The following is a 62,936-nucleotide window of genomic DNA, read 5'->3' on the forward strand; positions in this document are numbered from 1 at the left end:
CTCGATGTGTGTTTTGGAACTTCACTGCAGGTTAGTATACAATGGTCATTTACAGTGATGTGCCCAGAATGTTTGAAGTGGTGGCTATTTTCAATCTTCAGCACACAGCATTTGCCTCTTTATAGCTTATATTAACTATGCATGTGTAGGCGGATATGTTTCGTTTTAGAGGTGGTTAGTACTGACCACCATGCAACCAGTTAGCTATTATGTTTTGATGGATTTTGACTAGTCTCACACCTCTGATCTAAGCACAGAATGAATAATTATTGTGGCATGTATATAAGGACCCCCCGAGAAGACATTTTTGGCCCTTATACATACTTGGTGCATGCATGCATGGCCTTTGTTGAGGGGTTGTTTTTGTACATGCACAAACTGGGACCTGGCCCTTATATCGTGGTTGATGCATGGCCTTTCTTCAAGCTATAAGGTGCCCATTAAGAATGCCGGCTGAAACTGTACATGCATACATCAAGTAATAGTGCCGGCTTCGGGTTAATCTATGCTTTAAATTTGATTGCTGCTCTGATCAGGTCCCCTTGGTAACTGGAGCGACTCTGGCTGTCGACTGAGAAGCTTTGACACCCCCAACCAAACTGTGACTTGTGAATGTGATCATCTTACTAACTTTGCCATTCTCCTGGTAAGTACAGTCATGTAAAGGAGTTCTCTCATTATTACACTGTTACTTAGAGTTTTATATAATTATAAGGGGGTACTGTGGGCCTTTGACATTCAATCAATGGTTGCATGGAAATTTGGCATTTATGTTAAACATGATTGTATACATGAAATCTAAAGTGAAACCTGCATGTCTAAGCAGGCCACTCTCTCTAATACAGCCACAGGTTATAATGGGCCCCAAACCCCCAATCATAATTATAGCATGTGTTAATTGGACTGTGTTAATTGGCCACCTCTGTAAGCCATGGTCTCCCCATGCAAGGGCTGCTACTGTATAGCTAGCTACACATACCTCTCTTAACGATAATTATGATGTATTCCACGGTGTATTTATCCTCTATAATTATAGCTACCCTCCTCTATAATTATTTATACTGCAGGACATAGAGGCACGACTTAGCTCCCCAGAGTTCAGTCTGCCATTGGAAGTTATCTCTTATATAGGATCTGTCCTCTCCATCACTGGGCTATTACTCACACTCCTCACACTACTGGGATCAGTGTAAGTTAGTTATCACATTCAAAGGTTTCAAAGATCGTTACAATTGCTTGTTTGGGCCTCGTGTTAATGAATATAGCAGTTCTATTATACAATAGAAGTAAATTCTCGTACTGTACATGTATGCATGACGTACATACCTTTGAGAGCCTGTAATTTTGTGTTCAGATTGTCCAATATTAATTTGCTTCGTTCACTCAGGATATAACCTTTCCAATGATGTTAATCGAAATCAATAATAATTATTCTACCTTATATTTATCATTCCATTTACATGCAGGAAACTACGATCACTGGATGCCACAAAGTTCCAAGTCCAGTTCTGCATCTCACTGCTCTGTATGCTAGTGGTGTATCTGATTGGAGTGACTAGGAACGAGAACGAGATTGTGTGCACACTCATGTCTGCCTTGCTGCAATACTTCGTGCTCTCTAGTATGTTGTGGATGGTGGCACAAGGTGTGCTCATGTTCAGGAAACTGGTTCTTGTGTTTGGGATCATCTCAAAGAAGTTCCTTGTCATTGTTTCTCTCCTGTGCTGGTGTAAGCGATGCATGTTTATAGTCCAATAGTTATATAGTCAGTCACTTCAAGTGAATGGGGGGGGGGGGCGGGGGGGGCTTCTAGTCAGCTTAAACATTCAACACCCCCCCCCCACCACACAGTCTGCAAATTTCGAACTATAGAGAGGGACTGGGTAATGTAGCATACACACATTTTCCCCTGGGACCCCCCCCCTTATGCATCCTCTCTCCCCCTCCCACCAACACAATCAATAAATCCTATAGTCATAGATAGATTATTAGCTAATAGTTGTTATAGCCCAAATGTTATACTTTAATGGTAAGAAATATCACTGTACCTGTACAAATTCATGCAGAATGGAAATTGAAGTTACAAGAGTTTGTAATTTGTCTTTTGTGTTTGCTTGTAAGTATACTGCAATGGTATGAATGTCTTATAATTATATATACTACTTGATAGTTGGACAGTTTTTATTACCCCTGGTCCAAAGCCTTGCTTTATAGTGGTAAGCAATTTACTCGGAGCTAGATAAGCGTAACTGTATATAATTATGCATGTTTTGATTCTTTATACAGTACTGCCACTGCTGTGTGTGGGAGCGGCTCTCAGTACCATAGCAACTGGCACCAACACAATCATCTTTAGGAATGAGAATGAGGACATAACAATGTGAGTTTAATTATAATTTATTGGTGCAATGTGACAATGAATGAATGACTGCATGTACTTATAATTATGTAGAATATTACTATAATGCAGCTTATAATCTGAGCTGTACATGTATATGCATGACGTTATTCTCCAGATAAGTATAGTTGTATTTAGACTACATTACATCATCTGTAATTGATCTGATTGGCTAAAAACAGTAGATTACGTGGAAGCATAATCTACAAGAAGTTACTTATTCTACAGGAAATGGGCGCATATTCTACAGGAAGTGGACACATATTCTACAGGAAATGGACGCATATTCTACAGGAAGTGACAAATAATTTGTAGGAAGTTCTCAAAAGTTGGAATGAAATTTTTAGTGAAAGTGACAAGAAGATGACAAAAACATTATAAAAAAGACAGAATGCAATAATTTGTTCAGTCAATATCCATTCTTTCCATGTCCACTGTTGCTTTGTATTGCTTTTTCCAGTTGGGCATGGGCAAGGGGGGCCAGGAAGCATCAAAAACACTTTAGCAGTCGCTTGACACTTTCTATTGAGTTTTCAAGGTTCCATGCCGGTCCAGTCTGCTCTATACCACCCTCCACTCCACCACAGAGCTTCATTCTTCTTCTTGTAGTGTTGCAGTCAGTTCTAGCATAGTTCTAGGTTATTTTTACTTGTCTGTTCTTTCCAGTATCTTCAAGAAGCGTTTCACAAGCTTTACTAAGTTTTACTGTAGTTTTTCATTGTTTTGAAGCCGTCTTCTTGTCTTTTTCTGTCAACTGGTGTCTCTCACAGCTCTCCAGCTCGTCCAGCTCGCACAAATTCAATTTCTGTTGCTACGCACCAAACCTGGCTTTTTATAACCACGCCTCGCGCATGCGCAATGAAGTCCAAGTTAGATAGACCACACCCACTCGTAGAATATGCGTCTTAGTAACCACCTTGGTTACGGTTAGATTCCCTCGGCTTTGCGCCTCGGGCTAACCGCAACCGCGGAGGTTACGTAGACGCATATTCTACTCTTAGGTGTAGTCTATCCTATACTTAATTATACGTACGCATTAAAATTTAATACAAATGTCAGTAACATTACATAATTTTTTCCTTTCATATAGATGTTCCATCAGTGACCTTTATGTTCTTCTGGGTACACTACTAGTTCCCGTGATTCTAATGCTACTCATCAATGCGTTCGTATTTGTTGCTGTACTGATTGTCCTCATCCGAAAGATAATAACAGACAAAGAAAGAAATGGAGCCAATTTTAAACTTGTTCTCGGGATTTTCAGTATTAGCATTGTTCTTGGCTTAGCTTGGATATTCAGTGCTTTTATAATTAACGACGCTGCCGTCTATTTCAGATATTTGTTTGTCATTTGCAACACTTTTCAAGGTTTCATTTTCTTTATTTTTATTGTGATCATTGGTACAGAAGGAAGAGGATTCTGGACAAGTTTGTGTAGACGAAACATCAAGAGAGTCAAAAATAGTTTCCGCACTAACAGTACAAGTTTGGAATCTTCACTGAAGATGTTTTCGAATCAATTCCAGAGTGAGCACAAGAAATCTGATTTAGTGAATGGAGTGACGACAGAAGAATGGAGTGGAGCCGTAGCGTCTGGTAATAGTCGGATAATGAATGTGGTGCCGTGTGGAATTGAAAATGAAGGATTTGAGATGAAGAATGAGGGGACATGACAGGACATTGACGAGACCATATAAAAATCTTATAGTGTGTTACTACTGTATCTGTTTTGTTATGAGCTGCCTCAATTCACAATAAAAAACTCAGCGTTTATTAAAACATGCAAGATCACTTCTAGCTCAGTATAGGTATTGACCAACCTCCTGTGGTGCATGGCGAACATATATTTTTTACCGTAATCACCTTGAATTGGGGGATGATTATGAATTAGAAAACGCCCTTTGAAGATTGCATAAAAGATTTAACTCCAAACTCCGTTGTGTGCATTTACTAATAATAATTTAGGTTTTGCGGATTTTATTGTTGCGAATTGATCAACCATTGCAAAGTTCACAAATTTTTGATGCTCGCAAAACATTCTAATAAATACGGTAGTTCGGTGTCCACACACCACCCGAATGTTTTCTATTTGCAATTGAACGCTTCGACGATAACATGGAAAGTAACATAACATGAACGTGTATGCATGTTAAGTTAGTCTCGCAAGCCCAGCCCCTTCACTCACTCAGGGTCTGGTAACAGTGTGCATGTGTGGAGTATTGTGCATTGAGTTGTCGCAGTGGAATTTAGCATTCACTCTTCAATGCCCACTCTATACTTGGGGCGTGGCAGCTTAACTGCTCAGCCTATCAGCATGCTAATCCATGACATCATGTGGGTGTGGTTTTATAATATGAGTAGGTTGATGATGACGTTTAACAAATCTACAATCTGATTGGCAGCGCCAAGATCCTGGCGTAGGGGACAACTCCACATGCACACTGTTTCCAGACCCTGAGTGAGTGTAGACTATGGAGCATCTTAGCCATTTTATGAGGGAAGCCAGTCTCTTGTAAACAACTGTTGCTTCCCTGCCTAGCCTTCCCTCTTGTAGCCTCGAGACCAGCCGTTCGTTATCTGAAAGAACGCCTGGTCAAGTTCTAATGTAGCACTCGTTCTATGGTCCAGGAATTTCTTGGACCGGTAATTGCCCACACAAGGTGTATTACCCATGAATATCATTATAATGCTATAAAACGCTGGCTCAGCTAGACAAGTTGCACATTAGAACTTGACCAGGCGTTCTTTCAGATAACGAACGGCTGGTCTCGAGGCTATCCCTCTTGCAGAGAGCACTAAAGGGGTGAATGACGCGTGTTCCACCTCCCTACACTATCCCACGAGTTGTCTCTAAAATAACGCTAGGAAAATCGGCCTAACACCCACCCACTCTATGTACCACGCTGCGCGCGCACGCACGTGCTGGGTATTCACTTACATCAGTTCCCAGAGCAGTTCATGTACGTGTGTTGTATTGAGAAGAGTGAGCTAGCAGCTAAGCTGTACATCTATGCCGCTATGGATATTCCACACATGGATACAATTGCAAGGTACGTACGAAGACTTTGAGCTTGAGTAAGGAATCCTGGAATCTACTACACAGAGCAGCTATTATAGATAAATATGTTGTGTCACCACCAGCATATCATGTATGACAGATCCAAACATCTTTACAGTGCTCAAGCCAAAGAATTGTGGGAGGCTGTAGACAAACGTACTGTTATCAAAGTGAGATCCCTGTTAGGACAAGGGGCAGACCCAAACCACCAGTTCTACTGCAGTGAAGAGTGGGGTGACAAGGGGCCTCCATTACACAGAGCTTGTTATAAGGGCTACTTTGAGATTGTGAAGATACTTATTACCCATGGAGCTCGTACTGATATAGGTGGTGGGAGGTATAATACAACTCCTCTTCACTATGCTTGTGAGGGAGGAAGCAAAGACGTGGTACAGTATCTGGTGGAGGAGCTGAAGATGGATCTTGGTGAGATTTAGTGTGCTCTTGTTTTATAGTCTTTTGTTTCTTCTACTAGCTTATTCCCAGTTGCAATTGATTATCCTGTTAAATCAGATTCTGTGTAACTATTGTGCTTGACTATCCTGTACAGATGCGAGGAACGATGAGGGACAGTCACCACTGGACAAGGCTCTTGAACGTCTGTATATAGACTGTATGGATGTTGCCCTCTACCTAATGAGCCGTGGCTGCGGTGGTGATGAGGTCAAAGCCAATTTACTGTGTAGAGCCTGTTCGAAGGGCAAGATGGTTGTGGTAAAGGAACTGGTTGAGCAACACAAAGTTGACCCTAAGGGTGAGTGCGATAACGTTTTAAATAGCTTAGCGGAGAAAAGTATACAACACAATCTCCAAGTATAGCACCGTTTTCTTTGCATACTTCAGCATGCCATGTATATATTATAGCTATCGTGTTGGACTGACTGTAGATGTGAGGGATGATAAGGGACATTCATCGCTGGACATAGCTCTGGGTAATCTAGATGATGATGATTGTATGGATGTTGCTCTCTACCTCATGAGCCGTGGCTGTGGTGTTGATGAAGAAAAAGCCAAGTTACTGTGTAGAGCATGTCAGAGGGGCAAGCTGGGTTTGGTGAAGGAACTGATTGAGCAACACATAGGTGACCCTAAGAGTGAGTGCATGTGAGAATCTATTGTTTACTTTATTCAGTATGGTGTACGTGTTATGTGCAGATGTGAGGGTTAGTAACAACTGGACCCCTCTCCACATTGCATGCTACAACGGACACAAAGATGTGGTGCAGTACTTGGTGGAGAAGGACAACTGTTTTATCAGTGAGTACAACACAACCCGTGTCCCATGCAGTGTTATACGTGTTTCTATACTTGTTCAGGTGCAATTTCCGATGATGGCGATACTCCTCTTGACATTGCTACACAGTTTCGTCACACTGAAATTGCTGACTACCTCAAGTCTCTACTCATTCCTCCTCCAGTGACCTCTGACCCTCTGTCAGGTCAACAGACACCCAGTGCTGGCAATGAACAACTAGAAACAACTGGTATAAAGAGATCATTCTATAGTAGATCTCACATATTAACCCATTAACACTTGCATCTTTATTATGTTATAATATTATTGTTACTTGTACACCCTTAGATACTCCAAACGATTCCAAGCAACTTCCTTTCACTTCAAAGGATGCCAAAACTTCAAGTGAGTATAGCCATTCCTGTTACTTGCCATAAAATTATGTCACAAATGTACTAATGAAACCTCGAAAAAGGTATACACAGTGGAACCTCCGAATAGCGGACAAGTTTTTGCAGGAGGTTTTGTCCGCTTCAGAGTCATTAATTTTAATCGATGGTATACTTATAAGGTTACTTTACTCCAAATGTGTTTGACAATAACAAGTAGAAGGGGGGTTAGTTAGAAAAAAGAAGATAGCGGTAGCGCAGCACTGCCGCCCAGGGGGAGTGTACAGAAGGTTTTACTGTATTAACACTGTATTGACTTACTCAGCAGCCTGAAGTTGCTTCAAGTATGCAAGCATTGTATTTATGTACTAGAGTACCTGATCTAAACCTTATTTTGCAATACAATTATTATCAGTGTTATCTATAGACACTTGCTACTATCAAGAGTATATGATAGAGAAGAGAGTATCGAACGTAGGCATACTGTACATCAGATGTATGCGGAGAATAACGTGACTTCCTGTATCTGTTACAAGCTTGGAATTTGCACACTGACCAATCCAAGTGTGGGTGATGTAATCTATCAAGAAAGTAGATTACATCATCACCCACACTTGGATGGGTTGATAGATTACATCACCCACGCTTGGATTGGTCAGTGTGCAAATTCCAAGCTTGTGACAGATACAGGAAGTCACGTTACTCTCCGCATACATCTGATGTACAGTATGCCTACGTTCGATACTCTCTCTCTATCATATACTCTTGCTACTATACAGACTATAGAGATTCAGCTTACTACAAGTTCAACAACTAATTCCAATACTGAACGAACTATATACACGTACATAAAATAGAATCAAATCAGACAGACAATTATCTCAGGCCGTTTCACAACTGATATAGGCCATAAAAAAAGGGTGCATTTTGCAGTCTATTCATTGTCATTGTGTAATTATGGTGACCTTTTTATTCGGGATTCATATTAGATACATAAAATGGATCAGGATGATAACACCGTTGCCATGGTTACTGCCTTGTTGTGTACATTAACTTGCTATTTACTTTAACCAAAGAACGCTGCCTCCAATAATCACTTTCATGGTTCAATCTTATAGTATCAAAAGAAAGCTCTTGTTCTTTATATCCGAATTCTTTCCTTTACAGTCAATATTCAAAACCGAAGTTACTTGAAAAAACTGGATGAGTTGATGGCCGACAAAACTACTACGATTGAGCTCCACTACCTCAATATGCACTTCATTGGTCCTTCGGGTGTTGGCAAAACGACCACTCGACAACGGCTTGTTCGATCAATTGCTAACCTGTCTTTACTGCCTGAAGATCAAAGGAAACGTTGCAGTACATTGCTTGCCGAGTGTGAACAAGTATATTGGCTTTTGTAGACAAATCTGGAACAAAGCTTGAATTCAAAGCAACTTCAAATCTGGAGGAAGAAACACAGTTCATCTTCTCTTACCTTATGTCCTGTGAACCTATTGAAGATAGCACTGTCAGTAATAAAGTTATTAATCCGCCTGAGGAACACCCCACCCTCCCTTCAAAAGAAACAACTGACCTAGAGAAGCAACCTCTTAAGAGTAATGAAGCAGCTACTGCACAAAGCACTGTCTCACCAACAACTGAGCCTTCACCAGACCATAACAAATTCGTGAATGTAGTACTGTAGATGTTGGAAAGGTTGTCTCGAGACTCCGGAGTATTGTGGGTTCAGGAGAGTACACTAAAGAGCTGCTGAACAAAGTCCTACTCAATATGGTCGATATAGGTGGGCAGCCTGGATTCGTGGAAATGTTTCCATTCCTAAGCAAAGGGGCAGGGATTTTCCTGGTATTCTTTCGACTGGACAAAGACCTCGATGACATGTGTCAAGTATCCTACGAACGAGGAAAAGACAAAATCACACCATACGATTCAACGTACACAAGCAGAGAAACGCTCTCTCAAATACTCTCAGCTATCAGCCACCATGCCAAAATTGAATCAGATATTGACAGAGAGCTGTGCAGTAAACTGGGAAATCTAGGCTCCGTTAAGCCTGTTGCTACTCTCCTAGGTACCTTCAAAGATGAAATTGCAATGCAAATCAAGGTCAATCTTTCTTCTGTACGAGAAATGTTGTGCCGCGAGAAAAGCTACCAACAGCGATGACAGTACGACCCCTGAAAAGATAAATCATAGCAGCAGGGAGCACGAACAAAAGAAAGCGATTCGACTGAATTTGACCCCCAAGAAGAGTGATGAGCAGGCGAACGTCAGTACAAATGACATGGCTGCCATTCAGCAAACAGTCAGCCAACACCTCAACTCAGATGCTTTCAAGAAAGATCGTTTAGAGCAAATGTTGGCAGAGAAAAACGAAACCGTGAGCACGATTACCAGCAAGTTTGAAAACTTACTTTCTAATCCAAAAGACAAGAAGTTCATAGCAGTCGATAACTATGAAGGCACTGATTCTGATATGGAACCTCTTCGTGAACATCTTCATGGTTTGTTCAGTAGCTATTTCAAAGATGCCAAACTTCGAATTCGCCCACAACAGCTTTTGTTCGGAGTTGTGCTGAGAAAAGAGTTTGACATTGCGTCTATGGAAGACTGCATTCGTATCGGTACCGAGGGGTTAAAGATGAGCAAGCCTAGGAGGTTCGATTCACCGTTTGGTACCTGGATCGGTATACGTTGGAGCTTTGATCTATCATCCAGAGATCAAGGATAAAGATGGTTGGTTTGGGAACTTTGTCATTTGCAACCCCCAAGTCGTATTCAACAGTCTCAGTATTCTCGTTGTCAAGCCGCTACTGGAGCTCCATTCTGAAGAGAGCAGTATTCAGTTTAAGGAAGCTGAGAGAAGGAATTGGATGCTCAAAGGACAATTCTCAATGGAAACAATGACTCGATGCCATTTGGAGGAAAACCTGGACGTGAAGAAACACCAGTTGATTCCTGTTGACAAGCTGCTGATACTACTCGAGCATTCCCACCTTTTGGCCACAATCACTACAGTGGAGGAAGACCATACTATAAAGGACGAAATAATGTATTTCATCCCCGCAATTCTCAAGTGTGCATCTCACGAGGAACTAACAAAACCACCCCCCACTGGCATTGATACACCTTCTCCAATCAAGATCACATTCAAACCTGAATACGTTCCCATTGGAATATTCTGTGCCATGATCAGTGAATTGGTCTCAAGGGGGAGTAAACGCATTCTGGGCATGACATGGAAACTTGCCGCTGATACCTCGGTAAAGAGAAACCTCGTTTCCTTTCATATTGACGAATCTTCCAGACATTTTGTTACCCTGATTTCTCACGTTGATTGCTACGAGATACGGATCATTCGACAGGACAGGGACCATACGATGCACGAGCTCTGTTCTTATGTCCTCTCAACCCTCCTCTTTGCATGAAAGATATTAGTCCACTACTCACTCCGATCATCGCTTTCGACTGCTACTGTGGGAAACATGAAGATGGTTCCAAGCTTTGCCTCGATCCTCACACCTGGAGTGGATCCCTGCTTTATCTGCACACGAAAAATATATCTGAGCCTCCACCAAGAATGCTGGTTTGCAAAAGTAAAGTATATATACCAAATTTTAAAGTAGTATGCTTTTTTCATGCATTGACCTATTGTTTCTGTGTACAGGAAGTCAGCCTGGGAGATGATGTTACTCTCCTTGCCCTGCCCTTTGCTGAGGACCTAGAGCCAAGCCTCTCCTTCAAGTGGAGGAAGAGAAGTCCGAGACTTAGCGGTAGGGAAAATGAATTGGAATTCAAGGCTTCGTCAAATTAATGGTCACTTCAAGGGAATTATTAGATGCGAGATTTCCAAGAACCAGACGCCTTACTTTACCGTGTACCACTGCCTGAAACAAAGTAGTGTTGGTAAGAGAACATTAATTGATGCGTGTAACTTTTAACCTGCATGTGTACTGTAAATTGTTGTTTTTAGCTTCTAATAAAATTTTTACAGAGGATACCTCCAGCTCTGAAACTGATCTGCTGTTTACGGATGTGAAGGAAGTGATCAAAGAGATACGCTCTGACTGGTACAGCCTGGCTATAGAACTGGATATTGACTATGCAACTAGGAAGGTGATAATTTAAGAATGTATATATAACTTTAATTTAAGACCAATATGCATCCTGGACCGTGTTCGACTGAGCATATCCAGTTCTATGGAAACTGTTGTACCAAATAGCAAAGTTCTTAATTCCCACACGCAGCAGTGGTCACCATTAATTTATTCACATACATTGATAGTAGCCTGGTCGTAGAAGGCTATAGCTTTCCATTGGCTAGACCTGCACACACGTAAATTAATGGTCTGTGAAGATGTCAATTTAGGAATGTGTTTGAATGTGTACCCATCTCTCTTGAGTATTCACTTTCTAGTCCCCTCTTTATAATTATGCTTGACTGTGCACTATCACTATTTCATTGACTGCTGTTATGTATACGGTGGCCAAGAAAGGTCACCCGCTACCACCACAATTAACTGCGCGCGGAGGTTTTTGTTAGCCGCACGGTACGAAAGGACACAACACACCCAAATTAAGTCAAGTCGTTCAGTCTGCACAACGTCAAAGGTTAATGAATCCCTGCTGGCATTCTAATTAACGCAACGTTAAACCTTTGCTGAATTGACCATCGAGGCACAGTGCAGGTGCATGAGTTGGATTTGGTCCTAGAGCTATTCTCTTGAAGAGAATCACTATATAGTGGGAACAGATTCAACTCACCTGCATCGATAGCTAATTCGGAAAACGTTATATACAGGGATTCATTGACCTTGTGCAGACTACTTAATTGGCTCGATTTGGACGATTATTTATTTAACCGCGCGTTGACCATAACTCAAGTGCTAACTCTTTAAGTGCGTACATGCAGCTTTGTTAGTTTTTGTACCCGGTTAATTGTGGCGGTAGGCGGTAGTACATGTAGGTGACTTTTCTCGGCCTGTATTATTGTAATGGCTGAACAGTCAGTGGTATAATTATATAATTATGCAGTTCCAGTGTACGTGACTATAACCACCCACACTGGTATATATAAATGCTGACTCTTCATATTAATTTTGGTGTGTATATGTATATTTTTATAACAAATTTGACTCCTTTAATTATATCCAGAGTCTTGAGAAGGACTATCGATGGGTTGAGCCGTGCTTTGAGGCCATGCTGACACACTGGGTGAAGCGCTCCTCTCCTCCCGCCTCCTGGTCTGCCCTTGTTAGAGCACTAGAGTCTCCGGCCATTGCTCGTGGAGACATTGCAACAAGCATTAAGGTTGGCAACAATTATTGCATATAAGTCTTTACAGTATACATGCTGATGCATCCTATATTATGTATAAACACAAGTATAATACTTGATTTCTATTTACAGACAAAAGATACCAGCAACACCTCCGAAATTTGCTTTCTCACCCACTACATGTGGTAAATCTATATACATGTACACAGTGGATCGAGGTACATTTTAGCTGAAAATTAGTCAATACACACAGTTTACTTCTTTGAAATTTTGATGCGGTGTCTCTCCCTTCCAGAGCGACTGAGTGTGAATCATCATTTGAGGGTAGTGAGGACAGCTGCCTGGGAGGTGAGGGGAACATGGCGTCCTTTGGGAGTGCAGTTGGGTGTCAATGAGGGGACACTAGATGTGAGTGCTCTGCTGTGTGTGTACAATACTAACTTAACACTGTATAGCAGTACATCCAATGTATACAAATTGCCCTGTGGTCATGCATCATTGGTTAACGAATGCATGTGCGAGCATTACTGCATGATATTTTCCAATTGTGTGGTGATTAACTGCCTATAATTAACTTGACTCCAGTGCGTGTCTAACGGGAGATATGGGGGGCTTGAGCACCCCCCTGGCATCCCAGAAAACCATGAAACTAATCCAGCTATCATTCAGCATGCATTGTTTTAACTCACTGAGCAGCTCTTAATGCACATTGGCTCGTATTACAAGTCATGATCAGGCCCAATTGAGTATATACACAATCCGCAGTATTGGCAATGTTATTATGCCTCGGTGCGCATGCGCAAGCGAGGTATACGGTAGTACAGTGTGTTTGTGTGTCTGTGTGTGTGTGTGTGTAGACCGCTACAGCTGCTCAAGGATGAATCAAGTGCAAGTAAGAGTTTCTATAGGCTAGGCTTCTAGTCATGTTTACTTGGATTTTAATTCGTGGATTTGCAAAATAATGCTTCGTTCTCGAGTTATGCCTAGTTTTGCTTACTTGGAATGCCATTGCAGCCTTTTCAGAAGAGCACGTAGCCAAACTTGTTTACCGAGTGTTACTACTCTACTTAGTAGTTAGCTCTGTACTAGAACGCTAGCTATTGGTAGCTGCAAGAGTGAGGATGAGAGCTGCAAGGCTCTGCTGATGTAGACTCGCCAGTCAGCCCTTGAGAAAGGGACTGGTCAAACTCCGTGTAGAGACTCGTGTAACGTTTGCCACGATATTTGTGGCAACTAACCGCATGCGGTTACCGCAAGATCAATGATAGTGACGTTTCACTAGAAAACTCTACGTATCACATGCAGTATACTGACGTCACGAAAACCGCAGCCACTTAAAATATTTTCTGATATGCTGATTGTGCAATACAAGTCTCAACACGGAGTTTGACCAGTCTACTGTTCGCCTGCAACAATGACGGCATGCGAGTCTACTGCTGATGGCAGCCATTAATTTTAGAATTGAACTTTTGGCATCGATCGTTTTTAACAACAATCATGGTCGATCATTACCCATTCTTTGAGTTTGCATGCAGCAAAATAATTATTGCAAAAATGTTCATCAGCTATTAGTAGCTTTATGTTATGTAGCTTTGGCATCTCCACCGAGGCATCAGCACCTGCAGTGCTTTCATTATGTACATGATTGTAATGCAGCGACTTAATTCCTGATTAATCAATCATGAGATATAGCTACATTATACCACACTTACGTCACCACAAATTGATCTCATTGGTCAACAGCTGTAGGATATATATAGAATATTAGCATACAGCCCCAGGCATGCACAGTTTTTCAAGTTGTTTTTTAGTTTTTTCATTTGTTCAAGAAAGTAAGCAAAGAGAAAAGAGCCATGCTTGACGGTACTAAGACTCAAAGCGACGGCAGAAACACGGAAGGTGCTCTCCAACAAGATGGCTAAGCTTCCATGGGTCCATGGGCGCGGTTTAGATACATTTTATCCAAGAAGAGCTTGCAACTCCAGTAAGGGACGTCGAATGGTCAACGCTTGGACCAAGGAAGCTCTTGAGCATCTGTAGGAGTCAACATGTTGCTCAACTAGCTCTTTGACAGCTGCAAAATTCGGCATAGTCTCGTTCTTTTTTGCAGTCTGCATCGTGATTGAATTGTTGCTAGGGGGAGGTCCTTTTATAGTGCTGCGGTCACGTGGTATAAGTCAGATATGCCACATCTACTTGGAGGATATGCACCCTATATATCCTCCTCTACCGTGGTTACATACCCCTCGGCTCTGCCTCGGAGTAACCACGGTAGCGGAGGATATATGGGTGCATATCCTCCTCTTAGGTGTGGTATATCCTATACTTGTACTTTTAAATAACAGTTAACCTTGAAATTCTCCTGCTTCAATTTCATGAAACTCCCCTGGCCAACTCACGCTATTCCGGCTCTGTTACTTATATATAGCTAGATGTTTACTGCACAAAAATCGCCCTCAAATGTGTGGCCATGCACTACTGGCTGCCCCAAACTACGGCCAGATATATACAACGTTTTGGGTGCGGTTTGGCAGAATTAGAGAGCATACATATTATGATTCACTATTACTTTGGGATAGATCCGTCATTATATAGATTTGAGTTAAGGTCTCTTTTTAGCCGCGGCTGTTTTCTGAAATTCGATCAGTCCGAGAGTCTATAATAATACTGCACCCATGCATGCACACACACCCATACACACATACTATGTGTTCAGGCCATCAAGAGGGACTATCAGAATGAGTCTGGTGTGTGTTTCACTAAACTACTGGAGCAATGGTTGACACGATCCACCCCCGCCCCCACACTAGGAGCACTCATCCATGCACTCAAGTCTCCTGTTATTAGTCGTGGAGACTTTGCCAAAGAAATAGAGCATAAACTAACCTGATCATAATAATTATAGACGTGTGTCATAACTGTTACAGTATATAGCTAGTTAGATGCAGGTACCTATATATATATACGTACTTTGCTACGTTAATTGTTACTGTAGACTATCTATTTTATTCACTAAAAGGCCCCGACCACTGTCTGCTATACCGGACTGAATCAAAATATCTATACCGCAACGGTGATTCCTTTGTTTCGCTGGCTCCTGTACTATACCTATTGATGTTTTATATAATTGAAATCAATAATGACTATACTGCATGTCATTGCCTTCGATTCTCCATGTTTTTGTGCACTGCCACCCATGCCGGCATACTTTATAGCTAGATATGGCAATAATAAAGGTGATGCCAGAGGTGTTCAATTTTCTTTTAGTTCCAGCTTTCTAGAGTTTAGAGACCTTAAAGTTCCTCCTACTCAAGATCACCCATGCACGTAGACTATGCACGTATAGACTATAATAATAATGATGCCTCATGCAGACTTGGTGTACGGATGTATCATGCATGACACATTATTCAATTTCGTGTAGAAAAAAAGTTATACTTTATTGGGGTCATCAATGCCGGTTCATTTTAAGCCCATTCTACATTGTAACAGAGGTTCTGCTAGGCTACAATGCAAACTTCGTCTTGGAGAAAAAAAGTGGACGACGACGACGACGACGACTCGACGACGTCGGACACAATAGGACTAGTGTTGCTGCAGACTGTAAGTGCGTAACGGTTCGACTTCAAAGTTGGAGGACGTGTTAGTGATTGTACTGAGGATACTTGAGCTCCATTCTACAGCTCAGAAGGCCCTTTTTCAAGCGTTCTGCTCATAAGCTAGACAATGGTTAGATTGACGATTCGTGACATTTGGATCATTACCTACAATCCAGAGGAGGTACGACATCCGCGTGTCAAAGGAAACGTTTTTGACACACATTCCTTACAATAGGTCAAAGTTCGGAATGTGTGTGTTAAAGACATGCGGATGACACGTGGATGTCGTACCTTCTCTGCCTATACAATCAGAGCTACAATTATGATTTTAGCTCCGCCCAGCTACCTCTGACACACCAAACAATCTGGATCAGAGTGATCCAGAGGAGGGAGGACACTAATTAGCTAATTATCGCGACCTTTTAATGATGAACGATTCTTTCTTTATAACCTCTACATATTGGGACACACAGAAAGTACTGTAGTATGAGTGACAGGCAATTCTTGCAGGCACAGAGCAACTATAAAAATAAAGGGGTGCTAGAAGCTGAGACTGTTAGTGTCATTGATGTTCTTTATGTTGGAGACACTCTGAACTAAACAATTCCACGTTGGAGCTTTATCACAGAGACTGGGGTGCTTCTTACAGGGATCTTGGAGACAGGAGTGCCTGGGGTGTTCCTCATAGGGATTCTGGAGACAGGATCAAGAGTGCTTCTCACAGAGACAAGATCAGAGTGCCTGGGATGCTTCTCACAGGGATCTTAGAGATAGGAGTACTTGAGGTGCTTCTTATAGGGGTCCTATTACCTTCAGGTCCTGACAACTTGGCCATAGGGGTACCAGTAGGAGAAAAGGCTTACGTACTTTGCTCTAGCTCAATATGTAGAGGTTATAAAGAAAGAAAAGATGAATCGTTCAAAGATTAATTAAAAGGTCGCGCGATAATTAGAAACATGCTAATTAATTAAAGGTTAATTGTGTCCTCCCTCCTCTGAGATCAGTGAATATGTGTATAGCGTAGTTAATTAAGTCAAGTGGTACATCTATATACAACTTGAAGAGAACAGTTGAACGAGACTCTACGTGCATGTGCTCATTTAGGCTACCGCTGTCTCACACATGCCATGGACACAAGGTACTAAAATTACTGAATAGCAATAGATAAGTCTATAGTCTTAGATCTATTATTTTTAGCCAGGGGAATCACATCAGCTAGATGCTAATTATAAATTGCTGGTCTGAAAAATGAACATAGCCATGACTCAGGAACTTGAACAAAACAATCCTATAAATTAATCAATTAGTAATTACCGTAATTGATGTAATTATATACAGCGCCAGAAAAAATTAATTCCACTTCTGAGTGGCGCATCTTTAGAACGCAAAAAATTGCGTTCAGCTCAAGCTGGCGCCTAAATTATGGTGGCGCTTATGTTCTACAGCTATAGTGTAGAATTTTTAGAGAAATGGGCGTGGTCTAGCTTAGTTTCATTTGCTAGCTGCACTGTTGGGAGCTGAGTGACTCGTGAACAAAATTCAGTGACTGTAGCTATGGGTTAGACAACTGTTTAGAAGTGAAGGAAGTCAAAGATGCATGCAGGATGATTGTCTTAATGTCTCAAACAAGCCTTTTTATAAGCGCCAGAAAAAAGTAATTCCAGCAACGCGTAAAGACTCTAAACTAAAAGCCTATAATTATTATACATATTCATCAGTCAAGATAGAGCAACCATGTCACAGAGCTCCTTTTGCCTCGACGTCAACCAATAGTCGGGCGGTGACCGTTGCTCAACGGTAGAGGGCAGCGGTGCTAGTCAACCAATACCATGACCGCCACAACTAGGACCTGAACATAACCTCGCTTTGCTCAGATTTAATAATAATTTACCACACCAATTGTTTCATGGGGTCATATTTTAATTTGCAGAATGCCCCAAAAAATTAATCAATTAGTGGTCCAGGTCAGAGGTCAGAATAACCACGTGATCTAGCAAAACGTTGTAATGCTTTGCTAAAGTGACTTTTTGTGGTGACTTGTGACTCTGTTTGTGGTTTTATAATGATATTCATAATTTTTTTCTTTTTTTGCCTGCCACCCTGGTCTGTTTTGGGAGATTAAAGTCCGTGAAACTTATTTGGTGTGGGTCTTTATTATGTATCTTTTTGCCAATTTGTGGTCTCTGCAGCACGCATGTAGATCTAAATGTATATATATAGGTCTTTTCTCCCAATTTTATAAGTGTCGCAAAGATAATTATTGTCTAGATAATGATTCTTGCTGATAGAATTTTCCAGCCAAGCTCACACCTCAGCTGGTTGAGTTCTATTTGTTATTATTATTGTTCGACTCTGAGCTACAGTATAAGGAATTAAGCAATTATTGTATACCGTATACATAGCGGATAATTTTTGTTGGTGAACATTTTCGTATCAGTTATACCCATTTAAATATTTCGTATTTCAAAATTTGTACAGTATAGTGACGTTTATCTATTGAGGTAGAATAATTTCGTATGATACTGTTCAATACGAAATATATACACGAACATTTCCACCATACGAAAGTAACTCGCTATTATTAATAATACAACTGCTTGAATTATAATTATAGTAAACCGTCTATTTTGTACAGTGCTCAAAATAAGCTGGCCTATGACTTATGGAATGTAAGCTATCATGATGTCGTCAAAGTGAAGTCCCTTTTGGGACAGGGGGCAGACCCCAACCATCAGCTATACTGGAGTGAGAAGTGGTATTGGGAACCTCCGTTACACACAGCTTGTAAATGGGGTCGCCTTGAGATTGTAAAGACGCTTGTTACCCATGGAGCTCGTACTGATAAAGGTGATGGTGGCGATAACATGACTCCACTTCACTGGGCATGCAGGGGAGATTGTATAGAGGTGGTGAAATACTTCATCCGGGAGGTTGGATGTAGCATTGGTAAGTGTAATTATAGTCGTTGTAATTCCGTACCGAGGGCAATGTTTGAAGGTCCAATTTTCAGGATTTTTGTGAATTTTGCATATCATTTTCACTTTGTATAGTATCTGCATGTTCCAACAGATGTGAGGGATAAGTATAACAAGACTTCTCTTCACTTTGCTTGTTTGGGAGGAAGTAAAGACGTGGTACAGTATCTGGTGGAGGAAATGAGGATGGATGTTGGTGAGATTTAGTGCGATTTTGTAGTCTCTGTATTTTGTTTCCATGCATAGCCTCATTGCTTCTGCCCCATCTCAGTCCAGTCCTACATGTTAGATCAGATTTATTGTTTGACTGCACATTTGATATGTATGTATACATGCAGATGTGATCGATGATTTTGGACAGTCACCACTGGACGATGCGATTGGTAATATGTTAGTCTCTAAAGTGTATGTGGATGTTGTCCTCTACCTGATGAGCCGTGGTTGTTGTGGTGATGAGGACAAAGCCGATTTACTGCGGGGAGCATGTTTCTGGGGCCAGCTGGGGGTGGTGAAGGAACTGGTTGAGCAACACAAAGTTGACGCCAAGAGTGAGTGTGGTAATGTACCAATTAAGTCATTATACTTCTCCTAAACTGCTTTTCTACACACTATAGCTCAATTAACAGATGTGAGGGATGTTAAGGTCTTAATTTACCATACCCAAGCAGAGGATATAGCACTTGTCCTATGCTAATTAAGTTATAGTATGTGCATGTGCGAGGCAAGCTGGGTGTGGTGAAGGAACTTTGAACACAACCCTAAAAGTGATGTATTATTTTCTTTTAAGCTTCGCTATGGTATAATAGTGTGGTTATGTTCACTTAGTATAATTATGGTATTGTATGGTATACATGTATAATTATGTGCATGCAGATGTGAGGAGCATTGACAAGACTCCTCCTCTTATCAATGCCTCTGGACACAAAGATGTGGTCCAGTACTTGGTGGAAAAGGCCAACTGTGATATCAGTGAGTATACACACCCCATAATATCCTTGGTACTAACTGTTTGTTTGTCTCTGCCATGCAGTTGATTAAACAGCAGTCATGCATGTTATAATACCGTGTAAGTAGCAATGTATATACAGATGTTCGGGATGATGAGGGACAGTCACTATTGGACAGTGCTTTGGAACGTCTGGGGTATGAAGATGGCTGTTTGGATGTTGCCCTTTACCTAATGAGTCGTGGCTGTAGTGATGAGGACAAGACCAAGTTACTGTGTAGAGCATGTGAGTGTGGCAAGCTGGGTGCTGTGAAGGAAATGGTTGAGAAATACAAAGTTGATCCCAAGAGTGAGTGTGATGATAATTATGTATACCAACCTATACTATATATAGGCAGGGTGTCATACAGGATTTTGAAGTAGAGGGGGAAATAAGAAAAGTAACTAGAAAATTTTGCTAAAAAAAAGGTCAACTGTAAATTATTTCAATACCCTGTTAGTATATTAAATTTCCAGCTATGGATCCCAACTGTATATAGTACCTGAATGCAAATTTTAGGGGGGGGGAATTGGAACTAGAGGGGATACCCCCCTCCCCCCTGTATGACACCCTACCAATTAAGACACAAGTAAATCCTTATTCGAAGGTATTTTTATGTAATTTGCTTGACGCGCAACAAGGAGGAGTTGGTTTTAATCGCGATACTTATTATTACTCTTTGTGACATTATCACTATAGGGCAGCTATATTCTGCAAACAATATCATACAAACTCAACACAATAGTTGTTATGCCCAAACAGTATAAGGTAGTTGATAGTATACTTTTCTCCATGGGGTACAATTCTAGTCTTCATGCACATCGTATACACACTGACAGCGGTGTCTGTTATACAGATGTGAAGGACAGTGAGGGACAGTCACCACTGGACAGAGCTTTGGAATTTCTGTATGAATATGATGACTGTGTGTATGTTGCCCTCTACCTGATGAACCGTGGATGTGGTGGTGATGAGGACATTAAAGACGACTTACTGTATGCAGCATGTTGTAAGGGAAAGCTGGAGCTGGTGAAAGAACTAATTGAGCAACACGAAGTTAACCCCATGTGCAAAAGTGAGTGCATGTCATAATCATTTCTAACCTACTTATATATTATTACAGTCGGCCATGGCCAGCAATTATTAGTACTGCACCACATGCATATTTGTGTCCCTCATGCATGCAGCTCACATTTCCTTATAATTATACAATACATCACTATTGGAGTGTTTTCATCACATGCATGCACCCATTCTCGAGACAGTTGTATAATTATTTAATATGCATGTATACATACAGTAGCCCTCATATAAAAGTTCCCGTTCCGTACCGTTCAATTGCGTAAAACGGTTTGCGTAGAAACAGAACAAAACGGAAGTCTAGCTCATTAAAATTTAATACGGTACGGAAAATACCCGTTTTCACGTGTATGTAGCTGCATGATTCGCTCGGTAGCTAGCTGGCTATAATAGTGTTCCAAGAAATCAACCTGGTGAACTGTTCTACTAAGCAAAGAATCCTCATATCCTTCACAGACAGCTACAGAGCAAGTATTATACATGCAAAACCCCTATAAGGAGCAAGGTCAAGGCGAGTTAGATCTATAGTTAGAGTACTGACATTCAGTTTGAACATTTATATTATTAGCACTGCATGTACATGAATTTGTTATTCTTACTGATAGCTACAGGACATGGTACCATTGTGTGTAATTTGTAATGAAGTGTACAACAAAAGTATAATAATACAATCAGATCATAATGTAGCTATTAGTAAGCTGCATGTATCTAAGATTCCAGAGGTCCGGTTGATTTGCTACTGCCAACTTTCTCATCTTCTTCCAGCCTATAAGTTCTGCAGTATTCCCAGTACTATTCGTATGCATGCCCCTCGATTATACTAGAGAAGTTAGTACATTTGTAGCTTTCTTAGTACGTACAAATTATTATTGCTAACTCAACAAATTCCACCCGTTTTTTCCTCCGTAGAATGGTATACGTAATTACGGTGCGTTTATAGATAGCGGTTTTTTGACTCCGTAAAAACGGAACGTTATGCATGTGCAACGGAAATGCAACGGGAATTTTTTATGAGGGCTACTGTAATTCTACACTGGTCAGCTTAACCGTTGATTGAGCACAAACTCTTGTTCAGGAACTTACGATAATGGCAAGACTCCTCTTGACGTTGCTACCGAGTGGCGTCACACTGAAATTGCTGACTACCTCAAGTCTCTACCACGACAATGTAAGCTCACTACGATTATGAATACACCAATTAACATGATACGGCTGTCTATACAGCTGCTCTGACTGAAGACAGTGATTCCAAGAGTGGGGAGAATAGACCATCATCAAATGGTAACTTGCTTTTAACCAAAGGAGGCTGAAATCACTTGACCTTAAGGTCACTAATCGAACTTTTCTTACAGACTACTTCAAGCCTAGTTTTTAATTCATTTTACTGGGGCAGGGATCAAATTTTATTTTCGCTAATTTTGCTCAGAAGCAAGTACAAGTCAGTGCATTTGTTGAGCAAAATAAATTTGACCCACCCTGTAAAATAACTTTTTAAGCTTACAGGCACTAAAACAGCTTGATGTAAAATAAGTTTGTAAGGTCAAGTTGTTCCTCCCTCCCTTCACATGTACATTATCAGGCTAACATATCTCATTCCTCCTCAAGCGACCTCTGACCCTCTCTTCAGTCAACAAACACCTAGTGCTCTACCAGAAACAACTGGTAAGAGACTCTAATTATATAGCTATATAGTAATATTATTATGCCTGGTATATAGATTTTACCTGTTTATACATGCATGCATGCACCTGTCTACAAATTACTATGTATATACAGTGAAACCTCCGGACAAGGAGGTTTTCTCCGCTATTTGGAGGTGTCTTTTATTGGGAGGTTATACCTATAGGTTACTTTATCCTAACATTTAATGTGTAGACAATAATGAGACAATAATAACTTGTTTAGAGGTGTTCGCTATTCAGTTGCAAGTACACTATAGAAAGCAGTTGGCACAAGGCATGCTGTCCCACTACAACAGAGGGATCCGCTATTTAGAGAATCCGTTATAAGACGTTCCACTGTATACTTTGACATAGCGTTATATTTGTACACCCTCAGATTCTCTAAATGGTTCCAAGCAACTTCCTTCCGTTTTAAACGATGACAAAACCTCGCCAAGTGAGCTAGTGATTTTAATTTCGAGTGTTATATAGAGGCGCAATTACGTATTATATGAATTAATGCACCTTTGTACCAAACATGTCTGGGAAGTATCAGTATTATCACATGCAGATACCATGCATTATGGGCATGTCCTATATAAATAGTAACTGAATTGAAAGTAGGATAGCGTATATTATATAGGTACAATACAAAGTTATAAATGTTTGCAGTTTCGCTGATAAGTATGCATATACCGCGAACAATAATTATCGCATGCTGTAAAAAGCTGCTATTCTGTGAAATTTAAATCCGCCAAAACTTTCGAAGTATTATACTCCGCTATAATTATAATTATGTGACAGGCTCTGGGAAAACCAGACTTTTGGAGCAGGCTAAAATGTTGGTGATTTGTGTACCAAATGATAGAGCAGAGCATCGCCTACACAATGATACTTATGCTTAGTGTTCACATACCTAGTTTCACACCCGAGTTATGCGCGTTGGAAACTCGAAGCCATGAAATGTAGAGTCGAGAAAAACACCTCTCACACATTACTCAATAAGGTTATAGCGAAAGTTTGGACGAAGCGCTTCGATGGAAAGAGTTGGATTTAGATCATCAGATTTTATACAGAGAGGTAGTAGAAGGACTGTAGATACTTATATGCCAATAACATAAATTTCAAACATAGACAATCCATGCTGGTATAGAAAGATGTATGCACCCAAAACTCAGTCTTGAAGCTTCAGAATGTTGTGTTATGTTAATGCCTTGGTGTGCGCATGCGCAAGCGAGGTATATATATGGTAGTGTGTTTGTGTGTGTGTGTGTGTGTGTGTGTGTGTGTGTGTGTGTGTGTGTGTGTGTGTGTGTGTGTGTGTGTGTGTGTGTGTGTGCATGTGCGTGTGCATGTGTGTGTGTTTGTAGAGTGTTACAGCTGCTCAATGATATAAAGTAAGAGTTTCTATATAGGCTTCTATAGTCAGGTTTTCTTGGCCGGATTGCAATTAGTGCATGGATTTATAATAAAGCTTCGTTCTTTTTTGAACTTTCGACACCTTTTTAGCCACAATCATAGTCGATCATTTCCCACTCTTTTTTACCATTTTGTACTCTGCATGCTTGCATGTCATTTGTCATCTTTGTATAATTATTGTAACTGCATGTACATGTCATGTGTGTATTTAGTACTATAGCTTCATTGCCATAAAGCTTTGGCTCCTCGATCCACCGAGGCATCAGCACCCGCGGTGACGCTTTCATTGAATATTTGGCACAGGCCTATATACCACCAAGGCATCAGTGTTTTCATTAGGTTAGCACTTCAGTGCTCTATAGTTACACTATTTGTTGTGTGTATATCTTCATTCTATGCATGTATATATACCTGCAGGCAAAGACTGAGAGTCGCCAAGCAATTGAGAGTTTGGGACAGGCCAAAGAATAGCAAGATTAAACTATTATAGCAATTATTGTACACTGTACAATCATGTAAACGACAGATTATCTCATAGATGGTAATTACTGCGACGTTTTCCTAGATATTTAGGGTTATAGGTGAAATGATGCATATATAATTATACTGACGTCTATATACCTATATATAACTATGAAATAACCTTCCTTTAGCAAGCTTGTTGTGTTAGTTAATTTATTTACTTCTTCGAAACCGGTATGCAGTATATATATACGTTAGCGGAAGATGAATGCAAAAAGCTACTCGTTATCGATATATAGAGCTGACATTGCTGAGGACCTGAAGGGGAAGATTGCAAGTAAAGAACTGACTCAGCTGATTCTGTGCTAACAATGTCGTCTAGCCGTTATAATTGTAAACTATGAATGTTTGTGTTATAATTCTTGCATGCTGGAGATACTTGTCTTAAAGTTTGGTGATTTTTCCTAGCCTCCTTCGCAGGCCTTCCTTTTTCAGTTTTAAACAATGTTAACACCATACAGGAATAATTGGAGGAGCAAAGAAAGAAAAAAGGAAGCCTCTTGGACGGTTCGTTCTTTCTTTCTTTGTTCCTCCAATTCTTACCGTATTTTATCTTATTGACCGTGTGACAAAGAACAGAAAAAGGAGAGGCTGTGAAGGAGGCTAGATTTTTCCATGCATCGTCGGCATACCATGTACCACGCAGATGAAACTGTTTAATGTCATCCAAGGAGTATATACATGCATGGCTCAGGTTCCTAATGAGAGGGATTGAGGCAAGGGCGTATACATTGGCATTGCAAGTATAGGTCCCCTTGCGTGGTTCCTTTTTGTGAGTACAGCACATCCCCATTAAGTAACATCATGACATAAATTATATGCATGCATGTGTTGATGAGAACTGTAGCACAGTCTCCTGATGTTGTGCAGGGCAGTTCGTTGGTTCATGGCTTGCGTCTATCAACAAAGGTTTGGACGGTGCATGCATGTGGACTGCTGCTTTTGTACCAGCGATCTGGCTAGCATAGTTGTATGGATCCAACAGTTTCTTGCATATAATTATCTTTCCTTGATAATGCGCGCGCCTTGCTGTGTCCCCTATATATGGGTCGAACACCCGGGTTCTTGTTGCATGAGGGCAATCAGTCTGCTGGCCATTATAGTGGTGTTGTAGTTTCTGTGTCAATTAACCAGGACAGTACAAAGGCGTTTTCCATTTGAGGCAAAGGACCAGCATTATAGGTCGAGGATGCTGATTTGAAGGCGGTGTACAGAGCCTTCTCCATGCGAGTGAGTCGAGTCCTGTGAAGGCCCAGCGGAGCCACTTGTTTTTAGAGCAGCGGATCTTATCATGGCTGCGTCCAGTGATTCGGAATGAATGTCGATGTGGGTTTTCATTATAATGATGGTGTTAGGGGGGGTATACTGCTTTGCCTGGAGGGTGTTTTTCAATCAAACTTTTTTCCTTCATCAACTTGATCATCCAAGTGTAGAACTCCTCCGTTGCTTTGATCGGAGAGTAGGTGAAGTGCAGCCTTTGTGATTACATAATTATCCGACTAGAAAAACATTTGCAATGTGAAAAATTGCTAGGATTGGCCAGGGGAACCACAAAAAAGCATGGAAACAAGAAATCAGACGAGAGCATAACTCCAATCCGTTACAACGTCAATCACATGTACTGGTAGTTTCCCCATGTTTTCCCAGCCAATATGCCACACAATTTTTACTGGTGGAGTGATGACTAATCCCTATATATTTATATTATCCATTTTGGAATGTGCGGCACATAATCATGATGATTTGTGATGAATTGATGTTCCTAATACATGCAGTGTTGAGCACAGGTATACACACAGTCCATCCATGCGTAGTAACATGCACGGACCGTACTGCATGGTGACCTGCATGGAAATGATGTGGTGGATGGAAGCTGGTAGATGGATCTGGAACACTGTCTATTATTTAATATACTATGTATTGTACATGTTCATGACGTTGTAACGGATTGGAGTTATGCTCTCGTCTGATTTCTTGTTTCCACGCTTTTTTGTGGTTCCCCTGGCCAATCCTAGCAATTTTTCACATTGCAAATGTTTTTCTAGTCGGATTCCCTTTCTTTTTCAGTACAGTTTACGTATCATGACATGCATAAGTGGAAAGTCTAGAGGCAGTACAGAAGTTCAAGAAGAGAAGACAGGACTAATCAGATATCTTCTCGAATATCTCTGGACTAATAATTAGCTATAATAATTATAGTAATGAGTAATATTGCTTGATATGTTGAATTTGTGAATCAGTATTAATTAAATGACAGCCATTAAGAGCATGATATCTAGCCAGTGCATGTAGCATGCCTGTCAGAGAAAGGGAGCTAGAGCTGAACAGTGTGAAGAAAAGCAACACCTCAGGCTCTGGAAAAGCACTGCACTGATTTTAGGACGGTTTATTAGCCACGCCTATCTATTACTAATTGGCCACAACGCAATTGCTGAGTCATTAAAGATGGCGGAATTGTCTAGGTAAGAGAAATAGAGACTGAGAGGTCATCTGCCTCGTGGAAGCAATCGCAAATCTGAAGAAGCGCTTTTTAATCCAGGTTGTAGTCGTTTGGAAACCCTGTGCAGAATGTCCTGGAGATGGCTGTACTTGGAGCAAATGCTGGGCAAGAAACTTACTTACTTACTTAGTCAGTCAGACAAAGAGCGGTGAAATGTAGAAATAGTACAATTTTTAAAATGACAATATTCATTTATTAAAATGGTCATGGATTATGAAATGAGAGATACAAAGAGAGAAAAGGCTAAATAAACTATCTGTCTAGCCAGTTTCTTGATGTGGCCTTTCCCTGCAGAGATAGAACAGTTTGAACATGAGTCAAAATAATTGAAATATTGCTAAACACGGGCAAACCCACTGCCAATCCTATGTAAAACCTACTGGTTTTACTAATATTATACATTACGGTGATTAAACTCATTACAGTGATTACAACCGATTATGGTGATTATACAGTGATTACGTCCATGCAGTACGGTGATTACACCCATTACAAATGTGTACTATAGGCAAAAATATAGTGTTATATTATACATAATTATGTAGTTCAATGTTCTGACCTTTGGCGGCTATAGTCGTTTGTAGAACGTTGTTCCTTCCTTTCCCATGCTGCCTGTAGTTGAGAAGACGAGAGGTGTATAAGCACACCTATGTTTTGAGCTTTTTGATTGTATTCTCTTTTTTGGCTGCCTTATGTTGCTTGTTGGATGGTGATGGTGTCTTCGGAGCGATAGCAGGGAGCATTTGGTTAAACATGAATACTCACATCAAAGAATGCATCCTGTTTTGGGTTCCAGAAACCACATGATTTGATGTCAAGGCGAGTCTCATCACCAACAATCACTAATCTGTATATAGGTGAAGGTTTATCCACACAGAAGCTGCAGGGGAAGTTCTGTTGCCACATTATGACAGACTTAATTGAGATGGCAGATTTGCAGTTAAGTCTCTGATTTCATTATGTCTCATAACACATTACGGTGATTACACCATTACAGTGATTACAGTGATTCGTGACTACATTACAATAATTATGACATCATTCTCTTAGTGCTCTCACTTTCTATGATTCACTTTACAGCCCACTACCCAAAATTGAGGCCAGTGGGTGTTAGCTTGTTGCAGAAATCTGCACATGAATTATAATGCAAAATAGAAGCACTTTCATTTTACATACTTATTAGATCTACCCATTTTGATAAGTTCTTTCGAACGCATACGGCAACAGTGTTAGCTAGTGGTAGGGATGCCATTGTCCATCACGTGCACTTGCATGGGTGTATCATGTTATTGTAGTGACACTGTAGTCTTGCAAGCTTGCTAATTAAAGCTTTCCTCCTGCATATTGCACTTGGCAACAACTTGTGACGTAGCAACGGGATAATTATATTAAGTATAATTACAAAATAGATGCCATAACAAGTATTTTCATTTTACACTCTTATAAGATCTCTATTGTTAAAAGCTCTCCTCCTTCTTCCTTGTTTGCTATACTTCCAATTTAATACCAGGTTACCTATGTTTGCTCCAGCTATGCAGCTATGCAGCAATTATGGGTACATTATTATTAACACCTCTTCTATCCTATACAAACAGGATACAGCAAAGCTGTATATAAGTAGTAGCTAGTTTTGGAGGTGATATAATTTTTTCAAGCTTCATGTACACTGTGCTCTCTGAGGTGGCATGAAGATAGCTGCATTCATATTTGGCGTCTTGTTCCTGTGGTCATGGCAACCAGCCAGCGCAAGTAAGTAAAATGCTCTACATGTCAATGCTAAACATTTTTTACCAGTTGAAATAGACACGTCTAATGTGTTTGTACCGTATTAGTATCCGTATAAATTATACTGTAACAAAATACGTAACTAGAATGACACTGTACAGGCCTGATTACATTTTTATTCACATGCTGTCCTTAATTTATGTGAGTTTTTTGTCGATCTAAGCAAAAACTCGCAATTCGCAATTCGCGCCCAATCTGAGTAGTCAAGAATTAGAGAGACTGAAGAGTTTCAGACTACCGATAGCTCTATAATTATAATTACACTGTGCACAAAATAATGTCAATTGCACGTGCAATTGATGATGTTTAATTGCGCAAGCTTGCACATCTATAAGCAACAAACATAATTTTTAAATTGTGAGTAACGAGTGTAAGTGAAGAGGTTCAATCCGCTAATTTTGATTTGTTGCGTAAACAATTAAAGCTTTCCATCTCTGTACTTAACTTAGTCTCTATGCTGCTACGTAGGATATTTTATTACAAGCTTTTACATTCATTCGGCAATAATTTTGCGCACAGTGTAGACTACTTTTCTAACTCAAGCTTCTTTCCCTCACTCAGTCTATGAAAACAGGTTTCCATCGAATAGATTTGGTTCCTATACTCTTGCAACCTGAACAAATTATCTTGGTACGTGTCTCATGCATGCATGGATCAGCCCCTCCTTCTCAGGAGGGGGCTGATCCATGAGACCGCTAGGTACGTGCATGGTGATAGAGCATTTGATTACAAGTGCATTTTCTATAAGTTTCTTTCTGAAATCAAGTCAATTGTTGTTCACTACTCTTTAATGTTGGGGCCGTAATTTATCATTTCTCGGCTTTGGACCATGCATGCTTTTATGGTGTGCTAAGATAAATGCGATTCTAATAGCCGTATATAGTTTTTGCATGGCCTTTGCTTTTCTATTTCTCTTTTTACCCCTATTTTAATTATGTTGGTACGTTGATAGGTTTTAGGAGTGCATGTGAATCTATTGCACTTTAATTTTAGGTTTCTTTCCGTGTGAATCTTTAATCAAGTCAATCGTTTACTACTCTTAAAATGCGAGTGCATGCATTTTCTAAGTTTCTTTCCGTATAGTATTAATTGGCCTTTGCTTAATTCAGGTTTCTGTTTGTTCCTGTACTCTTTTTATTTTATTTTATAGGTGATAGGTTTTAAGAGTGCACTTTAATCTGGATTATAAGTGTATTTTCTAAGTTTCTTTCCGTGTGAATCTTTAATCAAGTCAATCGTTCATTACTCAGGGGTATTTAGCCAACGTCACATACATTGAAAAGTATTATATTAAACATAGTAATTGCACAGTCATGTTGTTTTGTCATAGTATCTTTAAATGAAAATAAAGATCATGTGACCATCATGTGACCAATTAACATGAAATTTCCTTGTAAAAAAAAGTATTTGTTCCAGCTTACTAATAGTTAGATCCTGGAATCCTAATGTACATATCATATAGACTGATGAAACCCTGCTGCGCAAAAGCAGATTCATATAGGTAATCATGGTCTACACAAACAACATGCTAAGATTTACTTGAATTGTCCCTGAGATCTCCTCCTAACTTTATTGTTTGGCTGCACTCTGTCTTGCGCAGCAGGAAACAAGTTCTCTACTATCTAGTTAAGGCCTTTAATAGCTACTAGGTAGCCTACAACAAATCCATTTTCAGGGTTTTACTCGATCAAATAGCTACGTCAACTTCAGTAAGTTAAACCATAGATAATAGAGCACAGAAATCAGGCTTCTATTGGTTCCTATACTCTATAATTATACGTGATATGTTATAGGAGTGCTCTTGAATCTAGATTAAAAGTGCATTTCCTAAGTTTCTTTCTGTGTGAATCAATCCTTGTTGGTACTTGATAGGCACTTGAATCCAGATTACATGCATGCAAGTGCATTTTCTAAGTTTTCCATGTTAATCTGAATCAAGTTGTTTCAATGATACTCTTCAGTGCGAGTGCATTTTCTTCTGTATATAATTATAGGTATTTGCTTAAATCAGGTTTCTGTTTGATAGAGTAACGGTATAGGTTCCTACTCTTTAATTAACCAAACTATGTTGGTTTGTAAAAGGTGTTACGAGCAAGTGCTTGTTATACCATACTGAGTGGGTGCATGGTGTGATTGATGCATGGAGTAATCTATTTCTAGGAACGTGAGAGATGCTTATGGAATGCATGTAGCCTGACTACACCCTAATTTGGTAGTGTGTGTGAAAATACAGTGTGCATGTACATGCAGAACTATAGTAAGGAAAAATTAAGTTTGAAATACCACTATTAATAGTGTAGGTATTGCATAGACGGTTTTCTGGTACAGTTTTCCTTTTGACATCCGACCTTTATTATCAAACGAAGACTTTTGTAAGTTATGAGCTACATAATCAATTAGACACTGTTTAGGAAGTTTCTACATGATTTAAAAGCCCAAAGGCTAGTTGTATAGTATCCCCGAATGTAGTGTAGCCCTGAGGGCTTCTAAATTATGTGCAAACTTCCTATAAACAGGAACATGCATTTTACATAGCAACCATGATTTGATTTTCTAAGTGAATTACATGATTATGCTTCGGTGCGCATGCGCAAGCGAGGTATACGGTAGTGTGTTTGTGTGTCTGTGTGTGTGTCTGTGTAGACTGCTACAGCTGCTCAAGGATGAATCAAGTGCAAGTAAGAGTTTCTATAGGCTTCTAGTCATGTTTTCTTGGATTTTAATTCGTCGTACTTAGTAGTTAGCTCTGCGCTAGAATGCTAGCTATTGGTAGCTGCAAGAGTGAGAAGAGAACTGCAAGGCTCTGCTTAGTCGGGCGCTGCCGCCCTCTACCGTTGCCCGGAAGGAGGTCGGGAATCAAGCCTATCCACAGTTTTGTTCTGTTGTTGGAATTCCAACAATTCCACCAGCTCCAATCAGATTGCAGTATCTCTCAAGGGGATTGATCACACCCACTCAACTGTACCACGTGTGAATTTTGCACACGTTGGATTGACTGAGAGGCGAGGCCAACACCCACTTTAATTCATCGCTATTGGTTAGCACCCACATAGAATGAATGATATTCATGATACTATTGCGTAACAGGCCAGAACAAAACTGTGGATAGGCTTGATTCCCGACCTCCTTCAAGGAGGGCGGCGACGCTCGACTAGGCTCTGCTGATGGCCATTAATTTTAGACTTGAACTTTTGGCATCGATCGTTTTTAACAACAATCATGATCGATCATTACCCACTCTTTAAGTTTGCATGCAGTAAAATAATTATTGCAAAAATAAGCTATTAGTAGCTTTATGTTATGTAGCTTTGGCATCTCCACCGAGGCATCAGCACCTTCGGTGCTTTAATTCATTTTAAAAGTAAGTACATGATTTTCTAAGTTGAATAGAACACTACCTTTAGCCAATCAGATTGCAGTATTTATGGATTATTGTCAGTTAGACCATGGATAAGAGGGATTAGAAACGAAAATGTTTGCGTGAAACACTCCGCGTTATTGGGTGTGGCTAAAACTACAAAGGATTATATTTATAGTCAGCATTCTCATTACCTGTCTTGCTGCCATACTATGTGCTGTACATAGAAATGGTGAAATTGATGTTGATTATTCTAAAAAGTAAAAAGTAAAGAGAATCTAGCTCTAAAAGGTCGACTAAGCAACGCAGCCACTATTACTAAATGTGACAGGCTCTGGGAAAACCAAACTATTGGAGCAAAATTTATAATATTGAGCTACAGCTAAATTTATGCCTACAGTATAAAATCTCAAATAAAATGTTATTGGTGTATACATTTTAGCCTGCTCCAATAGTCTGGTTTTCCCAGAGCCTGTCACAAATAAATAAATGCTATACAAGAAGGAATAGCTCTTACTATGAAGTCGTGGGAGGTCAAGACCCGTGGTGTCTCAAAAAGTATACTTGAAGGACTATATACTTTATGAACAGTACAGCTTATCCATAGCATGAAAAGAATCCTATATAATTATAGCACTTAGATACATAATAACCAATTGCAAGTCAAGCAATGTCCTTTGCTGTTTCGGCTTCACAAGCAGGGAAAGAGAAAAGTTAACATGGAGTATTTCAAGCTAAACTCAATAAAAAGTATAAAAACAAAGTAAAGACAACGGACTTAGAGCTTGTCAGTGGTGTAAACTTACTTCTCTAGAGTACCTCCTAGATCCTGAGTGATCGCTAGTTGATAAGAGAGCTAGAAACAGTTGAAATACAACCTTAGTATGGTAAAAACTAAAATATTCGCAAGCGCGAAATCATATCGCGGAGTGTTTCACCCGTTGACACAGGGCGGCTTGGTCGTTTCCAATCCTTTTTCTGTTCTATCTATGGTTTAGGAAGTTTCTACATGATTTAGAAGCCCAAAGGGCTGGTTGTAGTATCCCGAACGCAGTGAGGGTTCTACTAGCCCTGAGGACTTCTAAATCATGTGGAAACTTCCTAAATAGTGTCTAAGCCCCTGATATAAATTATGCTTTTTTTCACCCATTATTCTATTCAGTCTTTAATTCTTGAAAATGTGCCTATTATTCTCATAAAAAATCAGATTATTCTCATAAAAGTGCAAAAAAATGCGACATATTAATTATAGACAAAATTAAAACGTAGACATAAACACAGCACATGTACACATGCAACTGACACATGACATAATTAATATAATCATGATTTTCAGTGTTATCTTGCTGACTTGAACTGATCTAACTTCAGCATTTTTTGATGAAAACGTCTTTATGCAAAACTTAATGTAATGATCTTTACCAAAAATGGACATTAATTTGTGCCCAATTATTTTAAGACTAGCTAAAATAAAATTATTCCGAGCATAATTTATCAGGGCCTAGTCTAAGCATTTAGATCATAGAGCAACCATGAGTATTTAGCCACTCCTGTTCTTATCTAATCTTTGCTACATAATTTTCTAAGTGAAGTAGCTAAGTACATGATTTTCTAAGTTGGATAGAACACTTCCTTTAGCCAATCAGATTGCATGGCAAACATGATCTAACTCTTGTTTAGTTACCCCCTCAGGTATCGACGAGTGTGTTACTTGCATGGACAACTGCGATGAAAATGACTGTGTTGTTGGTGAGTGGGTGTAGGTGTTTTTGGCAGGGGACCATAATTATAACTGTATGTACAGCGCATATATATAGAATGCCCTTTTTATCTTGGTTGGTTAAAATTATTATTCTCATAAAAAATGATCATAAAAAATCCGATTTTTTCCCAAAAAATGTAACATAATTATATTGACCACTACCTGCAACTCTTCGAATTAATGAGGTTGTAAACTTAATGAATATACAACCTCTTAGTCTAAAGCATCGATTATGATTATGTATTATGACACAATCAAAACTGCTATAGCTATATACCATGTACTGTACTATGTTATACAGTAGACTCTCGTTAATCCGGTCACCCTTGGGACCATGCAGCTTGGCCGGAATAGTGAGGTGGCTGCAGCTCAGGAAATAGCCGCGGCTTAAAAACGACCTTACCTCGAATCTAATGACTACTTTTGCGGTTCTTGTCTCGAGGATAATGTAGGATAATAAATTATTCTCTTCTCTATTTAAGTGTAATCCAATTTTATTTGGTAAACCACACCCAAAACGTCATATCCGGCCGTAATACACGTATAAATTACATTGAAAACCTTGTTTGGGACAGCCAGCACTGGCCGGTAAACAGAATAGCGAGTGGCCGTACTTCAGGGTGAGTTTTGTGCAGTAAACATATAGCTAGCATTCCGTGCCAAGCCAAATGGCCGGTATATCGAGGTGGCTGTACTTCAGAGAGCCGGAATAGCGAGAGTCTACTGTAATGCATTAACCTAAATAATAAATTATTATTGTGACTTGTGCTCTCTCTCCTTTATTAATAGGCTCCGTATCAGTCGACAGAGTGGAGTTCTTCTACACCTATGGTGGTGTCTACATGTACATCTACTTCAACAACTTGATGGAGAATCCATTCTACAATGATGAATCCTCCTTCTTCGAGCCATTTGATAGTGTGTCTGATGTACCATGTATTTTGAACCAACTTGTTTTCAGAAACACGGACACGAACGCAACATTCCAGGCTGAATACCAGGGTGCTTGTACTTCCTTCGGTAGTAACTTGATTTTAATCCGCATGAATCCTAGAGATTTTCTCAGGCTGCTTTCTAACAAGTTTATTGACACCAACTCAACTACTACTGTCCCCTTGGAGATGTACACTGCAGATATGCTTGGAACTCCTTTCAACCTTCGAATAGAACCAGACAACCCGTTTGAGTTTGACGTGAGAGTTATCCTATCCTCCAATGTAGGGGTTAATGACCTAGATTATTGGATCAATGACAGTATTCTTTTGATTCATTTCAATGCTTTCATTGAGGTTGCTACCGTCAATGCTAGCAAGCTATCACTCTCTCTCAGTTTCAACCAGGATAATGCAAATAACACTGTTAACATTACGAATGGTGAAGTACTGAACCACTCTCCTGGCTTAACATCATCTGTAGCTATTAGACTGTCTTCTAATGATCAAGATCTGCTCGCAAGCAAAGGAATATGCATTATCATTCAGGACTGTTACCTTGGCATAGAAGAAGGATTCGCTGCTGCATATTTTGGAGAAGAAGTTTCTCCGACTACTAGCTACAGAGTTCGTAATATCCGGAGAGCCCCCACAGGTGAACAGAATGCATGCATGTGGTAGTAGAAATGACTGTATTACAGGTATTCTTCATTCCTGTGCCCATGCATATCTATCTATATTTCCCACCTACTACACTTTTGCCATGTAGTCTAGTGGGGTTTAACTGTCATAAATTGGCACCTCAGGGCTACAAGGGAAAATATGGCTCATAAATTGGCACCTCAAGCATATGCAACAAAATAAAAATAATGATGTTTTCGATGAATGAAGATGAATGAAATGTCTTGCATGAGAAACAAAATGTCATAAATGAAAACATGGAGTCGGGTGTAGTCTGTAGACTAGTCCATCAAAAATTCTGCTGTGTGAGGAGCTGCTTTAGAGACACTCTGGGAGAGGGCTTGGGCTCAGGCTGAGCTTTTTGCTCACTAGCACTAGTACTGACTGCACGCACTGCACTGGGCCTGTTCAGCAAAGAAAAAGGAAGCCGTTTTAATAATAATAATTATAAGAGTGGCTATTTTAAGCTTACCTTTGCTTGCCTACTAGCCTGGCATATAGCTGAAGAGAGCTGGTCAGCCTGTCTAGAGCTAGCTGTGTTGTTTCTTCTGGCTGGTTGCTGCGCAGTAAATGGAGGGAGGGGCTGACTAATTGAACAGAGAGGGGGAGTGGCTCTGTACCGTTCGCTTGGAGGGAGGGGCTGGCTGCTCATATTTTGTCCCAGCTGCGCAAGGCTTTGAGTATGGACAGCAGCCCTGGTGTGGACGAGCTCTCTTTTCCTAGTTGTCTTCTTGTTTGAAAAGTGTTGCTATGTGGTAGTCATGTAAGCTTATATAGGCTGGATGCATAGCAACCAGCCAGCCAATCAGATGGGACATATATCAATTAATGCACAGTGCCTCGGGTTTATGACAGTAAACCACACCTCCCACTCGGGCTACGCCCTTGTAGTCGGGAGGTTTACTGTCATAAACCCCTCTACACTGTACATTAACTAATACATAATCGGTGTATGAATTTAGTTAGCCTGTGCAGAGCAAAATTAATCAGGTCAGTTGTAGGTACAGATGATCACTACCCAGAAAAAATTAACACTTCTCTATGTTGGCTTTGATTGTTGTTATAATTATTATACGCAAAGCGCGAACGTAATTTGGTGATTATTAATAGTATATGGCTAAGAGTGCAATGTGGGATTAATAGCACGAGTAGCTATCAGAGCCTCCAAGTAGAGACTTTTCTTTTCAGTATTAATCAGCTCATTTTTCCGTATTTAATGATAATCTTTAGTACAAAACATGGAAATGAGATGAAATGCTGTTTAGTGGCTTTTTAATTGCCCTGCCCCTTCAATAAAGGGGCGTGGCAAGCGAGACTTGGCTTTACAAGATAAATTCAGTATAGCTGTCTTTCAGTATCAGACTCACTACCAGTATAGGGCATAGAGCTACTACAGCTGTTATGGATGCTACTAGATCATTCACTGTCAACTATAAGGCCAGTTAACTTATTCTGTAAGCTGACAAAAGGTCACTTCTAGTCTTCTAGATCTACATGTATATCCGTATTTTTGCAGTTAATTCCGTATAACCGTATTAGAAGACAGAAATCCGTATAAATACGGAAAAAACCGTATACTTGGAGGCTCTGAGCTATACTATTGATTGTTAATCGTTTGTGATGCAGTTTTAAGGACATTTTTAGCTGCAGTTTCAGTAAAAAAATTAGCCGCGGCCGTTATTCAAACGTGCAGTCGTCAAGGCAGTAATTGCACGTGTTTAATGATGACGTGCAATTACTGCAATTACTGCCTTGACGACGTGCAATTACTGATACGAGATTAATCACTGTACGAATCACAGTGAATAATATAGGACAACGTATTTATATAATAATTATACTCCAGATTCTGAGCCAGTGACTATGTCTATTCAGCTGGACTACGTTGACGGGTTGGCTTTGAACTTAATTCTCAACCTGGGTCAACCATTCACAGTTCGATCAACTTCTATCGGGGAGAGGATTATCAGGTTAGGCATGAGACAAAGAAATAGAGCCTTATAATTTAATAAAGAGTTTGCTTGTATAACATAAATTATAATGTGTCTATTTATTATGTAATTGTCAAAGTAATGCCTCACCTCCCCCTACCAGGGATAGGTGGGGATTAGTTGGGGATTAGACTTGAAGTTGCTCCCCTACCTATAGGGGACTTAGACAGATTACCTGATCCATGCATTGGGTCAAAGATCAATTTAAGATCGATCACATGATGTCAATCAGTTATCTTCTCGCCATGAAGAATTGTATGATACAGGTCTATAATTCCCACATAACCCCATGTTGTACTAGGGGCTACCAGGGGGTTAGACCAAATAACATGCCCAAAGGTAGGGGTATTAGATCATGTGATTTGTCTAATCCCCGGTAGGGGGGAGGGTGGGGCATTAGATTGACAAGTGCATTATGTGTACATGTGTGTTTATATCTGTGTGTATTTGCACAACACTCTCATCCATACAGTGTGACATGTACAAGCAGGGACACTAACAAACACGTGAACCCTACACTAGAGATTGACAATGGTGCAGTGCCTATTCCTCCTAACTACATCCATAATGATTGGCCCAGCTCCACCACCTTGAATGCATCCAGAGGGCTATACGAGTCTGGTTTGCAAGGTTACCATACGTGCAGGACAGAAGGTGACACTTTCTTCAGCCCTCACCTTCTGCATCCCAGTAAGTATAGAGCACGTACAAAGCTTACATGTAATTGTATGTCCGTCCAGCAGAAAAAGATTGCATTTTCTACAGAACTGCCTATAACCTGTTCTCAACTTAGGCAGTATACTTTAGAAAATACAATATAATACTTTCTCTGCCTGAATTACCTCCATTATACGTGAAGTGTATATATACTAATTACCTTCGATGTGTTAAATTTGCTTTCTCTCCATTCACGACAGGTAATGGTCGCATCTTTTTCTATCAAGGATCCTCTATTTCGGTTGATGTATATGAGGATATTGTACTCCGCTTTGCACATTCCGACTTTAATGGAAATTTTGAACTTAATTGGTTCGATGTATATAGATCTACTAATTTTGATACACCACCTTTTGAGTTCCGTTTTGAAATAAACACACCATTCCCGTACCATGCTGAACTGCACATCATCAGGACCCGGTTTGACTATCAGGGAGAGTATTTTATCAATTACCATGGTAGTCTATGGCCAAACTTCATTATCACTGTCAACGGTATGTATACTTTAATAGCAACTCTGACCATAATTATATTCATGTGTTTAGCTATCACTTCATAATGATTTAAAATTATTGCAAGCATAAAGTCTACATGCATAATCATTATTTTTTCCCACAGATCCTGAACTCACTATCTACCCACCGGTCCTGACTGTGCTCAGCTCTGACCCTCCTGATACAACCGCCTCTCTCACTTGTACCTCTGACAATACAAATGTTCCTGTGCTCTTCCCTGGAGATTACACCTCACTAGGCATTACGTCTACCTACTTGGATGATACCAACAGCTCTGTAAGATTGGATTTTGAGCTGAACAAAAGCCTTATTAGCATGCTAGAGGGGGTGGAGTTCATCTGTGAGGCTAGGGACCCAGATGATTTTAACTCCATTGTATCAACTGCCAGTTCTGTCTTCAGGAAAGTGTCAGGTATTAATAGTAGTCCCTCAGGGTGCGAAATAGTACTTCTATAATGATTAATCCCAACTAACTTCGATTGTGCATGTGTACGTTACTGCAGCTCCTCTGTCTCTCTATGCAATTGAGCCCGACAGTAGTCGTAATCAAGTTATGGATGGTGCAATGATCAATACAACCAGCTCGTTTGAATGCCTGTGGTATATCAATTCCACACAAACGGATATTGAAGTTATCACTGATGCCTTGTTCTGGAAAATCAACACCCTGCAGCCCCCAGAAGAATTCGAGTTCACTTCAGAATTTAGTGACGAGAATTTTGTAGTCACTACACTCGAGAATAGTATCACACTGAATATTCTTGGCGGTTTCATTGGAAGTGTTTCTTGTATATATGGCGACGACAGTATACAGATCAACGTTTTCACTCAAGGTAAGTGTGTAGATGCAATACTTTGCTCTGTAATTTGCGTGTGTAAGAGTTAATAAAAAGTGGTCGTGACAGCTATATAGTACCGTATGATTTGATCCAGAATCAATACGCCTATCTAAGTTGAAAATATCCACTCTACGTATTTCTCTCTCCTCAGCTCTGGTGTTGGGTGTTGACTTCATTCCTCCATTCTTCCCTGATGATGCTGTGGAATTGTTTGGTAGTGATGATGGTTGTTCACAGCGAATTTACTCAAGCACTGGAATTCCGTTTGGAGCTGCAACACAACAATACGTTCATGTGAGTTGAAGTTACGTTGGTATAATTTTCATTAATTAACTTGATCCACATGACACAAACACACACACACACACATATATACACTCACTTACACAATGACTGCTCTAAAATGACTGTAATAATTATAGTGTTTCTTTCCTCTTGCAGGTCTGCACGAATGGCATGCTGACTGTTGGCACTCCCCCACTCTTTCTCGGTACAGCATCAGAACGATTCCCTACATCTGATATCAGGATCAGCCAATCAAATTTGCTTGCTCCATTCTGGAATGACCACGACGGCCGTGACCTCACCTCTAGTGTAAGGTACAGAGTGTACAATGATGCTGCTGGTGACCCTGATGGTTTTATGAACATCGTGAGCTCTTTTATATCAACCCGTATCGATGCTGAAATATTTGGTACATTTGTTCCCACTTGGATGCTAGTAGCCTCTTGGAGGGACGTTCCTCCCTATCCTCACACTGCAATAGACAGAGGAAGAGTGAGTGCTGTGTGTGTGTGTGATTGTGTGTGATTTTATGGAGGGTATATACTGCATAAAAATGTGCCTATAACTATGTGTGCATGTGTGTGTGTGTGTGTGTGTAATTAAGTTATATAACTATAATTATTATATAGGCTAATTAAATTTGAAACTCGAAGTAGCAAAGTTTTCAAGCCTCAGAATTAAGGCACCCACTTCAAGGCCTATATATATAGGTGTCATTGTAGTAATCGTATGAACCATTCTCTTTCACATTTCCAGAATTCGTTTGAAGCCATTATCATAACTGATGGTGTAGTAACCTTTGCTGTCTACACGTATAACTGTGATGATCTGCAATGGGGTCAGTCGCAGGATAGTGACTATTCTACCATCGGCTACAACATCAATCCAGCCTCATTTTTTGGTAGTGATCCCCGAAATTTGTCTGCTTTCCAAGATCATCGTCTTTCAAACCTTCCCATGAGCGAGATGATTGCATGTTCCAGCCTTGCTAGAGGATCACGTTATCATAATGAGGTGTATTATATCGGTCAATCCATGGATACCACACAATTGGCACGTGCAGAATGTACAAGCACTATAAACAATGATACAGTGTATAGTGACATCATCAACGAAACAACACTAAGGGATGGATGCCCTTGCAACTTGGCTCAGGCTTCAAGAGACTTTGCTTATAGTTTCATTGATATGTTTGCTTTGACATTGGATCCTGTGTATGACAGGCAGTTCTGTGTGACTCCAAGATTTCTCCAGACAGACACCATTCTCTGTTGCTATGGGTGAGAGAATTACGTATGTATCAGTGTATGGCTTGTGCCTTTATATATTACGCTCAACCTTTTATTTGTTCTCCCCACAGGCTAAATGACGGTGGGGCACTCAACAATGCTAGTGGTATCAGTGGAGTGGTGGCGTACAGTCCTAGCTTCTTCCCAAGAGAGTTCCTTGATAACGATTACAACTTACGTCGCAAATGCAGCATAGGAGGTGAAGTTGACACACTGTACAGGACTAGAAGACCTCCAGTGACCTGTGCCATTTATCAGCCTCCAAGAAGAAGTGAGTGTTGATGGCACTTGTGAAATTTTATAGCTACTTATCACATAATTATTAGGAATTATCTTAATTTCCACGTTGTCAACATGGGCTAAACTCTAGGTGTGATATAAGTATACATGGCCCCTCAAGTTCATCCGCCTCATATCACATATTAAACATGCCCAGTTCATAAGATCATGGCAGGCAGGAGTACAAAGATGTTTAGAAATTCGTTTCTCATTATTTAGTACGCGTAAAATGTCATTACCATCGCGGTTTGTCTTTGACACCACAGAAACAGAACACTTGTGATAAAACTTCAATATCCTGGACAAAGTTGCTGCTACCAGAATATAGACAATTTAATAACAATGAATGTGTGAAAAAATTATACCTTCACCAACAAGTTTGCTTGAGTTCTATCGCTAAGCGAAAAGGCACCCAAAAACCTGATAAATTAAGTTTGGGTACTTATGTAAACTATATGAAATCTAACCTCGATCCTAGGCCGCATTTCCTCGAAGAGTGAGGGAAGGCTAGTGAAGGAGGCTTTACGAAATCATGCATACTTGTGTTAGCTAAGCTATTCAGGAGGGTTATGTCAGAGTTCCAAACCTTAGCCGACAACGATTGGTCTTTCGATTGTCCACTATAAAAAAATCTTGCTGTTTACCACATACCCACGTCACACAATCTTTGGTTGCTATGGAGAGCTTTTTGGATTGCTTTATATCATTCTTTTACCTAGACAATGGTATCAGTAGTATTTCTTTGTTACGCAGAACCTATAACTACTTTTCATTTCACAGAAACTGGGCGATAACCCAACTTGCTTTGATACTCGACAGGAGTAAGACATTGTAGTAAACAGAAGTATACGGCAATCCCATAACATATCTATTATCTGCAGATTAAACTGATCTTTAACTAACCATTAAGCAACAGTACATGTTTTCTGTCAGTATATATCGTGCAGCTACAAAGCAGTATCTATTCTGCATGTAAATGTTCTGTACACATACATGCACACAAAACACACACACACACGCCAACACACATGCACACACACAGCCTTCTGTACTGGTGATCCTCATCTCACTAATCTTGATGGAACTAAGTTCACATTCAACGGTTGGGGAGAGTACATTTTACTGGAATTGGAAACAAATGACACCACATTCTGGGTGCAAGCTCGTATGCAACCACTCGTAAATTCTAGCGCTACTGAACTAGGTGGTTTTGCTTTTGCTATGAGCAGGGACACTCCTGTAGAAGTACGTAAGAAGAATTGAATATGTGGTTTGAAATGTTTGGGAATTAAGATTGCCAGTTATTTTAATCATTATCCCTCTAACAGATTCGCCTGAATGCAACTAGACAGCTTGAGATTCTAATCAGTGGAGACGATGTAACAGACCAATTAGTCAACGTAAGCTCTTCTATATCCACTGACTTCTACTCTGTGTCTCGAAGCAGTTCCAATTCCATTCTGGCCACGTTCCCGAATGGAATGGGGTTAATGGTGACTCTCTCGAGCATGCTCACCTTCACAGTTATCATCCCTGATGCCTTCCGTGGATTAACTAGAGGTATATATACATGACGTTCATAGCTTTTTGCACGCGAATAAGAGCACTTCAGGAGCTTTCTTTTGAACACCTTGCGCTTTAAACTTAATGTGTTGTGAACTTAGTCATTTGTTAGAGGTATATGTATGTACTATATAGGGTACGTATTTTCAAGCTTAAAATTACGTAGATACATTTGTACAGAGTGATGCATGACCTCATATTAAAGACCCTGCAATTTTATGGGTTTTTGTAATTTTATAAGTGTTGGTAAAATTTGCTATGTGATACAAATGCTGGTATAATTATGTGTAAAGTGTCCCTCTGGTTATTGATTAATGGTTGATCCTCTTGCAGGAATGGTTGGAAATTACAACGGTGATGTCACTGATGATGTCAGATTCCGAAACGGAACTTTAGTGCCTCTTTCTGAATTTTCCTTTCGTATACTACACCAAGTGGGACTATCATGTGAGCTATATTAACCCTGAGTACACTGCTACTGCCAAATGGCCTGTGTGTGCTGACATCATTATAGATTGTAATATATATACATACAGTCTCGTACGTATACATTGTACGTATAATTGTTGCATTTTGAGTGGGCAGATCAAAGGAAACACTGTGCCAATATCTGCCATATGGCACAGGTCAAGCCTTGAACTGTGCCACTATCTAGATACTGGCATAGTATGGCTGAAGTTACCTAAAGCCCACCCTCTGCCCAGTAACCTGAAACGGTCCCTTTTATAGTATAACACTGTTAAACAGATTCAGTGGTAGGCAGAAAACGTTTTTCATGCGTCTGGTGCATTCCACAGCCACCACAAGTAGTTGAAACTAGTTGTCCTATAAAAGGAGTGATGTGTACACGGAAAGGAATGCACAAGGAATGCAACAAATCAGTTGTTACACAGCTCACTCGTGCACACATTGGATATATTGGCTCAGTAGTGCACTTGCCCTCGAGGCATTTCAGTTATTGCGTATCCTGAGTAAATAACGTATATAAATTATAAGTGTACGTACCTTGAGATGTTACATAATACTGACTATATTATTGTTTGTACTCGCAGGGCAACTAGATGCTTCAGAGTCTCTCTTCACTTACCCTGAGGGCTTGACTGCCGCAGACTTTGCTGTCCTTGACCATGATCCACCCTACCTGGATGAAGTGGTAGCAATGGCATCAGCAGAAGTGCTTCAGGCGTGTGGAGATAATGTCGAGTGTATTTTTGACACTATGGAAACAGGAGACATCAACATCGGCCTAGAAACTATGACGATGATTTCAATAATTGACGAAGATGAGAGGCTAGCATGTAAGTTAATTATCAGTTTCAATGAAATACGTAAGTGATGCCCTGTGAAGCTTTGTACGTATAGTGTACGTAGTCTTTACAAGTTGTGTGTACTTCAAATGTGCCGAGGTATTGCTCATGCCCGAACATTATTAAGGCAACAACGCACTGTCTTACTATACTAATTGTCAACTTCATGCAACTACAGCCAACTTCCCTCCCATGATCAACGGCCCTGACACTCTCTATGTGATGCTGGGGGAAGAGGCTGAACTAGTGTTCAATGTGACTGATGATAAGGGCAATGTCAATGTTACAGTGGTGGATGGACTGCCAGCTGGGGCCACTCTACTATCTGCCCCCATTGACAACTTTACGGTGGAGTATACATTCAAATTGCAGCTTGATACGATTGCTGATATTTCTCTTGTGTTTTTGGCCATTGATGAGCTGGACTCTGGGTCAACTCTGGAAGTGCAGGTAAAGATGGTTCAAACTGTAAATTGATTTGACCAGGGTGACATGGTACATTTGGAGCGTCAGTGAATTGATCACCACAATGTCATGCATGGATATACATCGCTTTGAGATTTCAATTACCGTATTATAGCAGGGATATTTCTGAGGGTATAATTATATTATGTCCGCGGTTTCGCTTATTAAGTATGTACCCCTAACATTTATACTGACGAATTTAATATTGCATGCATGCTGCAAAAGGCTGCTATTCCACAAAAATTAAATCCGCGAAAACCTCTCTAACGGTCATTCCGCGAAAGTTTATACCCTCGAAACATACCCGCTGTAGTTTATAATATACAGTGTATAGTATAATTGTATACGTACTAGAAGTACTTGTAGAGGGTACTTAGATATTTCTTGGAGGGTTTTCTGATAATTGTATATATTATAGGTTGTGATTTGTGCTTGTGTGAACAATGGCAACTGCACACTGGAGGGAGTAGTGGATCAGAGTGCCAGTACTGTCGTCTCAAACTGTCTATGCCCTCAAGGTATACATATACATGTACATGTTTTGTCTTCTGGTTAGTCTATAAGATTTGTAGCTGTCAATCGTACACAAGATATTATAGTAGAAGTACAAACTGTGTATACACGGTACACTGCTTCAGGTTGGGAGGGTGACTTCTGTGAAGATGACGTCGATGGTTGTGCCAACTTTGACTGTTTCATGGGTGTGGATTGTGTGGATGTCCCTGCTCCAGGAGTGGGGGCCATGTGTGGTCCATGCCCTGACGGGTATCGTGGAGACGGGTCAAAGTGCGCCGGTAAGATCCCTATATAGCAATAAATTATGTATTGTAATAATTATTATCATGGTACGGTAGCTATAATGTGTATAGATTTTAATTATGTGTGGTATAGGCTTTATAGGAGCATAGTTTAGACGCCTACAATTGTAGTGTTCATGCATTTAAATATGCATGGCTTGCTTTGGTATATATATAATTGCAATTAAGCTATTAATCTCCTCAGATATCAACGAGTGTAACGGTACCCACGGCTGTGCTCACTTGTGTGTTAACCAACCGGGAAGCTTCGAGTGTGCCTGTTACCTTGGTTATGAGCTCGTTAACCAAACAGAATGTAGAGGTACTTATTATGTGGATGAGCTGTTGCAGTAGCTATCTTTGATGGCCGATATAACTTCAGTTATAGCGATGTCCAAATACAAAACTGAGTATGAATGTATAGCTCTTTGAGAGACCTGTAATTATTAAAATCATAGTTATTGTTTTCGAATTTCAGACCCAATGCAAATCTTCAATTGCTACTTTACATTAATTTTCCCGTTTGAAAATTCTTTCAGACATAAATGAGTGCTTGTTGCTCAATGGTGGTTGTCATCAGGTCTGTAACAACACAATCGGAGGGTTTGGTTGCAGCTGTGAGGAAGGTTACACCATCAACACTGACAACGAAACCTGCCAAGGTACGACCATCCATGCACTATACCATAAACCTCCTCTATACTGGTTAAAATTCTCTCTCTGCCAATTTATTCCCCTCTACATTTATTTCTACAGTTGACCCAGTAGCGATGTGTAATGCTAGTAACAGTTGTGCACAATCTTGTGTGAGATTATTTGGTGTTGAAACCTGCGACTGTCTCCCTGGTTACAAACTGGCATCCAATGAGATGGACTGCACAAGTACGTTAGAGCATCTGAATTACCTTTTTTATTTCGAGCCAGAATTTCAAACATGTTAACGTTTACACAATTGAGTATTTAAAGCGTGCAAATGCTTCCATTAAGAATGCATGTCCATTGTAGACCTCTTTGGAGATGGTTCTCTATGCTTATCAATAGAAGACTCCACTATAATACATGTATGTATTGTTTGCTTCTTCCACCCCTCACAGATATAAATGAGTGTCTGGAGGATCCATGTGAGCAGATCTGCACTGACTTGGAGGGAGGTTATGAATGCTCGTGTCGGGAGGGATACCAACTGTTGTCTGGTGGGAGATGTACCGGTGAGAATAGAAAAAAGACAGATCATTTACAGCTAGCCATTGAAGTCTATTGTGGTCACCCATGCACCCTCTGTTATTAAAGCCAAGTTAATGCATGGGCCTCATGCAAAGTCTCCATAACATGTGTTTGGACCTGTGTTAGTAGCTATAGGCCACCTTTTTATTACAGCCACTGTTGGTTTGCCCCTATATAATAATATAGATGATCGCTATATTGACAGGTTCCTCACTGTGTATACTTTAGGCTTTAGGTATTCTGTGTAATAAAATACAACTGAATTCGATGTTATAAAACCTATAAACTATATGTAGTTGTGCATGGCTTCAATCATCTCCTTATTAATGCACAGATATCAACGAGTGTTTGGTGGCAGCTATGGACATATTTGCCCCTGACCTTTGTGGACCCTCCATGTTCTGTGTGAATGTTGAGGGTAACTACAGCTGTGAGTGCCTGGCCGGTACACTACTAATGGATGGAGTGTGTGAAGCTGGTAAGTGCTAAGCAATTAATTATTTTGGTCTGTTTTCGAACTGCTATCGTATAGCAGGTAATTTTCGTTGGTTCAAATTTCGTACAATTAATATTTGTACAGCTCATGCAGGATATTTAGAACGTATTGCGATAGAATAATTTCGTAGACAAGTTAAATTTTGTTGTGATGCTCTATATATAATAAGAAAATAACTCGCTATATACAGTATGTATAATCATGCAGAAATTGCACCGCGAGCGGATATTATATAATACTAAGTTTAGCACAGCACAAACAGATATACATGTCATATTACCTACACCCACATGGAATCTGAAAACATGCCGGTGGTCAGAAAAATCTGAGCTAGTGTATCTTAAATCATTTCTTATACTGTATCGCGTGTGACCCTTGTTACTCTGGTGATGGAACTGAGTACATGGGTGAGTGAGTGTAGTAATACCATGCATGCAATAGATGCATGCATGTGGTCTTACTTAATGAGTGCTGTTTTTCTGAAACTGAGTATAATAAGATTGAGAATTTACAACTACATGTATAGTTTAGTTTCACGTTTTACTCGGTTATTCTAAAATGAGTCATTAATAGTGAAGTATTTAATTGTACCTGTACGTAGATCGAGGTCAAATATTAACACAAGGTACAGTAAATATATACCGTTACTCTACCGAGATTACGCCCACGTCCGAAATTACGCCCATCCCCACTTTTTAGTGCATAGGCTAATTTGTCTCGAGAATACACCCACCAGAAAGTATTTGTCAGTGCATGCACTGACAAAGAAAAGGTTTACCGTCTTGTTCGATTCTGGAAATGGTCCACATTTGGAACGACAAAAAAATTAAGAATTGGTTCTTAGAATAGGGTAGAGCTAACAAAAAGAACGATTATAGTGACAAGATTGCCTCGAATATAGCCGCTCAAAATTTCAAGACCTCAAACGTTTGTGATATTAGCTATATCTGCACTCTAAGTAGTATTCTATCGAATGTGTATCATCAACAGCAGCATTTATAACTGAGCATGGATTGTAGAATAATTAATAATTATGTGCTTTGAACTGTATTTTATAACCGAAGGTTGTTGGTTATGGTCGTGCTAACTAATTAACTAAGCACCACAATAAAATGGAAATGGTTCATAAATAGAACAAAAAGTAACTGCGAGTTGGTTCTTCTATCGAGTGGTTTCGTAATTAGAACAAAGGCGGCAGTTTATTGGAATAATTATAGTTAGATCCAGGCCAATAACTTACTCATATTTGCAAGTATAAGAGACCGAGACAAGGACAGTCTTCTCTGAATCTCTTGTTGAAGACTCTGAAAGTGACAAGGACTGATGCAGAATCTTGACTCTTTATACCCATGCATTAATTACCATTGTTGTACATGTATATTGATGTATTTATTGTATTTCAAGAGCTGGCAAGCCTCAACGCAGACAGAAAAGACTCAGTTTCTTAATGAGTGGGCTTAATTTCGAGGCAAACACGTTTTGAGGCAAAACTACTGCTTTCGAAATTAAGCCCATCCCACCTGTAGCGCTTTGTAGCATGCAATTAGGGTGGGCATAATCTCGGTAGAATACGGTACGTTGAATCAGGAGTACTCCTGGTTGCATGTACGCACACCAGGCATTATGCGTATAACTTCTCTAATGTCATGCATTTATCGCTCTGCTAGAAATAAAACACTCGTATGCATGCAGGTACGTGGTGGTTAGTATACCAACCACGTCTTGCAAAAATAACTATATACCTCTTACTACTATATAGTTTAGCTGTTGCATTCAATAAAGGATCCAAATGGCTACACATGATTGTACAGATATAAACGTAAATATAACCTAACTCCTTACTTGCCCACCTCCTAATGATACTCTTGCCCCGTCCCCTTTCATCTCAGATATTGATGAATGTGATGATAATCTGGATAATTGTGCTGAGGAAAATGCCGAATGTACTAACACAATAGGCAGCTTTACTTGTGCGTGTTATCCTGGTTACTCTGGTGATGGAACTGTGTGCATGGGTAAGTGTCTGTGAGTATACTCTGTCGTGGGTGTGGTTTTACGTAATGGATCTGGAACTAAATAACTTAGTCTATAAGCATAGCCTCGTTCCCAGCTAAGTTGTCTCTAAAATAACGCTAGGTCGCCTAGGCTTGGTATTGATTGTATCCAGGCGTGGTTAGAACAAAAAACGAGATTTTGCAATTAAGGTCAACACACCTGTCGATAAGGAGAGAGGCAGTGTTGATCCTACCTACTACCTTGTAGTCCATCACAAATGGTAGTTTCATGTTTACTCGGCTGTATCCTCGTGCACGGAATCTCAATCAATAGTGCATGGTGTTAATAGTGAAGTATCCCAGGGTTTGATGGTCGTAGAGGTACACACTTGTACTTGTGTTGGCAGTGCTAACACATAGTGCAGTAAATATATATACATGCCAGTGTATGCACAACATCTCCAGGCATCATTGCTACATAATTATAACGTATAATTTATAATTCTTTTTTTCAAATTGTTTGTCGCTCTGTTATATACAAACTGCTATAACTTTTATTAGAACACTCAGGTAAAATTGATTGGGTTTCTTGTATACCTATACTCTCAAAAACGGACGTATCAAAAATATTGATGCACTATGATTGATTATAATTATTCCGCCCCTTTTATCTCAGATATTGACGAATGTGACGATAATCTGGATAATTGTGCTAAGGACAATGCCGAGTGTACTAATACAATAGGCAGCTTTACTTGTGCATGTGACCCTGGTTACTCTGGTGATGGAACTGTGTGCATGGGTGAGTGAGTATTATATATATACAATTTCATGGATGTGGTCTCATGTAAATATGGGTCTGGGTTCTCCGGAACCAATTGTATTAGAGTGTACTAATATACAATAGGCATGCATTAACTGTAAAGTATTGCAATGATTGTCGTAGAGGCATGTGCACACATATGTATACTCATGCGTACATCACACGAGAATAATATTATACCGGGGGTATTGCACCATTGCATGTACAGAGCATGTGCTACTATTTCATTCCCATACAGACACGGACGAGTGTGCCGCCGGACTGGACAACTGTCACGTCAATGCCACCTGTTCTAACTCTGTCGGCAGCTTCAGTTGTGTCTGTGATGATGACTTTTTTGGAGATGGCATCATTTGTATGCCTGGTATGTATACTGCTATCTGATTAGCAGGGCATTTGTAGCGTTTTTATATTTTCACTTCTACGTTCCCTGTTAATTGGTTCTCCAAGGATGTCCTCTACTATAGTAGAGGACATGCTTGGAGAACGCTACATTTACAGCTTACTGAAAGGAACTCCTTCAACTTATACAGCGTACTTATGTCACACATTCACCCCACACACACACACACACACACACACACACACACACACACACACACACACACACACACACACACACAGATGTTCAGTTAAGCCTTGTCCCGGACCGATACAGTGTACTGGAGGGAGAGTCACTTGACGTCACTATGAATGTGTACAACCCAAGCAATGAAAATATCACGGTGTCTGGATGCTTCCACATCTCGAGTGAGTAGCGGTTAATTAGTGACAGGGCATCCTCATTGATGAAGTTAATTAGTGTAGGGCATCCCCTTTGACGACACAGGGGCATCTGGTACAACAATACTGAAAACAGAAAGTGCATGGTTTTTAATTTTTTGAAGGGTTGTTTTGTACGCAAACTGTTGATTTTAGACCTGGCCTTTTAATGGCTAAATTTCTTCAAGAGGTGGCACTATAATTATAATAAGTGAGGTTCTATGCTTGCACTGCTATTAGTTCAGTGTGCCCAACTATACAGAAACCCACTCACGCAGTAACCATGATGATTTTGTTCCGCCCACCCCAGAAATCGAGCTTTACGTATCGTATTCTTTTGACGTGCACGCTGGAGCCATGTTTGTCCAAACGGAGACCATCATGTTTCCTGGTGACGACATACTAAACGAAATGGAAAAAATGAACGTGGAATTGGTATTGGAATCAGACAGTAATTTGGTGACAATTATGGATGGATACAGTACCGCCAACGTTATTGTTGTCGACGATGATAGTAAGTCTACAAGTGTGAATGCTATGTGTATCATGTTGCGATATTATGAGAGTGAGATGTCTGATTGGCTAACTAGAGTTAACAACACAACACGACATGCACATGATCATTCATAGTAGTTTTGTATCCTCAATATAGGAATAGTTCACACTCTAAACACATAATCTCCACCATGCAGTTGTCGATGTCGGCTTCACTGAGACGGAAGTGTATGTACTCGAGAGTGAGGGTGTGGTGCATGTGTGTGTGGAGCTCCTCCAAGGGTCAGGCTGTCAACGCCCCATCGTGCTACGTGTGAACACAAGGAAACATTCTGACGCCACCTTCCCTGCCAATAGTGAGTGCAGGCATGGTGTGAGGTGTTTGGGTGGTGGGGTTATGAGAGGTCACACTTGGAGTGCAATAAAACGTTCCAAATAAAATAAAATTAAGGATAAAAACGGGTTGATACTAATTTTGGCTCTTTACTTCTGCTGTGTCGGATATTATTATTATGTACTTGTGGTGCTTCAATGTCAGTTTCGTACTTTCTATATATATAAGTGCTGCATAATTATTATTATCCGGAGAACTGCACATAAATAATCTAAATTGTTGATTTGGCGTTCTTATAGTATTCAATTTGAAAGCTATTTGCATGTGCTGAGACATATACAGAACATTTATTTGTATAGTGTGCTCATTTTTATTCGAGGCTGCGTGCATGGTCTACAAAATTAGTACTCTCTTATATACTTATATACAGCCTCTGATTGCTCTGCGTTCTAATCCTCCTCTCCCCCTGGCCTCCACACACACACACACACACACACACACACACACACACACACACCTGGCCTCCACACACACACACACACACACACACACCACTGCAGAAGGTGATGACTTCGAAACCTTACGAGAGATTGGCTCGATCAACATCAACGCTGAGGAGGGCCAGACAGAATGTTTCTACGTGAATATCGTGAACGACGATTATTATGAACAAAATGAAACATTTAAAATCATGTTGGACGTCGTGGACGCTAACGTGTTTGCACTGGTTGACATGGTAATCGTAACCATCATTGATGACGACATTGCTCCTAGTAAGTACAGAGTGCATGCATCACACTTCGTGACCTATATACTACATACTATACATATAATAATACTATACATTATAATAATAATGAGGATATACCGTATAGTGGGGAACATATTTAAATTGCCAATTATACACTTCAAAATACAATCTCCTCATGCGCAAATTAATAATCGCTGCATGTTAGCACTTTGTTACTCAGTCTATAGCTATAGGAGTTGCCTATAATATCTATAACTGATTGTTTTGTTAATGTACTTTCTATCCTCTCTCCACCTGCCCCTCTGCCTCCCTCTATAGTTTTCTGTCCTGAACTCAGCATTGAAAATGGTGAAGTCACAGTAATGGGAGAACAGACACCTGGAACCACCGCCCACTACAGGTGCGAGCAAATTCATATACTATACTTATTAATACAAGTTTGCTTAATCGTGAAATCCCCTAAGCTAAAAAAATTGACACTTCTGTACGTTGCTACAGTTGTGACGAGTTCTACGTACTGAGTGGGAATACGTACCGAACCTGTCAGGAGAATGGAACCTGGACTGGAGAGGATCCGGAATGTGAACGTGGACGTAAGCAGTATAATTATATTCATAAAATACAATGCTCACTAAACTGAGCATCAAAAGTACATTTATATAGCTTACGAAACAGCAACTTTTGGGAGAACATTTAATCCTATTGATAGACCTTTCACCAACCATTAAATTTATACAGTTTCACATACCAATTAAGGAAAACTGAATGCTATGGTGTAGAACTGGCACAGTACAATATCTTAAAACATGTTCTTATCAACCTCCCCACTTCCAGCTTTCACTGCCTCGTGCCTGTCCTCTATGGATAGCATCACTGGGCCTCTGATTATCAGCTGTAGCACTGTGGGACCTGCCGCCATCGTCGACATATCATGTGACTTTGATAATGGTGTTCGCGTTAAGGAATGCAGTGAGTAGCCAGTCACACACGACGCTTGTTCCACTTCATTTATTATCTGCATTCTTAACTATAATACAGTTTAGTAATTCGGCTTTCTGTATATCACGCAGCTTCTCTTCTGAGCATCGACTTCCTTGACTTTGATGCTGGAATCCATACACTAGTCATCACCTTCACTGATGCGGACGGAATTGCGGTTCAATCGAGCTTCTCCTTCAGTGTACCCTGTGAGTGTGTGTGTGTGTGTGTGTGGGTGGCGGGCGGGCTTACGAACTGTTACAATGTGTGGGAGTATGGGGCGTGGTATAAGTGGATGGGTGGTGTGTGTGGTGGGTGAGGGCTTACGAAATTCCCAGCTTACTCTTTAATATTGTCATGACATGCATACAATAATAGAATATATAGTCAGTCTACATGCACACAAGTTGGGATAATGCGGCCATTGCAAATTCAATTAACTGTACAGTATATACCAGAGTCACATGACTGTATGTATATAATTATGTACACGGCGTGCATGCACGTTTGTCTGCCCTGTGTTCTTATATACGCCACTGTGTATCATCAAGTGACATAGGTAATTGTATAATTATGCAATGAATCATGATGTAATGCCTTCTCTTCTCTCTAGTTGTGTGCCCGAGCCTGAGCATTGGAAACGGTGATGTGGATATCATGGGTACAATGTTCAAAATAGGATACCTGGCTGGGGCCATCGCTAACTACAGGTGGGTGTACTTATGGTGATGGGAGAGTTTCAGTAGGTGCCTTAATTGAGTAACTTTTTTTACAGTATAGGTTTACGAGTGGACTATATAGTTCAACTATAAATTGATGAATGAAATAATTATTATTGTTACATTCTCAATACTGTGTCATATTTTTTGCACTAACTTCATGTTCAGTTGTGACAACTTCTTCATACTGACTGGGAATGAGTTCAGGAATTGCCAGGCGGATGGAACCTGGGATGGAATGGATCCGGAATGTGAACGTGGACGTAAGAGCAACTATATAATTTTATTCCCGTTTACACGAGGCCTTCAATTCGGATTGGGTTCGTGTAAACAGGCCTTTTGACCCTTTAGTCAGACATGCAAGTGTTAGTTGTGAGTAAATACAAAGCTCAAATGCAGAGGCGTTTTACACATTTTCCAGCCCACTGTTGCACAAATGCAATTTGTGGTAATTTTCACTCTCAGACTGCTGCTATACTCAGACCCAGATTCGACCTTAGTCGATTGGCCTCGTGTAAACGAGGCTTGTTCTTCGTATACACGTAGAATGTTTCAAGTCTAACAAACACAGCACAATTTCTACCAGATACTTGTTTTGTGTACATCTTAATTTACTTTATTATAGCTACTTTGTACACGCATATATAATTATGAATGTACGTATTTCAACTACCATGCATGATTTTCCCCCCCTCCCTATCCCCATCCACAGCTATCATGCTGGACTGTGCCTCCTCCCAGACCAGCCCTGCAATGCTACCTGACCTTAGTTGTACGGCAGTGGGTCCGTTCTCTATCGTCAACACTATCTGTAACTTCGACGACGGAGCATATAATATCACGGAGTGTGGTAAGTAACAATCTAGTGTAGCCTGCTTTCAATTTTATTGGCCTCTGATTACATGCATCGTCACGTGTACCGTATACATACCCCCAGATCTTGCGGCACCACTGAAGAGTCCAGTTGTAGGCCAACTGGGTGCAGGTAACCACACCCTCTTGCTCACCGTTACGGACAGCGATGGCGAGATGGCCAAATTCATATTCAATTTCTTCATTCCTCCACCACTTGGTACGTGTAACACCGTGTATATAAGATGGTGTGTGAAATATACAGTTTGCCAGGGACTATATGTCCACGTCATACAGCTGGTCTGTATATACTAACCACATCTAGACAAAAAATAACCGTCTCACTATAACCCTTACTACTATCTAAAAGATTGACGACTTTCTGTTAATTTTGGGCATATCCCATAGCACTTTCTAGACAGGACACAGGACAGAGTATCCAAATCCAGGACAACTCCCGGGACAGTTGGCACCTATAAAATTATGCACTGTCTACCACTTAGATAATTCTGCATGGGCACATGCACTTTAAAACATGTTAAATGAAACGCATCTTTTGAAATTTCATGTAGAAATGACATAAATTACTGCCATTTTAACACTAAAATACGATGATGCATCTCATAATTATAACATAAGTGTTTTTGCTGTATAACTGGTTATAGCTATCTGATCATAATGATTTACATTGGCAATGCCCTATATATCTGTATACAATCAGCATAATATTATGCGTCTCTCCGAAAGTTCTATATTAGTGACGTAGTTGTTACAGTACTCAAGACATGCATGCACATGACAACACATGTACACCTGCATGTATTTTCCTGTCTGATATATTTAATATGTAATTATATTATAGCCATGCATGTATCAGAAGAAGAATCGAGGCTATCTTATTTTATGGCCAGCTACGTATGTGAGCATTCTATTTACGTAGCTTATATAGTATATATACATGTACGTATATGTATATGTGTGCGTGTATATATACGCATCATTTTACCGTTTCTCCAGGACTTGCTTGTGTGGAGGTGGAGTTCAACCCGTTCTTGTATAGATTAATGTGCACAGCTGACAACAGTTTATCGAAACCTCTACTATGTGAGGCAGCCTCAAGTCTCGGCTCTTTCACAGTCGATTGTGAGTGAAATACTTCCAATTTAGTAACAGACATAATGTACATAACACGTACTGTCTATATATAGTGGTCACCCTTCGGCAGACTGACAGTGGTTGTAATAAAAAGGTGGCATGCATTATACGTACAGTGAAACGTGATAGCAAGAAGGTTTATGTGCTGCCAAATGCAATGTAGCTATATCATTAGAAGACTATTAGGAGCATGACTTTATATAGTGTCTAGGTGCATGCATGGTAGCCCTATAAACAGGCCACCTTCCATAATACAGCAAGGTACGTTAATGAGCCCCATGCAAAGTCTCCATTGCATAATTAATTGTTTGGCTAACCGTTATAAAAGCGAAAACTCGGCCTGGGATCAAGGCTAGCATGGGTATATAATTCATGAGTCTAACTGCTGAATAACAGTAACAGATTATACTTGCTATATATTATATTATCATCCTCTAAACTTCCAGGAATCCAATCGTTTGTGTGTTGAATTGGTATAGGGAATAATTATATTGATTGACAATTCTTATATATACGATTCTTCTCTACAGGTGGCCAGCTGGATGTAGTCAACACCATCGATGCACCACCTCTCGTGGGTGATGTTGCGTACACCCTTACGGTATCAGCTGTGGATATCTTTGAGCAGCAAGAATCCGATGTGCTGATGTTCATTCTCCCAGGTATGTGAGTAGGGTTCTATCCAATGGGGAGGGAGGGGGCAGTACACCATGTATTTATGAAATATAATTATTGCACTTCCTTTATACATTCACCAGAATGTGTCCTGCTGCATGTTTTACCCAGACTATAACCATCCCCCCTCTACAGACCCACCCACCCTAGAGCTGCAGTTTAATGATAACACTCCTGATGTCGATGGCAGCAATATTAGAGTCTCCTTTGTTTCAAACAATCCCCTGGAATCAGCTGTCTGTGCTATCAATGGTCCCAATCCAATCAGTGGATCATGTATGTTCGCACCTCTCAGTTTACTGTCCCACTCGCAGTGCCACTATATAAACCTCCCTAAAAATTGAGACCGGCCACTTGTATATATATGTAACTGTTGAGACCACTTAGCACTGTCTCTAGAACGTTAACACTATTGACAACCTCCCTAAATATCTTCAACGCATGACCATCTTTCCTATATACAGGCGATCTCGCTATGGATGGATTCTCTGGTAGTTTTGTCCTTACTCCAGTGAACAGAGTTACTGCTCGATACATTACTATCACGGCTATGTCTGCAAACAGCCAGACAGCCTCACTAATCAGAGGCGTTCGTTCAGGTATGGTCAATTGTGTAGTTAACACACACACATGCACACACACACACACGCACACACACACGCACACACGCACACACACACACACACACACACACACACACACACACACACAGGGGCGATTACACAGTGTTCCGCTCATCTCATCAACGAAGGGGTGGTTATCAGCGGCAGCAGTGTAACCGTGGAGTTCACAGTCACTGGGCTAGCCAACTTGGCTTCAAGTATCTGCATCCTCGGCTCACAAGTGGTGGATCCTTGTAAGCTACATATGCCCAGATATAATTATACTCAGTTAAGCGCATGCATGCATGCACCTTGTGATACAAGCGTGTTAGATCCTCGCTAATTAAGCCGAGTACTTTGGAGTAAAAATTGTAATCTTTAGCCTTAAGACTAAGACGTACAATAAAGATTGTACATGACATGCACTGTACAGTGACATGTACAGTGTAATGTCACACCAAATTTTGACCCATGTGTTCATAGATTTTTAATTTAGTGCCTGCGCTCTTTTTTTGACAGCTCTCTTTATCTTTAGACAAATTCCTGGGTATAGGTACCATACATGCATAGACAGGATAGTGAAAGTCTGAAGGGTACCGTAATTGATGTAATTACAGCGCCACCATAATTTAAGCGCCACGTCAGCATCAGCATAATTTTTGAGGCCCTAAATGAAGCGCCTACTGTTGCTGTAATTTTTTGGGCACTTATAAAAAGGCTTGTTTGAGACATCAAGGCCATCATCCTGCATCTTTGACTTCCTTCACACTTCTGAACAGTTGCATGTCTAACCCGGAGCTACATTCAATATATTGTTCACACGTTACTCAGCTTTCAAGGGTGCAGCTATAGTCTAGCAAGTGAAACTGAGCTAGACCACACCTATTTCCTCTACAAATTCTATACTAGCTGTAGAACACAAGCACCATAATTTAGGCGCCAGCTGGGCTGAATGCACTTTTTTTGTGTTCTAAAAGATGCGCCACTCAGAAGTGGAATCTTATTTATTTTTATGAGGGTCTAAATTAACGTGACAGTATATACTCACGTTATATTAATTGTATTAGTCAAATATTATAATTATATACTCTCCACATGAACTTCCTTCCTCCCACACTCAGGTACGAGCCCAGTAACATTCGATAATGTGATCCAAGCAGAATTCCAGGGAGGGTTAGTTATTCGGCCTAATGACCCTGATCGTCTCTGCAGCAGGACCATAAGTCGTTTGGTAACGCTCGTCTAAGAGAAACTGTGAACTAGCTAGAATTATCATTACAATCATTATAGAGTTAGTTGTATATTGCAGAACACAGCTGTATGGTAGAAGAACAACTGGTATAGATTTAGATCATTTTTATTCTCATCCTTGTAACATTTTAAAAGTGTGCTTCTTAAAGTCATAATAGTAGTATTATTACATGCATGCATGTTATACATACTATAATCTCATTAAATACTAAGTTATAATTATAGGGAAGGAGATCATCAAACAAATATAAATGAGCTATAAATAAATTTTTATCCTGGGACTGCGTCCTGAAGATCACAATATTACTCCATTACTTAGCGCTACAGCACAGCAGAGAGGATATAATTATATATATTCGACAAATTCGTGGCACTATACATGTACAATTTAATTTGTATAGGGTATATGCTGGCTTTCAGATGAGTCCATACGCTGTAGTATCTTATAGTGTCATCAGCGAAAAGGTATAATTATACTTGGGTTGGCTATATAATTATATACATGTCCAGTATAGGTACGTCGACGTCATTCACATCCATAATTATAATAGGTCTGAAAAAGCAGAGGTCCAAATACACATCCCTGCATGCATGTGGTACACTGAAATCACAGGCCTGGGCAAATTAGCTAGGTTGTTAAAACTATAGTAATTATATAAGGTGGCACTGGGTATACGGCCACTTCGATGACCTGAATTCGAACCAGAACCACAAGTATATAATTATATAAAATACCCATGCATGCAGTTATACCTATGAGCCAAAGCTTAAAGTATATATTTAGTATAATTATGACTATATATATATGGCTGAGAGGAATGAGAGCATTGAATTTGGGATAAACTGGATCTGTTCTTCAGAAAACAAAATTGTTGCTTGTTCATAATTATTATTTAGACGAATAAAGGTGTTATACAAAAGCCTCAAGGACTTTTGAAAGAATTGGTATAGAAGAGATATTCATTCAAGGGTTCAGCTAGTACATCCGCACACACTTTAAGGTTCTTTTACACAACTGCTTGCTGTTTTGGGACTTGTGGTGTTTTCCTTCAGTGCATTCCTCACAAAATTCAATATCAGTGGATACAATCACACTGCAGACCATCGACTAGCTTTCTTTGAGCTAACTTTTGGTGTCCAAACCTTCGATGCCAAAGTGTCTGAGATAGTTTCTAACTTGTCCAATTGACCTGTTCTCCACCTGCTCATCAAATCTTACAACTCAAATAGTAGAGGTTTCCTACTTTTGAGGCTACAGCTAAAATTCGTTTCGTTGTTCCGAAAATCCGACATTCGCTATTATCAAATTCGACTGTATTTCTTCTTTCAGCAGCTTTTTGAAACACTCAGTAAATTATGAGATAAACCTGGAACATACAGGAAGACAGCTCAAAGTCCTTCGCACTGACAATGGTGATGAATTTACCTCAACCGAGTTTGAGAGATAGAGAGTATCAAACATGAGAAGACTGTATCGAAAACCCCGGAATAAAACAGAGTTGCTGAAAGACAAAACAGAATTCTAGTTGAAACTATTTGATACATGTTAGCAGATTCCAAGTTACCACACAAATTCTGGGCAGAAGCCCTATCTACTGCTGCTGCGTAATTGCAGTCCAACAAGAGCTCTACCAGGAATAACCCCCTATGAAGCCTGGATGAACACAAAGCCCAACGTCAAACATTTGCGTGTAAAATTTAGTTGTGATGCTTTCTCTCACGTGCCCAGAGACGAGATACAGAAACTAGACTCAAAGTCAAGGAAGTTGGAAAAGAAACCAAAGGATATCGACTGTACGATATCAAACGGGGAAATGTCGTCTTTAACGAGAAAAACGAGCCGAACAGCAAGTAGTCGAAGTCGAGAACAGGAGACATTTTGTAGAACTTGAATTATGTGATGACACAGACTTTGCTCCTGAATCAACAGAGGAGGTAGAACCTGTACCAGCTGAACCACCTCTTAACAGATAATTTATGTTGACAAAGTGACGCAATCGAGATCAATTTGAGAAACTTCGAAACATGGCAGGACTCAGAATCATACCTGATCTTGAACATTCTGATCAAAATGAGGAGGAGTGTTGCTGTTGTTGGAACTATACGCTTTATCATAATGGAACTGTATCTGTACCTGTACTAATAGAACTGTACCTGTACTGTTTATGTGTGCTATAGACATAACTGTAGATAACTGTAGGTGTTATAGGTAGAGAAGTGTACAATAACTATAACTGTTTAGTGTCTTATTCTATATAATGGTTCTGTTCTGTAACATGTTTTAGTCTGGTGCATTTGTCTTTTGACGTAAACTTAAAGTTCTTGAACTAGCTTATGCTTAGCCTCAATCCCAGGCCGCACTTCACTTAGGGAAGGCCGGTGAAGGAGGCTAGCTTATGCTATACGCATTGTATAGTTGCTCTGCAACAATTATAGTGATTACAGTGATTCGTGACATCATTACAAAGACATCATTCTCTTAGTGCTTTCACTTTCTAGATACACTTTGCAGCCCACTACCCAAAATTGAAGTCAGTTTGTGACATGCAGCTTGTTGCAGAAATCTGCACATGAATCGGGCGAGGTAGAAGATATCAAAATTTTACGAGAATCATTCAGCTAAATGTGTAGAACGCAAAATAGAAGCCAAAACAAGTGCTTTCATTTTACACATCTAGATCTATACCCACAAACTTTTATAAGTTCTTTGAACGCACACAGCAACAGTGTTAGTGGTAGGGATGCCATTGTCCACTTGCATGGGTGTATCATGTTATTGTAGTCTTTGCAAGCTTGCTAAAAGCTTTCCTCCTTCCTTGTTTGTTATACTTGCAATTTAATACACCACGTCCAATTACGGTGATTACGGTAATAATTATTACACCCATTACAATAATAAAAAACATGTGAGCAAAAACATAGTGTAGTTCAATGTTCTGACCTTCGACAGCTAGTCGTTTGTAGAACGTTTTCCTTCCTTTCCCATGCTGCCTGTAGTATAGAGTAGACGAGAGGTGTAAACCCACCATTTTCTACGTTTTGATTGTGTTCTCTTTTTTGGCTGCCTCATGTTGCTTGTGGATGGTGGTGGTGTATTTGGAGCGATAGCAGGGCGCATTTGGGTGAATCAATCCTGTGTTGAGTTCCAGAAACCAGATGTCAAGGCGAGCCTCATCCAACAATCGCTGATCTGTAGGTGAAGGTTTCTCCACTCAGAGCTGCAGGGGAGGTTCTGTTATATTGCCACATTATGACAGACTTGAGACAGCTAGAAGATTTGCAGTTAAGCCTCTGATTTCGTTATGTCTCATTACAGACGGTATACCCATTACAGTGATTACAGTTATTCGTGACATCATTACAAAGACATCATAAACTCTTAGTGCTCTCACTTTCTAGATACACTTTGCAGCCCACTACCCGAAATTGAGGTCAGTCAGTGGGTGACAGCTTGTTGCAGAAATCTGCACATGAATCGGGCGAGGTAGCAGAGATTGAAGTTTTAGCGAGAATCATTCGGCTAAATGGTTAATTATACATAGAATGCAAAATAGAAACCATAATAAGTATTTTCATTTTACACATCTAGATCTACCCATACATTTTTTATAAGTTCTTTTGAACGCACACAGCAACAGTGTTAGTGATAGGATGCCATTGTCCATTTTTTTGTTTTTTGTTATACTTGCAATTTAATACACCACGTCCATTAATTACGGTGATTATGGTAATAATTATTACACCCATTACAATAATAAAAAAACATGTAAGCAAAAACATAGTGTAGTTCAATGTTCTGACCTTCGACAGCTAGTCCCCTGTTGTAGAAAAGACGAGAGGTGTAAACACACCATTTTTTACGTTTTGAATTCCTTGATTGTGTTCTCTTTTTTGGCTGCCTCATGTTGTTTGTGGATGGTGGTGGTGGTGGTGTATTTGGAGTGATAGCAGGGCGCATTTGGGTGAATCAATCCTGTGTTGAGTTCCAGAAACCAGATGTCAAGGCGAGCCTCATCCAACAATCGCTGATCTGTAGGTGAAGGTTTCTCCACTCAGAGCTGCAGGGGAGGTTCTGTTATATTGCCACATTATGACAGACTTGAGACAGCTAGAAGATTTGCAGTTAAGTCTCTGATTTCGTTATGTCTCATTACAG

At 40.1% G+C, this 62,936-nt stretch overlaps 4 protein-coding genes across 10 annotated transcripts in view; all 4 read left to right on the top strand.

Moving 5' to 3' along the window:
* Positions 1–4,177, top strand: part of LOC135334481 (uncharacterized) — an 11,991-nt gene extending 7,814 nt beyond the window's left edge. For both annotated transcript variants that reach the window (XM_064529686.1, XM_064529678.1), the window contains exons 13-18: positions 1–30; positions 537–646; positions 1,068–1,189; positions 1,467–1,729; positions 2,287–2,380; positions 3,489–4,177. The exon at positions 1–30 is cut by the window's left edge and continues 22 nt beyond it. In XM_064529686.1, coding sequence (XP_064385756.1) covers positions 1–30; positions 537–646; positions 1,068–1,189; positions 1,467–1,729; positions 2,287–2,380; positions 3,489–4,071 — 1,202 coding nt within the window. In that variant the 3' untranslated portion in view covers positions 4,072–4,177. The remainder of the gene's footprint in view (positions 31–536; positions 647–1,067; positions 1,190–1,466; positions 1,730–2,286; positions 2,381–3,488) is intronic.
* Positions 4,178–10,576: 6,399 nt separating this feature from the next.
* Positions 10,577–15,300, top strand: LOC135352421 (uncharacterized). Its single transcript, XM_064551607.1, has 6 exons — positions 10,577–10,681; positions 10,753–10,858; positions 11,059–11,201; positions 12,240–12,395; positions 12,495–12,770; positions 15,079–15,300. The coding sequence occupies exons 1-5, from the start codon at positions 10,577–10,579 to the stop codon at positions 12,549–12,551; spliced, it is 567 nt and encodes a 188-aa protein (XP_064407677.1). The 3' UTR covers positions 12,552–12,770; positions 15,079–15,300.
* A 1,609-nt stretch (positions 15,301–16,909) lies between these two features.
* LOC135336054 (alpha-latroinsectotoxin-Lt1a-like) lies at positions 16,910–24,724 on the top strand. Of its 5 annotated transcripts, none has more exons than XR_010394663.1 (12): positions 16,910–17,099; positions 18,597–18,907; positions 19,031–19,132; positions 19,275–19,484; positions 19,810–19,905; positions 20,025–20,231; positions 20,779–20,997; positions 22,078–22,170; positions 22,227–22,283; positions 22,582–22,664; positions 23,061–23,120; positions 24,500–24,724. XR_010394663.1 is itself a non-coding variant. In XM_064531832.1 (12 exons), exons 1-12 carry the CDS (start codon positions 17,089–17,091, stop codon positions 24,508–24,510), a joined length of 1,434 nt encoding a protein of 477 aa, XP_064387902.1. In that variant the 5' UTR covers positions 16,910–17,088; the 3' UTR covers positions 24,511–24,724. The 5 variants fall into 5 exon arrangements, 3 of the variants coding, with proteins under 3 accessions (XP_064387902.1, XP_064387909.1, XP_064387926.1); XM_064531832.1 differs by having other exon boundaries at positions 22,608–22,664; XR_010394664.1 differs by lacking the exon at positions 23,061–23,120.
* A 3,967-nt stretch (positions 24,725–28,691) lies between these two features.
* LOC135334213 (uncharacterized) lies at positions 28,692–58,935 on the top strand. 2 transcript variants are annotated; one of them, XM_064529317.1, is made up of 45 exons: positions 28,692–28,853; positions 33,928–33,996; positions 34,799–35,596; positions 37,469–37,592; positions 38,086–38,303; positions 38,531–38,824; positions 38,949–39,257; positions 39,349–39,678; positions 39,836–39,978; positions 40,126–40,461; positions 40,726–41,249; positions 41,330–41,529; positions 42,580–42,782; positions 42,866–43,097; positions 43,434–43,547; positions 44,153–44,398; positions 44,586–44,857; positions 45,291–45,390; positions 45,511–45,666; positions 45,875–45,991; positions 46,209–46,331; positions 46,426–46,551; positions 46,764–46,877; positions 47,228–47,371; positions 49,279–49,404; positions 50,060–50,185; positions 50,445–50,570; positions 50,831–50,956; positions 51,279–51,482; positions 51,661–51,819; positions 52,358–52,570; positions 52,867–52,948; positions 53,047–53,141; positions 53,383–53,517; positions 53,619–53,735; positions 54,140–54,236; positions 54,414–54,508; positions 54,958–55,095; positions 55,183–55,317; positions 56,115–56,240; positions 56,783–56,914; positions 57,063–57,203; positions 57,392–57,526; positions 57,640–57,783; positions 58,651–58,935. In XM_064529317.1, exons 1-45 carry the CDS (start codon positions 28,790–28,792, stop codon positions 58,773–58,775), a joined length of 8,133 nt encoding a protein of 2,710 aa, XP_064385387.1. In that variant the 5' UTR covers positions 28,692–28,789; the 3' UTR covers positions 58,776–58,935. The 2 variants fall into 2 exon arrangements, with proteins under 2 accessions (XP_064385387.1, XP_064385397.1); XM_064529327.1 differs by lacking the exon at positions 33,928–33,996 and having other exon boundaries at positions 28,699–28,853.
* Positions 58,936–62,936: the final 4,001 nt, after the last annotated feature.

This window comes from Halichondria panicea, chromosome 1, assembly GCF_963675165.1.
Source record: "Halichondria panicea chromosome 1, odHalPani1.1, whole genome shotgun sequence".
Taxonomy (NCBI): domain Eukaryota; kingdom Metazoa; phylum Porifera; class Demospongiae; order Suberitida; family Halichondriidae; genus Halichondria; species Halichondria panicea.

What these genes read in the sequence shown, in the direction of transcription:
- LOC135336054 (XM_064531832.1), top strand. An exon ending in AAAGGCCAACTGTGATATCA is followed by an intron (nt 19,906 to 20,024) that starts GTGAGTATACAC and finishes ATGTATATACAG; the next exon opens with ATGTTCGGGATGATGAGGGA. An exon ending in ATACAAAGTTGATCCCAAGA is followed by an intron (nt 20,232 to 20,778) that starts GTGAGTGTGATG and finishes TCTGTTATACAG; the next exon opens with ATGTGAAGGACAGTGAGGGA.
- LOC135352421 (XM_064551607.1), top strand. Translation starts at nt 10,577, where the DNA reads ATGGTTCCAAGCTTTGCCTCGATCCTCACACCTGGAGTGGATCCCTGC. An exon ending in AAGAATGCTGGTTTGCAAAA is followed by an intron (nt 10,682 to 10,752) that starts GTAAAGTATATA and finishes TTCTGTGTACAG; the next exon opens with GAAGTCAGCCTGGGAGATGA. An exon ending in TTGACTATGCAACTAGGAAG is followed by an intron (nt 11,202 to 12,239) that starts GTGATAATTTAA and finishes AATTATATCCAG; the next exon opens with AGTCTTGAGAAGGACTATCG.
- LOC135334213 (XM_064529317.1), top strand. Translation starts at nt 28,790, where the DNA reads ATGAAGATAGCTGCATTCATATTTGGCGTCTTGTTCCTGTGGTCATGG. An exon ending in TGTCTTCAGGAAAGTGTCAG is followed by an intron (nt 39,258 to 39,348) that starts GTATTAATAGTA and finishes ACGTTACTGCAG; the next exon opens with CTCCTCTGTCTCTCTATGCA. An exon ending in TGATGGAACTGTGTGCATGG is followed by an intron (nt 50,186 to 50,444) that starts GTGAGTGAGTAT and finishes ATTCCCATACAG; the next exon opens with ACACGGACGAGTGTGCCGCC.